Genomic DNA, 72089 nt, shown 5'->3' with positions numbered 1-72089 from the left:
AAAGAAGCCATAAGTATAGGAAGTGCCTGCTGCTCAGTTATTAAGGTGAATTTCAGAAAGATTCCCTTTCTCTCCTATTGAATCATTACTTATTTCAGCAGAAGCTGAAGATACAATAGGAAGGCCATTAATATGCAGTACACTTTTTGCTTCCCTTTCCAATTTTAGTGTTTCTGGAGTCATCCTTTAATGTTGTGATAATATTCAATTGAGAAACTTAAGTTTTCTGTTTTTTGACAAATAATTTGAGCCCTCAACAATCAAAAGTTTTTTTTTTTTTTTTTTTTTTTTTTTTATTAAATCAAGTGGTCTGCGGATTATCCAGTTCATTTGGGTAATACCCGCCATAGGTATGGATCTCTTTCTAATTAATGTTGTCTGGAGAGAAAGATGAAAACAGCTTTTTACAATTTAAATGTCATCGGTCTCCTGTCAGAATACGTTTTTATTGTGTTTTATCATACAAGATGGTACATTTCCCTACTACTTCCTCAGCATCTGTCAGGTATATTAGGAAATGGGTTTTTCCCTCAGGTAATTGCTCAAATCTATAAGATGGTTTTAGGTCTACTCTCTCTGACCTGTTTTGACCTTTAAACCTCTTCGAGTCCTAGATGCACGTTGCATTTCTTTCTAAGATCCTGGGAGGTGTGGCCATTTGAAAAGCCTTCCCTTTTTATCGCCATTGATATTTACTGTTATACCTCTCTGCGAGGGCTGCTTGATGGGGGTGTCACATGAACATTCCCCCTGCTTGTTTTCTGTGCTTTATGGGAGTAATGTGAGCTTTCTGTTTTAGATAATTTACTATGTTCTCCACTGTGGACAAAGCAGGGAGTGAGCATATTGCTGTAAGGCAAAACAGCATGATTGATAAGGTGGGTGTAAAACAAGCCAAGAGTCGTGGTCCTCATGTGTGTAATAGGTTCCATCAAGTGAGGGACAAGTGGAAGTGATGCAAAGAGAGAGAATGGAAATGAAACTAAGAAATAATCTGTCCATTTTTATTTTCTTTAATGTCACCAGCCTGGATGAAAAGACTTCAAAGCACATAGAACCAATGAGTCAAAAATTATATTGTAATTATACATCCATTATTTTCATGTGAGTTCTTAGATCATGTTTTACCAGGTATTTTTCTGAAACATTTTTCTGAATAAATGGAAAGGTGTTCCTGATAGGCAGGAAAGGCAGATATCAACATTTTACAATTGACTTCAGAGATGTAGAGAGCTGGAAAGAGTGTTGTTGGAAATTAATGACTTTTTTCAAACCCTTCCTAAAACTGAGGTTGCAGGACAAGCAACCAACAGGAACTCTAGAGAGTGACAGGCACCTGCAGGGAGAAACAGCAACTTGACATTCATTTACTTAAAACAGACACAGACTGAATGAATTATAAGCCCAGAGATTAAACTAGACAATTTTAACAAATTGAGCAACAAAACAAACAACCAAATACCGGATTATAAACCAAAGAATAAAATAAATGTCCATGAGTCCATACTTATATAAATAAATCATTGACCAGAAAAATAAATTACAGAAAAATTACAAATAATATATAAAGATATTTAGATATTCCTGCCTCCAAGAAGTGGAGTTTTATTTTGACCATGTATTGGGTTTAGTGTTGGGTTTCTAGCTAACAGAGATTTGAGAGAGAAAAAGAATAACTTTACAGTGAATAAACCTGGCAGGTACCACCTAAGTCTAGTGGTCCTGATAACATCCTCAATTATAAGTCATCTTGAAATCATGTACCCTCTGATATGATGCATAAGAAAAGCATTCACCTCTGTACTATGCTTCCCCCAAACCCATAACCCAAGTCTAATCATGAGAAAATATCAGAAAAAAGCAAAATGAGAGATATTCAAACTTGAAAAAGTCATGAAAATCAAGAAAAGACTGAGAAGCTCTCACAGATTGAGGATGACTAGGCAGATAGATAACTAAATGCAACATGTTCTTATTTGGATCCGGAACAGACAAAGGACATTAATGGAAAGACTTGGTGAAAGTAGAATGAAGTCTGCAGTTTACTTAATAGTGTAGTACCAATGTTAATTTCTTAGTATTAACAACTGTACTATGGTTATATAAGATGTTAACATTAAGAGAAGCAGTTTCCAGAAGTCATCACTCCTATCCTTACGATAAGGAAAATCTGGAAAAACTGGAAATCAGCAAGTTTTCATAGACTCATCAAAGAACTAAAGTTGCAAGGCTAATTGTCACCCCAAAATTTGGAGAGACAGGCACATCCAGAGAGATATAGGAGCCAAGATCTGCTTACCTGCAGCAGGAGCCATAGACTAGCAGGATGACTTAAAAGGTAATTTTGACAAACTGCTGGAAGCCAAGGATGACTAGTTGAGAGGGAGAAAATCCTGGGAGCCAGACTCTTGGAGGGCATTACCTTCAGGAACCCCTGCAGGCTCTCATGGTGAGGATGGAGAGAGGTACCCTGGTGGCTCTGGAGGGGGTGGGGACGAAGGGGTGGCAATGGAGCTTTCTATGTAGCAGAATCTTACTCTCCAGAGAAAGGACTTGGCCAGAGTGCAATTCTGAAATCTTATCCCAGCTAGAGGAAATAAATTCTCCCCCAATTCAGCCTTCTACATCCTTCCTTTCTCATGTGATGCGGTGTGTTGGGGGAACATGTCAGCAGGGGATAGGGCTTCAAGGAAATGCTGCAGCCAAGGGAAGGCGTAGGGGCAGGGGAAAGAGCCATATCCTTGCGGAGAGTCAGAAACAGTTGTGAAGGCCACACCCTCAAACAGAGTCCCACTAGAGACTGGGATTTACTGCAAGATTATAGAATGTTTTCCCTCCCGCACAGTTCACCATCACACCCGCAGGCCTCCAGGATAGTTAAGAGTAGATCACAGCCAAGAGAACTGCAAGACACAGACTCAAGCTGAGCAACAGTACTTAGGGAAACCCCAAATCAAGATGAGAGACAAGGGACTTCCCTGGTGGTCCAGTGGTTAAGACTCTGTGCTCCCAATTCAGGCGGCCCAGGTTTGATCCCTGGTCAGGGAACCAGATCCTGAATGCCGCAACTAAAACCCGGCTCAGCCAAATAAATAAGTATTAAAAAAAAAAAAAAAAAAAAAGGGGAGACAAAAACAAGGACATTAGAGGAATTTGAAGCCTTTGGCACCTATGTTACCACAAACATTAAAAACAGAGCAACTGACAAAGATCAGAAAATTATATCTACATAAAGGAGGAACTTCCAAGGAGAAATGAATGCTGGTAAAATGAAATCCTTGAGTTTTCTGCTTCTTAATCAATCTAAAAAATAACTTTTATCAGCCCTGGTGGCCTAATGGATAACATATAACTGTTTTAAGGGACAATAGTAACAATGTGTTAAGGAATTATGGCACATGGATAAGTGAAATTAATGACAGCCACGTCACAAGGATGGGAGAAAAGAATTGGGAATACTATGTTATAAAGTTCCTGCACCCATCAAGTGGTGTAGTGTTATTTCAAGGTGGGATTAGATTATTTTAAAAATGCATATTGTAAACTCTAAGGAAACCATAAAAAATTTAAGGAGTATAACTTACACTCTTAAGTGAGGAGATAAAATGGAAACATTAGGGGAAACTGGGTACAAGGAACAGTCTGTACTATTTTTGCAACTTTGCTGTTATTCTAAAATTATTCCCAAAGTAGTAGTTTAATATGTTCCTTAAGTGTACTTGCTTAATTATGAAACTGTCTCAAATAAATTAATGGTGCATCTCTTGCCCTCAGTTCCTAATTTTTGAAAAGTAAAAAATCCTGGAAAAATTAGCACATTTAAGTCAGTTTCTCCACTCAGTAAGTGTTCCTTATAGCTACTAACATAATTAGGATTTTTACACAAGATCCCTTGCTTTTAAACAGCTGATTTCTCAGGCAACCAAAATTCCTCAGCCAAACTGTGTAACATGATGTGCTCCGGATTTGTACATGAGCCTATTTTCTCTGAGTCCATTCTTTCTTTAAATACCAAACTCATCCAGTATAAATTCCTATTAAAGCAAAGGCCAGCTTGTAAAAATAACGGTTCAATCAACCCACAGATCCCTCTCTGCCTCTGAGCACAGGACTATCTGAACAACTAACCCGAGATTTATAGCCTTCCAAATATTATTCCTCCCCCTCCACCCCTCCACCTCACTTCCAGTATTAATGTCACTCAAAAATCTCAGAGGATCATTTCACATGTTTAACGGCCTCATTTAATTTTTTTTCTTCTTACCAAACATGAACCTGGGTTCCTACAATACCAATTTAGCCAAGTCTCCAGACAAACTTGTTCCCTTTGACAGCTGGCGATACAAATTCTCATTCCAGCTGCTTCCACCAGCGTGCTCAGGTCTTTAAGCCCACCAGGTGGAGGTGGGAAGGTGGAAGGGGTGGACCCAGGCCCCCCACCCAGTCTTAGATTCTGCTTCCTCTGACCTCACTGGAAAGGTTCCTCTGCACCCCTTACAGTGTCTGTTGTGCACTACCGGGTGGAATTGAGGGAGAGAACGACCGACTGTCAGCTCCCACATTTACTGAACGTGCCTTTTTCTGCAACATGTTTGACGAGCTGGTTGGGACCGCTCTGAGCAGCCAAGCCCCCCCCCCCCCCGCTGCCCCGCATCTGCCCCACTGAGGCCACCTACCCCGAATGTCTGCAAGTAACCAAAGGCCCTCCCCAGCGCCCAGAAATCCACAACCCCTAAGAAGACACTCTGTGTTAAATGAAAGTTTGAAGAGATATTTCTTTCCCCTTTGGAGTAACTCATAAAATGTTAGAAAAGAATCTAATCCTTAGTGAATTACATATGAGATTTTATTAGGACCCAAATATTGATATCGAGCATACTGTCTGATTCGAAAATTCTGGGACTACGATGTACATTTTTATTCTGTAACTTTAGGCCTTTGTATGTATTTGAGAATAAGCACTGTGCTTTACCCTCCCGCATGAGAATGCAGAGAGGGGAGAAGGGGCAGAGTCCAGTGGAGGAAGCTGACATCTTCACTCAGCAGGCATGTCCTGAACACCCACTATGCTTCAGATGCCCTTCCAGGAGCCTGGGGGATACATCAACAAAGGGAAGGAGGATCTCTGCCCTCGGGCTGGGAAGCAGACAAAAAACGAACACATCATCAATAGATCAAGTAGATGGTATGTTCAAAGGGAACATACCAAAGACAAAGTGTACAAAATGGGAAGTGGAACCCAGTAAGGGCACCAAGGAGAGATGTGAAGTGAACATAATTCAATTACTGTGGCCGCAATCAGGTATAAGCCAAGGGATGTGCCTCATTGGTCTGTAACAAAATAGAAGTTACGCACAACTAGAGAAAGCCTGCGCGCAGCTATGAAGACCCAATGCAGCCAAAAAAAAAAAGTAAAAAAATAAAATAAAATAACACCAACAGGAAACAATCTGAAAAAATCCTTAAAGTGAGCCACTTTTCATGACAACTGGCCTGGTCTCTCCAACAAGCCAATATCATGCAGATATAAGGGGTTGGGAGGGCTAGTTTAGATAAAAACAGAATGCAATGCTTGGATCGTGGTTCTAAAAACCAACTAGAGCAGAGGTCCCCAACCCCTGGGCCGCAGACGGGTAGTGGTCCACAGCAGGAACCAGTTAGGAACCAGGCTGCACAGCAGGAGGTGAGCGGTTGGCAAGCGAGAGAAGCTTCATCTGCTTCTCCCCATCACTCGCGTTACCGCCTGAACCCCACCCACTGTCCATGGAAAAATTGTCTTCCACGGAACCCATCCCTGGGGCCTAAAAGGTTGGGGACGGCTGAACTATAGGACATGTTTGGGGTGGACAACTGGGGAAATTTGAATATGGACTGAGCATTAGATTATATCTGGAAATGATTCCTTATGAAGTATTCAGGGGTAAAGTGTCATGAAAGCTACAACCTATTTTATAATTGTTCAGAAAAAATACATACATAGCCTTATACTGGGGAGTCATAGCAGAAAAAACAAAATATTATAAGACTTGGGAACATGACAGTACTCTCAAATAGGCTTTGCTATAAATTCCAAAAAGCCTCTTCCTTGATGCTTTGTCTTAGTCAAACTATGTCTTTCCCCTCAAACTAGCACAGTGCTCTGCTCGGAGCAATTGCTCCACTATTTTTTGTTGAATTGAAAATGTTCAAAGACATTAGGCCACCTTTGGGCTAAATATGGCTTCAAAAAAAGAAGGGCTTCTTTTTCTTATAGAACAGGAAGTCTGGAGATAACAGTTGCCGATGTAGGTTCAGCTGCTCTGTGATGTACCCCGAGATCCCGGATCTTTCTGTCTCCCTGCTCCTCCATCCTTGGTGTGATGGATTTCAGATTCACATTTGCTGCCCCCTGTTTGGAGGTGGCTGCGGTGACCTTCAGTGCAAGAAGAAGGGGACACCTCCCATGGGACCTTCACTGACATATCTTTGGCCATAACTGCTCCCATGGCACACTGAGCTGCAAGGGAGTCTGGGAAACAAGTATTAAGCCATTCTTTTTAAATTTTTTATTGAAGTATAGTTGAATTACAGTGTTGTGTTAACTACTGCTGTACAGCAAAGTGACTCCGTTTTATAGATATATACATTCTTTTTCATATTCTTTTCTGTTATGGTTTATCACAGGATATTGCATATAGTTCCCTATGTTATATAGTAGGACCTTGTTGTTTATCCAAGTATTAAGCCATTCTAAACTCTCTTAGGGGCAAGCAAAGGAGTTGACTTTATGAATTGGGTTCTGGAGGAGCTAACAAACAAGTTTGCCCTCCAACTCTTTCCTACCCTATCGAAATGTATCTTCTAAGTAGATTTCTTTAGTAGGTATCCATACAGAAATTAAAGGAAAACCAAAATGGAAAAAAACCTAACTTGGAAAAATTACTGCATTTAGTATGGATGGAGCATTAATCCATTCCATAAACATTTCACAAGGCCCTGACTACGTACCAAGCACTGGGCTGAAATCCCTGGAGACAAGGATGACTGAAGGATGTCCCATATCCTTCGGAAGTTTACAGTACAACTGTGGAAACAGGCCTATAAATAGATAGTTACAATATAATGTGGGAAAGGTCCTGTAAAAGAAACACTAAACAGACAGTGACAAACTAGCACGGGGACTCAGAAACGTTTCAGAGAAAATACGGCACAAATGAAGGCCTGGTGGTGAGGATAGCTTGGCACCCCGAGGAGCTGTGAGCGGCTTTATGGACCAGTCTTGTGAGGGCTTGTGTGTGTTCTTCTAAGAACTTTCATTTCTTAGCTTTGCAGAAGATGTGCAAGACGTGGAGTCAAGAGTCTCCTTCTGGTTCTGCTGCTGACTAGCTGTGGGAGATCAAGTTTGAAATTTAACTCAGGGAGTCCCTTTATTTAGCACTGCAATCTTAGAACGGTTCCCATCCTGTAAGAACACTCGTGCTTTGTGTGCTGGTTCTTAACTGCGGAGCTGCCAATGGTGGTTGCAATTGTAGCCATCTGCTAGCACTTGGTAAATTTTTTTTGCAGAACAAGCCAGACATAACTCACTATGGCAAATTTGTACCTGGAAATCACGGAGATGTGATGGCAGACAAGCGCTGTGGTCTTGGAGGAGTCTCGCCAAACTGTGAAGTGAAACCTGCAGAATTTCCTGTGACAGCACTGACTTCCCAATGCCTAGCAGCACCAAAACCAACAACACCAGGAGGAAAACACTTTAAATCAGGAGATACTGAAATGACTTTGTATCTGCCAAATTAGGAGAGAGAGATTGCACGCTGCCATGGGTGCTCTAATTTCATTTCATTTTTTTTTTTTAATAGAAAGCCTTCACCTCTCCTTTTTTGGTCACTTAAGCTTTTCTTGCTGGTGGTTTAAAAATGTCTTTTATTCCATGACATTATAGGAAAGGCTCTTTTGGAGCCATAGTTTAGTTATAAATGACTCTTGCACAACTGTTTTTTATTTCCATTTTGTTTCACTGATTGAGAATGTAAATTGAACTTTAGTGCTATTGTGCTTTGTTCTGCCTCTCTTTGTGGAAATGTGTTCTGAATTAAAGCCCACGAATAAACCAGAGCCGTCCCAAATATTGCCCTTCAGCTTTTGACTAGCCTGAGAGCCAAGAAAAGATAGAGAATGTGGTTTTATGAGCCCCAGATGGCGTAGTGGGTGTCATGATGTCTTTATGCGGAGAGGTCATGGGTTCAGTCTCCATCTGGAGCCATCTCAGAGCCACTTTGTATCCAGAGGAGTCAAGATGGGATCTTGGGAAGGGGACGCAGTGCCCCCTCTACCTCCCCATGCGACCTTGATCAGGGTCCATCATCTGTGCCTTTGATGTAGAACAAAACGCTATCCTGAATGACTTCCCCACAATCACTGTCTCCACTGACTTTATCTTTGCTAGGACCCCATGTTAGCTTCTTCCCTGTTCATCACTGGGAAACTCACGGCATCCTCTCACTCACTCACTCCTGAAGCAAGTACAAAGGCTTAGAGAACTATTTTTCTGGTCATCCCTATGCTGTGGTCCTTGGAGAAAGAATAATTAAAAGAAAGTTTCTGAGACCATTTTCTGCTTCTCTCCAGAGCAGGCATAAATCCAGACATAGTGATGGCATTTCATTTTGCTTTTGAATAGTACTGGTACAGTAAAGTCATAATTGATTTGTGGCCATGTTATTAATTCATGTACCTTTTTTTTTCATTTTCAATTTAAAATTTTAAAAATTGTGGTAAAGTACACATAACCTAAAATTTACTATCTTAACCATTTTTTAAGTATATGGTTCTGTGGCATTAAGTACATTCACGTTGTTATGCCACTACCATCCCTCCACAGAACTCTTTTTATCTTGTAAAACTGCAACTCTGTCCCCATCAAACACTAACTCTGCATTCATCCCTCTCCCCAAGCCCCTGGCAACCTTAATTCATGTAGTTTTGCTAGACTTTTAGATATAAGCCGTAGGGAAATCATCCTCCCTTTTTCTCCCCCCAGCGTTCTGAGCTTAGCCCAGGAGCAAGGAATCTCTTCTCCTTCACTCCAGTCAGCACAAGGGAAGAGGGGAATTTCTCTGATGGGTGTTTGGGGGAAGCCGAGGGTTTCTGGATCATCCACGACTTTTGGAGGTAACAGGCTCTCCAGATCTGGTCATTGGGCTCTTCTGCCTTCTCAGGGGCTGTGGTGGCTCAGATCTGCCTGTGACTGGATGGGGCTGGGGGAGGATATTAAGAAAAAAAGCCCTTAGAAAGTAAAGGAAAAACTCTTTTCTCCAATCCACTTTAACACTTGTAAAACTGGTATCCTGGTCACTGACTGTCTTATTTGTCAATTAGTTCAGAATTCAGGAGAAGCAAAGAGGGGTATTATTTGCTGCCCCCCAGCAATCTCAACACAAGCTTGAGAACATCATGCATGCCTTCCATTTTAAATTATGAACACATTTTAGTCAATTTGTTGGCATATCTTTGAAGATTCCTTAATTCGACTTTCTGTTCAAGTCATACGCCAGTCTTGGTGATCAAGAGCCAGTTCTCTTATTACTAATAACTGGCACCTTTCCATTTTTCATGAGACTAAATAAATCTTGCCCTTGATTCTCCTGGGGCTGTTCCAGTTGCCCATGAGAGATTCAGCCAGATCACTGATCACAGATCCACGCCAGCGACGGAGAGCGGCCACCCGTGGGACTCGTGATTTGGTGCTCAAGTGGGAGGAAACCATTCTCTCTGTTGCCATTGCTTCTTTTCTTTATATTTTTTTTTTATTTTGACCTTATTTTAGTCTTGCAGAAAAGTTGTATAATAGGGCTGAGAGTTCCTGCATACCATCACCCAGGTTCCTGTAACATCTTCCAAACCATGGTGATCAAATCCAGGAAATTAGCGTTGAAAGGTTGCTACTACACAAATTACAGACCTTATTCAAGTCTCACCAGTTTTCCCACTACGTCCCTTCTTTGTTCCAGGATCCCACCTTGCATCTAGTTATCATGGCTCCTTAGTCTCCACGGTTCTGGGACAGTTCCTCAGTCATCTTTGTCCTTCATGGCCTTAACATAGTCTTGAAGAGCACTGGTCAGTTATTTCTATAGAATGCCTCTTGATTTGGGTCTGATGCTTTTTCATGATTAGGTTGAGGTTACACATTTTCAGCAGGAAAACCACCCAAGCGGTGTTGCACCTTTCTTAGTGCAAGGTGCCCTCTCCGGGTTCCTCATGTGGGTCTGTCCGATCCTTGGTGAGGTCACCCTCAGTCCCCTGGGGAAGGTTGTCTGTTGGGGTCCCCACTATGCAGTGTCATTATTGGAGGGGGGGGGGGATATTTTGAGACAATGCAACTATCCTATTTCTTCTCAAACGTTTCCTCACTAATTTTCACACCCATCGGCGGATCTTGCCTACAACGATTATTATGTCTGTATCCACCTAATGTTGATTTTCTATTTCCCTCGTTCCTTATACCATTGTTAACTGGAATTCACCTGTAAGAAAGAGCTGTTGCTACTTCCCCATTTATCTACTTATTCAAGTTTTTATTTGCACCAGTATGGACTTGCAGATACTTATTTATTCAAAGGGTTAGACTCCATTCTGTACGTGGCTGCTGCATTCGTCATCCCTTGGGTCCAAAATCCGGTGCCTCCCTCCTGGTGTGTGTAACTGATGCAAAACAGTTCTAAAGTCAGAGGTAGCCTTTGTTTTATGCTAGTTACCATTTCAACGGGTGCTCCATGCCAAAGGCACTGGATTTTTTCTAATATCTTAATACAATATCCTGCTAATTAATCTTGACCTAACGATTAAATTTTTAGTCATAAAAAGTTTGTTATTCGTGAGAGGTTTTGCCTGGTTTTTGAGGCAAAATCAAAATAAGTGCTTGACAAAAAAATCAAAAAATCAAAAAATCAAATAAGTGCTTGATAAAGTGTAGGGCTCATTAAATGCTAATCATTAATTATGGTTATTGCTCCAATCACTCAGGAACAGTGTCATTATAAATAGGACAATTCATAAAGATGCCAGCAGAAATTCATTCAGAAAAACATTTCTCATTTATACAATGGGGTGAATACCTACTCCACGGAATTAAAATATATTATATATATATATATATATATATATATATATATATATATAACTATTATTATTATTATTTTGATTTTAAGTGTTATGTGGACCATCTTCAAGCATTTCTTCTTTAAATGTTACTCCCCTACCCCCTAAACTAACTCTATCACTAATCAAGTTACTCGTTGCAAGTATTAATAATAATTGGTTTGTTACCTTTGTGGGGAAGGATCAAGGGTGATTTTTGTCCTTGATGCTTTCCTGAACAATTTAAAGTTTTTATACAATGAACATATATTTATTTCTATCATAATAAAATGTTCTTTAAAAGATTTTGTAGTGTAACCCTTAAACCATGCTCAAAATGAACTAGAAATCTCCCTTTGTTGAAGAGACAGGATGTCTTTTCCGTTTTGCTCCTCATATTGAAATGCACAGTTGTTTCCCCCTTGGGCACCCACACTTGTTTGTTTATACATCAGAACGGTGTTAGGGAGATTATTATGTTAGCTTGTAAAATACACACAATTGGATTCATCGTTCTCCTTTTGAAAATAGTACCACCAGGAAAATGTGATCTGTTCAAATTTCCCCAATACAGTAAAGAATTTTAATTTACTTATGTTTCGGCTTTGAGAAATAGGATTGCTTAAACAAACTCCCTCCAGACCTTGGAGTGCTGTGGGCCAAGTATTGGATTAAATTCAACAAGCCCACGAGTTTCCTTACCTAAGTGTAACCGTATAGGCGAATTAGCATTTGTTCACCAAGCTCTGCTAAAACCTTGAATGGATTTTAACCTAGATGGGTTTAATTCAGAAAACTCTTTCTATAGCAATAAACCTCGAAAGCATTGAAGAAAGCACTTGGAATATAGCTGCCCAGCCTGAATTCCAGTTGAGATGGAATGAACTAAGTGGCTGTAAACAGTGCCCCTGATGGTTCAGGGAAAGGGGGGGGTGGGCAGCGGAGGCCTTGACACTGGGAAGGTCCCCCCAGGGGCCCAAATCCCAGGGCCTCACAACGTCTGGTCATTGAGCAGAGCTCATCCAAGTCCCCAGAGCATTTGTTTGCATAGAGTATCCATTCTGGTTAAAAATCTCCAGGCTGTTTACCTGCTTAATGAAAGTGAATGACCCTGTCCTGGGAGAAGGCTGGTGGGATGGGGCAGGTGGGGAGGGGAGTGATGGAGATACCCCTCACTGAAAAATCAGAATACGCCACTGCAAAAATGCCACTTTGGCATATTGATTATTTTGAGCTTCAAACACTTGAGAAACAGCAGGTGCAGAAAGGGCTCTGGCCTCCTCCTTCTCACCTAAAAGCAGGCCATCAATTTCCAGTGATAAAGTGCTCTCTCCATACTAAGCAGAGAACATTCTTATCACAGAGTCAATACCGAGATGGATCCCCACCAACAAACCTTACTAAAACAACCCTTATCTTCCATTAGTTTCCCCCATATATTTATCTTCCCTCAATTTACTGCCCCTAGAAACATAAACCCCCTTTCCTTTGTCCTGTTTCCACAATCTTTCACTCATTTTTTCATTTCATTTCTGTGAGGCTCCCTCATTTGTATATGACATAAACTTTTTCTCACCTTAATCTGTTTTGTTTTTTTTTTTGTCAGTTTAATTTGCAGGATCCCAGGAACTGAACATAAGAGTGTGAAAAAATGGATTTTTTTTCCCCCTCTCATTACACCACCACTTGACTGTCTTTTATCCACATGAGTAAATCTTGCTCAAGGAGCCCCTGCAGCTCAGGGAAACTGGAGCTCTTTTCATTGTAAAAGTAAAAAGAAGAAAGTTCTGTCTCTTAGGTTTTTGCGGGGAGCTTAAGTTTTAGACTGGTAGCTTGTTTAGTAAATTAACCTTGTTTGGGATGATAAGCCCCTTTGAGAATCTGATGGAAGCTACAGACTCTCTTCCCAGAAGAGCACAGTTGTGTATAATGAGGGTGGGTGGTCCCTCCTTACAGCATCCAAAGGCATTTCTTGCAAACTTATGGGAAATGATCAGGGAACACTGCCTGGGGCGCTGTGGGCTTGGGAGGAGGACTGTAGCTGACACTTCAGGTCTGGGTTCATGGCTCCTTGCACCCTGGTGTAGGTCCCAACCTATAGTTCTTTAGAAACTTGAGATGTCTTTGCAATAGCTAAGGAGTGGTTATCAGTCCTTTTCAAATGATCTCCTGTTTAAACAACATTCTTTTTTTTTTTCTTAACTGAATTGTTGCGAGCACTCCTCCCAGTTGATAAAAGAGCAGAAATTGTATCAATAGCTTTATCTTGCTTACCCACTCCAAGATGTCTTGGGCAAGTGTCCTAGTCTCTTTGTTTCTCAGTTTTCTCATACTAAAATTGGGGTAATAATAGTATCTATTGAATAGCATGGTTGTGAGGATTAGACAGGCTAAATGTGTAAAACTCTCAAAACTGCCCCTGGTAGCTGGTAAGTGTTGTCTAAATAGCATTGATTTGATGATCAATGGACTCAATGATTTCTAAGGTTCTTTCTTGCTCTAAAAATCACAAAAGCTACTTCCATATATTAATCTACTACCCTGTTGACATACTTTATTTCACTTAATGCCCCAAACAGTCCTGTGAGTTGGGTTATATCACCTGGTTAGAAAAGAGGAGGCTGAAGTTGAGTAATTTGCCTAAGATCACAAAGGAGTTGGTTCAGTCTCAAAGATGACACAACCAATCTATAAGGGAAAAGAATCTGAAAGGGAATATATATATATATATACATATATATATGTGTGTATGTATATATGACATATATATATAACTGAATCATTGTGCTATATACCTGAAACTAACACAATATTGTAAATCAACTATACTTCAATTTAAAAAAGGAAGAAATAACTCAGTCTAGAAATGCCTACATACTGGATGATTCTGACTATACCACATTCTGTAAAAGGCAAAACAATGGAGACATTAAAAACATTAGTGGTTGTCATTGAAGGGGGAGAGAGCAAGGGATGAAGAGGCAGAGCTTAGAAGATTTTTAGGGCAGTGAAACTATTCTGTATAATACTATCATGATGAAGATATATCATAATACATTTATCCAAACCCATAAAATGTACAATTATCAAGAGTGTACTCTCTATCTATCTATCTATCTATATAAAGTGGAATACTACTCAGCCATAAAAAAGGACGAAAAATGCCATTTGCAGCAACATGGATGCAACTAGAGATTATCATATTAAGTGAAGTAAGTCAGAAACAGAAAGACAAATATTATATGATATTACTTATATGTGGAATCTAAAATGTGGCACAAATGAACCTATCTATGAAACAGAAACAGACTCACAGACATAGAGAACAGACTTGTGGTTGCTAAGAGGGAGGGGGCGTGGGGGAGGGATGGATTGGGAGTTTGGGGTTAGTAGATGCAAACTATTATATATAGAATGGATAAACAACAAGGTCCTACTGTATAGCACAGGGAACTATATTTAATAGCCTGGGAAGAGAATATAAAAAAGAATGTATATATGGGTATAACTGAGTCACTTTCCTGTACAGCAGAAATTAACACAATGTTGTAAATCAACTATACTTCGATAAAAAAGATAAATGAAATAAATGAAAAAAAGAATGTACCTTAAGGTAAACTATGGATTTGGGGGTGATTATAATGTGTCAATGTCGGTTCATCCTCAGTAACAAATGTACCATTATGGTGAGTGATGTTGATAAGGGGAAAGGCTATGCATGTGAGGAGGTAGAGGATATATGGGAAATCTCTGTACCTTCTCAATTATGTTATGAACCTAAAACTGCTTTAAAAAACAAAGTCTTTAAAAAAAAAAAGATGACACAGCCAGAATGCAAGCCCTAATCTCCCCAAATTACAGACTGAGAAGTTATTTTCAACATAGAGAATAAGGGATTAGTACCAGAAGACAAAAGGAAATTTACACATCAGTAAGGAAAGAGCAAGGAATTCAAAGTGTATAAAATGAGTGGACAGTTCCTAGAAGAAGAAATCTACATGGCCAATAAATCTGGGATAAATGCTCAGTCTCACTGGCTATCAGCAAATATAAATTAAAATGACAATGAGAAACCATGGGGTACCCACTGGAAGTGCTGGTGAGGACAGAGGGAAATGCGCACTCTCTACTAATCTCTTACTCTTTTAACTTCTCATATTGCTGCTGAAAAGTTCCATGCTACTATTGTTTCTGATTTCTTTGTATGTGTATTAATTAAGCTGCCTTGGGTAGCAAGGAGCTGTAGGGGAGGCAAAACTTTTCCTCTACCCTCTTAGTTTCTGTAGCTGCATTTGCAAATGAAACTGGCAAAAGACAGATTAACAGGAGAAAACGCACACAAATTTTATTTGATGTTCATTTTAATTTTTATGTGTACATGGAGACCTCTACAGAAAAAAAGTAAAGGCCCCAAGGAGTGGTTAGACCTGGGGACTTCTATGTCATTTTAACAAAGTGATAAATTGTGGAGATGCAATTAGATAAAGGAGAGGGGTTTAGGCTTCTAGAGGCAGTAAATTCTGGGGAGGTAAATATACGGGAGAAAGTAGTGAAAGATAAGGATTATTTAGTAAGGTTTTTTAATGCAGACTTAGCACCTCCATCTCCAGCGATAAAGGTGGTTCTTCCCTTCCTGGTAGGGGAGAGGGGTACAGCTTCACGAAGGGAAACTTATGCCCTGTTTTTAGGCAGATAGGGGGAGGCTAGAGAGCCTTTCCTATATCTGCTGCTTCTCAACTGCTTTCAGCTCAAAATAATCCTTATGCCAAAGTGGCATATTTTGGGGTGCATGGTTCTGATTCTCCCCAGAACATAACATCTGTCTAAAAGTAGCATGAGTACACTGATTGCTCCCTTAAAGAGAGGTCTAGAAGGAAGCAATCCCAAGGTTGGATTGGCACCTTCCCATGCTCTTCAAGGCTCCAGGTTCATTCCAGCTCTGTTCCTCCCTCCTCAGTGTGTCAGCAATGGTGCTCCTCATTGGGATAAGACGGCTGCACCAGCTCCACACATCACAGCCCGAGCAACAAGGAGAGTAGCAGTAAGAGTAAACAGTCCCAGTAGATGTCTCCCTGCATTTCCTTGGTTAGGGCTGTGCCACAACACACCCTGTCCAGTAACTGGCCAAGGGGCCCTGGCTGACCATGATTATCCCCCCAGGAGGGTCCATACTGCAGGCTTCTGATCTGGGGACATCCACAGTGTCTGTCACAATAGAAGATCTGTATTTTTTTTCTCTATGGAAGTTTAAGATTATCGATTCTCCCTGGTGTTTTGGGCGGAAGTAGATAACTCTAAGCCCCATATTCTTTAATTCAGCTTCGGCTAGAATATTTGACTGAAGCGGAAGCATTTAATTAAAAAAACCCAAGTGAATGTGAATCCGCTAACATTTAACATTTTATTTTCCTGTTCGTTCTTTCTATACCTTTGGTAATTCGATATTGTTCCTCCTAGAATGATTCTCTAATTTTCTTATATTTTCTATTTTTTCCATCCTTCTTACCCTGATATTCCCTTAACTTTATCTTCCATGCCACCTACTGAACTTAAAAAAAAATTAATTTCGGCTGTTTTTTTGGGGTCTCTGATAATTCTTCTCAATTCACAAATGCAGAATTTTCTCTTCTATTTCTGATGATATCCAACCACGGGAATGTGTGTGTAAATAATTCTTCACCTGATTATGTTTGATTTGTCCATTTGTTTTGGTCCCGCCCACGACGGTGACCCTCATCCATCTGCTTGTATTGAAGAGTCAGGTGCTGAGAAGCCGGCTGAGGGAGTTTGGGGCTAGTGGCCTCCTAGGAGTGAGCCAGTTCTTTCACTCCACATGTCAGTGCTTGGAGGTTTTTTCTCCAAAGAAGGACCCTCAGAGGGGGTGGCCCTGGGCAGCTGAGAGCCTGCCTGCCAGAATTCTAGAACGTACTGGACAGACACGCCATCAAGTTACTCCTTGAAGGAAGGGCTTGTTGCCCCTAGCTGTCAGCTCCTTCAGGGTCTGTCTCAGTTGTAGCGAGCTCCTTTCCTTGGGAGCGCAACTCGCCCAATGACTGATTGGGGTGAAGGCCTGCTGTCGGTGCCTGGAGTCGAACTTGAGCATCAGGCCAGGCCTGCTCACCGTGCAGAGAACAGGGAGAGGCGGCACACCAGGCAGGGCGCTTCCAGGTCCTCCGAAGTCCTAGGTTTAACCCTCTGCTGAAAGTGACCACTGTCCCCTTGGAGACTCGCTAAATGCTGAGTCCTCTTTTGCAAAACCTGTAACAGCAGTCGTAGCAGACGCTGTGGATGCCACATTCTCTCAGAGCTCATGTCTGCCCATCTGTGACACCTACAGCCAGCGCCTGTGGCTACGGGAGCTTGTGCAGAGTGGGCAAGAATGTGCTGAGCAGCCCTCAGCCAGAGGGGCAGGAGTAGGGCCACTAACCAGCCCTCTGACTCTCCAAGCAGTCAACTGAGAGGTTCCCAGCAGGACTGAGCCCCTGATGTCCACAGCGTGACCCTCTCACTGATATCCGTCCCTGGAGAGATGTCAGTGCCTCCCGCTCCCCTGCAGGTGCTTCCCGGGATCACCTCCCAGATACACTGCTGTCACTTTCATCTTCATTTCAGGGTCTGCTTCTGAGGGAGCCCAAGCTCAGCCACAGTCAGTCAGTAAGACATTCAATCAGCACCAGGCTGGATGCCCTGCGTGACCCGCTTAGTCAGAGCTGAGTTTGAGGCTGGCTGTGGGCGCCCATTCTGATTGGCCGTCAGTTTTGTGCTTCCATTCTGATTGGCCATCGCTGGAATCAGGGCTCTGCCCTAAGTGGGTCGGGTATCTGATTACCTCTGCCTTGTGGAATTGCCCCACACCTCTGGGAAGCAGCTTGTCCCACCTCATTTCATAGAAGGGGAAACTGAGGCTCAAAACGTTGCCTGAGGGCTTCCCTGGTGGCGCAGTGGTTGAGAATCTGCCTGCTAATGTAGGAAACACGGGTTCGAGCCCTGGTCTGGGAAGATCCCACATGCCGCGGAGCAACTAGGCCCGTGAGCCACAACTACTGAGCCTGCGCGTCTGGAGCCTGTGCTCCGCAACAAGAGAGGCCACAATAGTGAGAGGCCCGCGCACCGCGATGAAGAGTGGCCCCCACTTGCCACAACTGGAGAAAGCCATAGCACAAAAACGAAGACCCAACATAGCAATCAATCAGTCAATAAAGAAATCTTAAAAAAAAAAAAAAAAAAAAAAAAAAAAAACGTTGCCTGAGGTCATAGAGCTAAGAAACTGGGAGACCCTTATTGAAATTCTATCTTCCTGAAAAACTCCAGAGTCCTCTGTTCTTAACGTGGAAGAGTCTGCCCTGCCTGTCCAGAAACAGATGAAAAGGGATTCGGAAACAATAGCCCAGGAATATCAATAATGTTCCCAAGACTCTAAACAGCTATTCTCTAACAAATAAATGCGTTTCTCTCACTTTGTGATTTATAAGTTATTTTTTGATACACACACACACAAAAAAAACCCACAAAAAAACCCCAAACACCATCATTTGAAGGGAAAAAAAATCCCAAATTTAAAAGTAAGTGAGTGGGACACAAAGACTGTTACAGTTCAGTGGAACAAAGGAAAGTCACGTTGGTTAGAAATTAAGGGAGATTCGAGGGCCCTTTGGGAAATTATTGTTTTCCCAGCATTTTATCTTCCAGGGCTATTTTTAGCCCATTTTGGATTGCTGTGTGATAGAGAAAAGTAAAGCAAATGGAGTGAATAGGAGTCAAGAACAGGTCTTGGTGACATCCTGGCTGTAGGACGAGAGGCAAGTTAGTTTCCCTGTCTCTTTTCTCATCTGTAAGTGGGTTTTGGGTGGGTTTAAATGAGTTCAGTTTCTTGGAGAGCTTTGAGATATAATATGACAGATGCTAATAGTCTACACCCTTGGGTGCTTTTAAGCTAAGTCTTGGGGAGAAGAATAAGTGGGATCCAATTGTGTCACCCTGACGTGTGGGTACAAATGAAGATCCGCATTCCATATCTTCTTGGTGCACAATCTCTTCCCAAAATATTTGTTATAAAGCCCTTTCAAATTTGAAAGCTCATCAAAATAACCCATTCATCTTTGAAACATAAACACACTTGGAATTTGGTTTCTATGAAATTATTTAAGAAATGTCTGTGTGACTATTTCTGAAACAACATAAAAGAGGAAGTACAGTTGGTAAACTCTTTAGATGTTAAAGTGTATTTTTTTTATTTTTATTTATTTATTTATTTATTTTAAATTTATTTATTTAATTTATTTATTTATTTATTTTTGGCTGTGCTGGGTCTTCGGTTCGTGCGAGGGCTTTCTCTAGTTGCGGCAAGTGGGGGCCACTCTTCATCGCGGTGCGGGGACCGCTCTTCATCGCGGTGCGCGGGCCTCTCACTATCGCAGCCTCTCTTGTTGCGGGGCACAGGCTCCAGACGCGCAGGCTCAGCAGCTGTGGCTCACGGGCCCAGCCGCTCCGCGGCATGTGGGATCTTCCCAGACCAGGGCTCGAACCCGTGTCTCCTGCATTAGCAGGCAGATTCTCAACCACTGCGCCACCAGGGAAGCCCTAAAGTGTATTTTTTTTCTTTCTTTTTTAACCAGACTCTGATTCTGAAAAATCAACTTTCAAATATAAACATTCCTGAAATCAGAAAACTGTACATATTAGCTGCCAAAAACTGGGTTTAAACCCAATTTTACACCCTCTTGTTTGACTGCAGTCAGGGTGGAGTGAAGGAGACAGTTGGGTTTTGAATTCCTGAACACTGGAGATGGAAAGGGAGTGAAGCCCGTGGGACAAAGTGTGCAGGTAGCCACAAAGCTGCCCACGGACCTCCTGGAGCACAACTGCGTGTTCTTAATGGTAGATTACCTTGGGGTAATTTTCCATTCGTTTAATAAATATTTGCTGAAGAACCTATTTAGTGTCACTTATCCTTCTGAAGGAAGAAGTTAAATATTAATAAAATGCTCCAGGTTTAATTTATCTTTGGCATGAAAGCCATCATTACTAATGAAAGATAATAGGTGACATTCTAAAAGCTTATAAAAACGAGGTACTGAAACAACAAAGTTGAGAATTAATATAAAAGTTTATTTCTAAGTATTCAGAACTCATCTAATCTGTCATATCATCTCGGGGAACAAGGGCTGTCTGCAGTAGCAGTTTTGCAGAGGGGTGGATGCCAGCACCCCACAACCTAATTTAAAATAATCGAGTCCAGATGCCGTTGCCAAAAAAGAGGTTTGCACCATTCACCACTGTGACCTAGATCATATTTCAAAAGTGTCAAATCAAAGTTGTCCCACCAAAGCCTGATTTCTTAATGAATTCCTTATGTATTTCATCTCTTGAATACAAAAAGTGGGGTATCCACTGGGGAGTAAAATTCAGATTGACAAAAATAAAACCTGCGAGTGTGATCCTTTGTGAAACACACCCCACACAGCTGATCCCCTCACTGTAGAATTATTTACTGCTTCATTAAGATGTTTTTATTTAAAAAGCCACATCTGAGAGGCAGCATAATATTCACAGAGAAAAGGAAATATGAGCTGAAGGCAATCTCATTGAAATCTCAACATTAACATCTTTAAAAAACGCTGACATTCTGTCATGTTCATCTGGTGTTACTAAGAGTAAAATTTCAAAAATTTTATCATTTCTGTATCTTAAATACTGGCCTTTTTCTTGAAGAAAGTTTCTAGCTAAGGGGGTGTTTTCGAGTCCTGACTTATTATGCTAAGTATGTCTGAATACTTAAGAGCAAGTTTTCTTCTTTTTGGAAAAGAGAAAAGAATAATGATCCTCGAGGTGATTATATATATACAGAGAGATGGATGGATGGATGGATGGACAGACGGATGGATGGATAGACAGAAATAAGGACATAGTAGTGTCATCCGCTTTTGAACAATAGCAATCTCCTACCTTCAGGCCACCAGTTCATTGTGGTCTTTTCTCAGAAAGATGAAGCCTAAAAGCCCTGAGAAGTACTTGTCCAAGAATTCAGGAAAACAGGGCTCTGTCTTACACATGCCTCCAGGACACTGAAATTAAAGTATGAAAACTCCATTTTTTTCATTCATTCAACCAATAATGATTACAGAGTGCCCACTCTGTACCAAAGCCCAGAAATGGCTCTTGCAGCCATGCAATTTAAATGGTTCATTCCTCTTTCCATATGCAAAATCTTTAATAGCATTTCCAGTTCCAGAACAAGAAAGTGTAGGCTCATTTATCCCTCCTCCACCACCACCCCCCAAAAAAGCAACTAAATAGCCTGGAAATAATCCAACAGACAAGAATAAAGGATTCTGAAAGCTGGAAAGAAGAGGTGGACTAGTTAGAGACCTCAGGACTTCAGGACTGATGATGTGGTGAGTTCTTTTATCTCCTATATGCCTCATATGGGTGCCAGAGAGGCCTGAAACCTGGAATCACCAATGTGCATAGACAAGCAAACAAACAAACAAACAGACAGACAAGAAAGGCATTGGCCAAAGAACCCAGAAAGGAGAAACCCAACAGAGCCAAAATGGTGGGGGGTGGGGTGGAATGCTAACTCCCACTTCACAAGGGGGCACAGCAGAGGGTGCCACTTGCCTTCAAAGTCACACTGGGCTGACCCAACCCCTTCTCCACCCCTTCTGGGCACTGGTGGGTAGACTGATCCACCGCGGGGCAGCATCAGCACAGCCTGGCATGGCTCCACTCTCCACCCAATGGCATGAGAAGATCCAGGCCCTGTGGTTTCAGTCCCTCCACCTCCCTTGGCTGAACATGGCCTTGCACTCTAGGTGACCCAGGAAAGCAACTTCCACCCCTTCAGGCAACACCTGCAGGGACTGAGCAAGAGCCCCAGAAATGCCAAAGAATGAAGCAGACCAGAATAGAATGTCAAGAGCTCTGAGAACTAAACTGTCACTGGAACTACAGCTCACAAAAATAGGCCAGAACCTAGACATTAAACTTAAAAAGGGTGAGTGTCTAATAAAATAGATTTAAATAGCATTTAAAAGTCTCTTAATAACCAAAATGTGTAGGATACAATAAAAGTTCACTCATCTCCTAATATAATAACCAAAATGTGTAGGATACAATAAAATTTCACTCATTATACCAATAACCAGGAAAACCACACTTTTAATGAGGAAAAAAAAAATCCAATACTAAAATTTAAAAAATGCCAGTACTGAAATGACTATGATGCTGAATTTATTTGATAAGGATTTAAAAATCCTTGTATTTAATAAGAATGCTTCAACAAGCAATTATAAATTCTCTTGAAAAAAATGAAAAAATAGAAAATCTCAGCAAAAAATAGAAATTATCAATACAAAAGACAGCCATATGGAAATTATAGAACTGAAAAATATAATGAATATTAAAAAAAAAAACCTCACGTGGTAGACTCAATAGTAGAGTAAAGATGACAGTGGATAGAATCCATGAACCTGAAGACAGATCAACTGAGTCTATACAGTATGAAAAAAACAAAAATATAGACTGAAAAAAAATGAACGGAGCCTCAGGGATCTATGAAACAGATATGTAACTAAATATTTAAAATATATAACATTCTATCATCAGGGTCCCAGAAGGGAATGAGAAAGAGAGTGTGGCTGAAAAAATACTCAAATAGTTCTTTCATTATATCAAAGAAATAATGCTTAATTACTTCATAAATTTGGCAAGAGACATAAAACTCCAGAGTCAAGAAGCTAAGTGAAACCCAAATAGGATAAACCCAAACAAGTCCAAACTAAGACACATCATCATTAAACTCCTGAAAAACTAAAGACAAAAAACAAACATCTTAAAAACAATCAGAGAGGAATGATGCATTAACTATACAGGAAGACCAAATTAATGACACCGTATTTCTCATCTGAAACCATCAAGCCAGAACTTAGCAGCACAACACCTTTCAAGTGATAAAAGAACTGTCAACCTTGAATTCTATATCTCGCAAAATTATCCTTCAGAAATGAATGGAAAATAAGACTTCTCAGATGAAAGAAAATTAGGAGAATCTGTTGCTATCTGATCTACATCTAAAGATTGGTTAAAGGAAGCTCTCCAAACATAAAAAAAAAATGTTATGGATTGAATTGTGTCCCCCAAAATTCATGTGTTGAAACCCCAATCCTCAATGAGACTGTATTTGGAGATAAGATATTTAAAGATATAATTAAGGTTAAGTGAGGTCATAAGGGTGGGGCGCTAATTCGATAGGGCTAATGTCTTTACCGGAAGAAGAGACACAGGGGCACATGAACATAGAAAAGTCTATGTGAGGACACAGCATAAAGATAGCCATCTATGAGTCAAGGAGAGAGGCTTCAGGAGAAACTAAACCTGACAACACCTTGATCTTGAACTTCCAGGCTCCAGAACTGTGAGAAATAAATTTCTGTTGTTTAAGCCGCCCCACTCTGTGGTATTTGTTACGGCAGCCTGAGCAGACTAAGACAGAAAATGACAGCAGACAAATGATGGGACCTTCAGAGAGGGAAAGAACCCTGGAATGAAGAAATATAGAGGTGAACCCAACAGACTATTCTACACCTCTGAGTTTCTTTCATTATACTTTAAGTTTGAAGCTAAAATCATAGTACCATTTGATATGGTGCTCAATGTATATAGTGGAAAACACTTAAGACAATTATATTTAACAAGTGGGTAGGGTAAAGGGATCTAAATGGAAATAGGGTTTTTATACTTCACTCAAAAGGGTAAAAACCCTGACACCATAGGTGGTGATAAATTACATAGGTAATTTACCTAAAGCAACCACCAATAAAGTTATACAAAGTGGTATATGAAAAAATATTACAAATAAAGAAGAATCTAATGTTAAAAAACGTTCAAGTAACTCACAAGAAAGCAAGAAAAAAATAGAGGAGTGAGAAACAAAGGGACAAATAGAAAACAAATACCAAATGGCAGAACTTAAGCTCTAACACATCAATGATTAATTTAAATAAACCAGTTAAAAGAGATCAATTATTCTTCAGAAGTTGGAAAAAAATTAAAAATAGATAGAGTGAATAATACACATTTATCAATTATATACAGACTAAGAAAATGACTTCACAGATAGCATAGATAAGTAGGAAGTAAAAGGATAGAAAAAGATGTATCATGTAAATAGGAATTAGAAAATAGTAAGAGTGACCATAATAATATCAAATAAAGTAAATTTCAGAGCAAGGAAAATTATTTGGAACAAAAGTGGGCATTGCATAATGATAAAGGATTAATCAACCCACCAGGATGTAGCAATCCTGAGTATGTATGCAGCACCTAGCAGCATTTCAAAATACATGAAGCAAAAACTGATAGAGATGAAAAGAGAAATAGACAAATTCACAATTGTAGTTGGGTATTTCAGTACCCAACTTGCAGTATTTGGTAGCACTACCAGAGATAAAATCATGAAGAATACAGATGAGTGAACAATACCATCAGCCTAGTAGATCTAACTGACATTTATAGAACACTCCACCCAACAATAGCAGAATACTCATTCTATTTAAGTGTTCATGGAACATTCACCATGATGACTATGTCCTAGGTCATATAACAAACCTTAATGAATTTAAAAGAATTGAAATCATAGAGAGTATGTTTTCTGTCCATAACAAAATCAAATCAAGAAGTCAGTAGCTGAACAGGGGAGATCAGCTCAATGCTTTGTGACGACCTAGAGGGGTGGGATAGGGAGGGTGGGAGGGAGGCTCAAGAGGGAGGGGATATGGGGATATATGTATACATATAGCCAATTCACTTTGTTGTACAGCAGAAACTAACAAAACACTGTAAAGCAATTATACTCCACTAAAGATATTTAAAAAAAAAAAAGGCAGTAGATGAAAGACAACAGAAAACTTTCCAAATTCTTGGAAATTAAACAATACACTTCTAAATAATCCATGGGTCAAAGAGGAAGTCTCAAAAGAAATTTAAAAATAAAAATAAAAAAATTGCATAAATGAAATAAAAAATACAACATATCAAAGTTGGTGGGATTCATCTAAAGCTGGGCTGAGAGGGGAGATTTATAGCACTAAATCCTTACATTAGAAAAGAGAAAATATATCAGTAGTCTAAATTCCTAACTCAAAAGACTGGAAATAGAAAAGAAAGGAGAAAACAACAACAAAAAGCAAACAGAAGGAACAAAACAAACAGCAACAACAAAAAAGCAGAAGTCAATGAAAATAAAAACAAGAGAGAAAATTAATGAAACCAAAAACTCATTTGTCAAAAAAAAATCAATAAAATCGGCAAACCTCTTGACAAAAAGAGAGATGACACAAATCACCAATGTCACAAAGGATCCTGCAGCCATTAAAATAATAAGAAACAAATACTACAAGAAACTCAATGCTCATAAATTTGATAACGTAGAAGAAATGGACCAATTCCTTAAAAACCACAAACTACCAAAATTCAGCAATATAAAATAGATACATGAATAGTTCTATAATCATTAAAGAAATAGAATTTGTAATAAAAGCTCCTGAAAAAGAAACCCCCAGGTTTCAGATGTTTTTTTTTTTTTTTTTTTTTTTTTTTAAGGATTTTCTTATTTATTTATTTATTTATTTATTTTTGGCTGTGTTGGGTCTTCGGTTCGTGCGAGGGCTTTCTCCAGTTGCGGCAAGCGGGGGCCACTCTTCATCGCGGTGCGGGGACCGCTCTTCATCGCGGTGCGCGGGCCCCTCTCTATCGCGGCCCCTCCCGTCGCGGGGCACAGGCTCCAGACGCGCAGGCTCAGCAATTGTGGCTCACGGGCCCAGCCGCTCCGCGGCATGTGGGATCTTCCCAGACCAGGGCTCGAACCCGTGTCCCCTGCATTAGCAGGCAGACTCTCAACCACTGCGCCACCAGGGAAGCCCCAGATGTTTTCAAATAGACAATTTCTCCAAACATTTAAAGAATTAATACCAATTTTTACAAATTGCTCCTCTTCCAGTAAAGAGAAGAGGAGAGAACACTTCCCAACTTATTTTATGGTTAATTACAAGATAAACGTGCCCACTACCACTGCCACCATTTAATCTTGTTCTGGAGATCCTGGACAATGCTACAACGAAAGAAAAAGAAATAAGAGGTATAATGAACATCTAACTAGAAAAAAACAAGAGTCAGCAAATGATTCAGTAAGTTTTCAAAATCAACTTATAAAAATCAGTGCTGGAGTCATGCCGGTCATCGTGTGGTTCAGAGTGTGCTTGGAACTTTGAATTATAATGCCAAGACAGTTTCTGAATGTTTCTGCTCTCAACTGCTCATAACTTCTTAATTATTTACTGAACGCATAAAGGAATAAGCCAGAGATAAATTAAAGGGAAGCCCAGAGCCTCAAGCTTCTCCAACATCCATCAAGGAAGCTCAAGAATGTCAACTGAAAAAAAAATTTCATCTTTCTTCTCTTCAAATGTCCAGCTGCAGTCTTAACCAGTGGTATCTAATACAAATATGATGTGTATATCATATATATAATGAATTGTTTTCAGTACCTACAAGAAATGAAAATGGAAAAAAGTGTCCTTTCTAAGGACCGTTTCTGCCTTCCTGAGGAAAACACAGAGGCAGAAAGGATGATGACTGAGTGTCTGAGAAATTGTTCTTGGGACTCAGTGACCTTCGCTGATGTGGCTGTGGACTTCACCCAGGAAGAGTGGACTTTACTGGACTCTTTTCAGAGATGTAATGCTAGAGAACTATAAGAACCTGACCACAGCAGGGTATCAATCATTGAAACCCACTCTGATCTCTTGGTTAGAACAAGAAGAAGATTTGAGGACAGTGGAGAGAAGAGGAGTCCCCCAAGACCCAGCAATTCAGCAGGATAATCCTGGGGGAAAAACATCTGTTGGAATTGAAGCAGTAACATCGAATTGAAAAATGCAGCGAGGAACTTGGAAAGACGAGCTCATCTCTCCCATTGAGACAACAAGCAGGCTTGGTTCCTACTTCAAAGAAACTGAAATAAATCCCACAGCCTCAGCATTCCTCTCCTGTGAGACAACCAAGTGTATGTGCAGACTTCACGTGGGCCCTCTGTGTCACCCCGGAGAGACTCAGAGACAAAGGGAACCAAGACAAACAGGCTAACTTTCCTTGGAAGAAGGGAATAATCAAGTCACAAGTCCAACAGTTTTGGTGATGGAGACGTGGCTTCCTGGAAGAGGCAGAACTGTAGTGGCCAGTCTGGGTGGAAAGACAGAAAAGCATCTGGAATCCAGTTATGAAAACTCTTCCCCTAGACATCTGCCCGTGTTTGGGGCAAGAAGAGGGAACAAGGATCCCTGCTGTCCTACTTCTTAATGACGCTCATCAGTAAGTATATCAGTAGTTATATCAGTTTGCTTTTCCTTAATTGCTCAATCTTATACTACCTTACTTTTTTTTTTTTAATTATTAGCACCTTTAATTATTATTTATTTATTTATTTATTTTTGGTTGTGTTGGGTCTTCGTTTCTGTGCGAGGGCTTCCTCCATCTGCGGCAAGCGGGGGCCACTCCTCATCGCGGTGCGCGGGCCTCTCACCGTCGTGGCCTCCCTTACTGCGGAGCACAGGCTCCAGACGCGCAGGCTCAGCAGTTGTGGCTCACGGGCCCAGTTGCCCCGCGGCATGTGGGATCCCCCCAGACCAGGGCTCGAACCCGCGTCCCCTGCATTAGCAGGCAGATTCTCAACCACTGCGCCACCAGGGAAGCCCTACCATACTTTTTTAATGTCACTTTACACACAGTGGACATTATGTGGAGTTTTAATATACCTAAGTTTTTGCTATCCAATCTTAAAATTCTTTTCTTTTACTTGGAGCATTTACTCTATAATAAATTCCTAATAAATTTGAAAAAAAAGTCAATGCTTTCCTACACCAGCAAAACTGGCCAGTACATACTATAAAAGTAAAATACAAATTACAATAACTAAAAGTATAAAATATCTAGAAATTATCCAAGAATCCAAAAATCCCTCTATGGGAAAACTTAACTCTAATAAAGGAGATTGAAGATCTGAATAAATATTTACAAAGATACCCCATTCTCTTAGATTGGACAATTTAATATTATAAGATGTTGATTCTTCCTAAATTAATCTATGAATGAAATGCAATATCAGAAAATTCCACTTGGATATTTTTTGAGGAACTCAACTAAAATTTATTTTAAAACATATATGAAGGAAGAAAAATCTATGAATAGTGAAGTCAATTTTAGAGAAAACAAAGGGTGAGTGTGCCCTGCCAAATATTAAGAAATGTTGAAAGATGATAATTTAATAAAGACAGTGAAATTGGCACAAGAACAGATGAACAGACCAAGGGAACATAATAACTTAAAGACTGATCCTTGTTTGTATGAGACTTAATATAAGATAAACTATAAGAATAAATTAATGGAGAAACAACAGTTTGCTTAGTGAATGATTTGGGAAAACAATCTCACCATGTGAAGAAGAATAAAAATGAAATTTGACCCTTACCTAATCCTGATACAGGGATAGACTTTAGCTGGATTAAAGACCTAAATGTGAAAATAAAGATCTGAAATCAGTGGAGAGCTAAGAGTGTTGAAAAGTCCTTAAACTAAACTTCAAAAGCAAAAACTGTAAGGAAAAAATGTTGATAGCTTTCGTTACATCAAAATGCACGCTTCTGCTCAATGAGACAGCTAAGATATAGAGGACAGATAGAAATGCAATTGCATGAAACTATAAGGGGTTATTACCTGGCATAAACCAGGAACTCCTAGAAGAATGAACAGATGAAAGGTAGTAATTCAAATAGAGAAATGGGGAAAAGATATGTACAAAATATTTTCGAAATAGGAGATCCTAATTAAGGCTGATAAATTAGGAAATAGAGACATAACATTATTTAGATAAATGTTTGGTTCTCCAGAAGAAATAAAGAGAAAAAGGTTTAAGTGGTTGCCTCGTGAGAGTGTGGCTGAAGGTGGGAACATTTGGAGTAGAAATCCTTCAATATAATTTGATTTTTAAATTTAAAAGAAAAAGAACTAATGTCAAATAGCCTCATCCATATCTTTCAAAAAATTAAAGGAAATATCTCACTTAGAGTCATCTAGTCAGTAGTAATTACACTGAAAATGTTGCATAAGAATAAAAATTTTAAGATATAATTTCAAAAATGATGGCAACATACTATTTACAAAATAGAAGGATTCAAATAGGTACACACAAGTGACAAATAAAAAACAGATCTAATAAATCTTATACAGGAATTAAATATATCATATTTTATAAGACTTTTTAGCAGATTACAAGAACACAAAAATACATTGAACAGAAAAAATTATATTGAAAATGAAATAGATATGAAATACAAATGCGAGAGTGCATAAAAATATAAACCAAGAAATCATTTTTGGGGGGGGGGGGGATAGGTAATAAAACAACAGTAATTTATTCTCTCACAGTTCTGAAGGCCAGAGTCCAAAATCAAGATGTTGGCAGGTCTGCACTCCCTCCAGAGGCTCTGGGGTAAGATGACCAGCTTGTGACGGCTGTTGGTAATCCTTGGCTTTCCTTGGCTTGTAGCTACATCTCTCTGATCTCTACCTCTGTCTTCACGTCTTCTCATCTCCCCTGTGTCTCTCTTCTGAAGATACTTATCATTGGACTTAGGTACCCCCCCCCCCGCGCCAATTCTCAATACTCCAGAATGATCTCTTCATTTCAAGAACCTTAAATTAGTTACATCTGCAAAGACCCTTTTTCTAAATAAGGTAGCATTCACAGATTCCCGGAATTAGGATGCAGAAGTCTTTTTTTTTTTTAACTAATGAATTTTTAAAATTGAAATTTAGTTGATTTACAATACTGTATTTGTTTCAGGTATACAGCACAGTGATTCGTAAACCAAATAAATCTTCTATGTTTAAAGTACGCTATAGTTTCCAAAGCATTTTCATTTTGAATATGAATTAACATTAACATTAGCTGAACATCACTCCAAACACCTTACTTTGGAGGTAAGTATCAATATATACCTCTTAGATGGATATCTAAGATTCTTAGGATCCTCAGATACATGTAACCAACAGAGAGAGAAGGCACATTGAAAATGTGATTTTGCATAAGAAGCAGTGTGATTTGGTGGATGGGCACATAGTCGCTGGAGCCCAACTACCTGGGTTCTATGTAGATCCTACCTCTTATTGGTTGTGTGATGATGGGCAAGTCACTCCACCTCTCTGTGCCTCAATTTCCTCAACCATAAAATGTGGATGTCAATAATCCCCACCTCACAGGGTTTCCTTGAGGATGAAAAAGTGCTTAGAACACCATCTGGTACATTGTAAGCTTTCAGTTAAGGACCATCGTTTTCCTTGGTCTGATTTCCAACAGACAGAAGGCCAAGGAGGAGCAGAGACAGGTAAGGATAAGGAGAGAAGGAGTCATTGCTGGGTCTGGGCTCTGTACGCTCTTCTGCAATTCTGTCAGATGTTTTAAGCAGAAGTTCATCCATCATTTTTGGAGGTGCTTTACTCCCCCAGGTCCCAGGCAGCTCCCTAAGACTTCCAGGGATCCTGAGAACAGGATGTCTTTTGTCTCTTCTAGAGCCTTCTGTGGGTGGTTGGGGGATGGGTAGCAAACAGTCTAAGGAGAACATTTGCTTTCTTGTCGAGCTTTTACCTGTCTTTCCACCTCGTCCCCTTTTCATTTCATTAGACAGGGAGTTTCACCTTAGCTCATTCTCTTCGTGCTCTGACACCGCACGGCACACATTTGGTTTGAGAATCACCGAGAGGTAGGCAGGACTTGTAAGACTGTGACCATATTACTGATGAGAAAGCCAACTGTCATAAAGTAAAGCTATTTACTCAGGGTTGTACAAGGCTGTAAGGAAGAGCCAACGCCGTGAGTCTGTAACAAGAGCTCATTGCTCTTGTCCTAGAATCTATTCACTCAATGTTTACCGGGTCAATGAGGGTCAGGTTGCACTGATGCAGGGGGCAGAGGGGACAAAGATTAATAAATATAGATCTTCTTTTTAAAAAAAATTTTGTTCTTTGGCTGCACTGTGGAGCATGTGGGATCTTAGTTCCCCGACCAGGGATTGAACCTGTGCCCCCTGCATTGGGAGCGTGGAGTCTTAACCACTGGACCGCCAGGGAAGTCCCTCCCTGTGGATCTTCTAGCATGTTCAGAAGAGGTTTCCATCAGCACAGCTGGTTGGAGCATTTGATCTCATCGGGTAGTTTGTGCCTGAGAGAATTAAGGTCTCCATCAACATGTTTGAAGGCTGTATGGTGCAGATACAACTGTGCCGATTTTAAAATATGATAAGTTGATTCTAACATTCTTCCAGAAGAGAAAAAGTGTGAGAATGTCAAAGAATATTTCGAACAAGAGAAAGATAGGAGACTTGTCCTACCAGATACAAAAACATATTAGAAATCAACAATAGTTGGAAAGTTCTGACATTAGCCAAGGCAAGACAAACGGCTCACCAAGCGGCTATGGATCCATACGAAGAAGTATTTGAGGGAGAAAGGATGGCCTTTTTATAATTGTGGAGTGGGGACACCTTTTTAGCAAGGCAAAATTTCCAGGCCATAATGGAAGAGACTGGCGGACTTGATAGCATAAAAATTTGAAATAGTTGTAGAGAGAAAGATAACAAAGTCAAGAAAAGAAATTTAAAAAAACTTGTCATATAGATACCTGATAAAACTATTTGTTGGTACCTATCCAAAGAAAGACTTTGCAAACTCTTGGACTCAAGATTCCAATTCTAAAACCCACATCGTAGAAGTCCCCACAGAGGCACATATAGTTACATGTTCCAGGATGTTCATTTCAGCATTGTTTGTCGTAGGAAAAAAATAAGAAACTTAAATGTCTACGAAAAGAAAATTAGTCAAATAAATTGTAACACATCCAAACTACAGAATACTCTTCATAAAGTAAAAGGAATGAAGGCCTGGTATAGAAAAATTCCTAGGTTAAGTCAGAACAAGGAACAAGAACAAGGCTGTTGTTCTGCATTTAAAAAAATCTATTTGAATATAGGTATATATGTAAATAGAAACTGGTCCTGGAGGATCTCCAATGAACTGTGAATAAGAGTTACCCCTGGGAAGGGGAGTGGAATGGGTGGAAATAGGATTTTCAAGTTTTATTCTTCATGCCTCCTTATTGTTCGGATGTTTAATTTGAACATGTAATCACTGTGTAATTTTAAAAATGTAAACAACGAGGAAGCAAGGCTCCTCATCCCCAGGGACGAAGAATAAGGACTTTGCACATCCATCTAAGCTGGGGAGTCAGACGAGCCGGGAGGCCACCCAGCCACTAAGGGACAGAAAACAGATGTGGAGGAACCGTGAGCCACGTGCACTCACCAATCCCCTGGTGCTCAGCTCCAAGCAGAGACTGTGGGTCGACTGCACAGGGCAAATGAGGGTTTTCTCTTCACTTGAGCAAAAGAAATCAAGAATGTGGAAGAGGCAGATGTGACAGCCATAAAATGATGTATCACCCACAGATCTGAAGCCGTGGAAATGGCAACTCAGCCCTGTTCTAACTCAACTCAGCTCAGCAGCAGCAGTGTTAGGATGCGTAGGTAGAGAGACATCTCTGCTATCCCGGTAGGGCACTCAGGCCTGCCTGCATGGAGGCAGCCTGTTGGGAGGTCTGGCCTCCAGACCTCTACTAGTTCTGAGCTTGTGAGCTGAGAAAGGGCCAAGCTGCAAATACAAGTCTTTCTTACCTGCAAGGAGCTGGGAAACCCGACAACACACACTTTCCCTGCCTCTTTCACTTTCACTGGCATCAGAGCCTAAACACGCTGGGAATTTGAACAGAGGTCTCTCTCTTCAGCTCCAGCCCCCAGGGTGGGTGGGACACTCCGTTTCTCAGCTATCAGCCCCCGTGTGGGAGATGGAGGGGTGGGCTTGGAATTAACCGCCAGGAGATCTGGATTGTCAACAGAACATGCAGGAAGCTGGTTCTAAGCCGTGCATGTGAATTAAGGGGACAGAAATACTCCTTCAGTCTTCAGTATTTGGGGTGGCTTCCATAAAGCAGTTGCAGGAAAAATCACGGACCTGGATGCCATGTAAGTCCTAAGCCCTCCTGGAGTGATTTCCTACTGGATCATGTAAGAGGTAAGAGATCTGCACTCCTGTATCGAGTTCTTTTTGCCAATTTGTCTCAATCACATTATTATCATTAATAATAATAATAACACATATTTTGTACTTACTACACATCAGGTGCAATTTAAAGTATTTCCATGTATCGTCTCACCTACCTAATTCTCACAACGGCTCTGTGGGCTGGGGCACGATTACTCTCATTTCACAGATGGAGAAACTGAGGCACAGTCAGTTTAAGCCACTCTCCAGGTTCACACGGATGGCAGGTGGTGATGCTGGTTCTCCTCTAGATGACCTGACTCCAGGGCTTCCTCTGCACTGTGCATGGAACCCTCGGCAGCCTCCTCAGATGTCACGGGGTCTGTGGACTAAATGAGGGTGAGAGGACAAAGGGGCCCATGGTGACGAGCAGCATGGAGGGTGCCTCCAAGGAAGTTCTTGGAAGCCATTAAGCAGGGGAGGGATGGCGTGGGGCTCAGGGCACAGTCACTCTGAGGATAAGTACCAACAATCGGGGGAATGGAACCCAAGATTTGAAGTTTTCTGGCTTGTGCATTGTCATCAAAATAGGACATTGGTTGGTGTGAGGCCGAACAAAGGGGCCTCCACATCCCCTGCGGGAAAGGTGTGTATGGGTAGTTCTTTCTCAGTGACAGGTCTGTCTGGAGACAAGGAGAATTTTCCAACTTGGCCTGGGAAACACTAAGACAGCAGGAGGATTTAAGATAATTCAAATATAGTCCTTCAGCCCAACTCTCTATTTCACAGAAAGAACTTGTTCAGTGAGGAGTAGGGTCTTGTCCAAGGACTCATGGCTATTGAGTAAATGAGCTACGACCAGACCCTGTTCTGTTTTCGAATTTGCCTTGGGCTGCCTCCTGTTCTGTTCTGGCATACTGTCCTCTGTGCTGACGCCTGCCACCCCCTCCAAGTCATAGACTTCCAAATGTTCATCATGGACAACACAGATAAGAAAGTATTTGATGTAATGACTGGAAGAAAGTCAGTTCATTAGTAGCTATGTTCATTATCAGAGATTCGTACTTGATTCAACGGTTTCTAGTATATTCAGAGAGTTGTGCACTCATCACCACAATCCGGTTTTAGAACACCTCCTGGAAAGGTCCCTGGTGCTGACAGTCTTCATCAGTCAATCTCATTCTCACCCCCAGCCGCAGGCAACCACTAACTTATCTTCTTTTTAGATTGGCTTTCTCTGGACATTGAATATACATGGAATCACATAATTTCGTGGTTGTTTTCATCTGGTTTCTTCACTTACCAAAATTCCATTGTATGAATATACCACTTTTTGTTTACTCATTCATCAGTTGGCAGACATTTGACTATCATGAATAATCCTGCTATGACTAGGGCTTCCCTGGTTGCACAGTGGTTAAGAATCTGCCTGCCAATGCAGGGGACACGGGTTCGAGCCCTGGTCGGGGAAGATCACACATGCCGCGGAGCAACTAAGACCATGCGCCACAACTGCTGAACCTGTGCTCTAGAGCCCGCGAGCCACAACTACTGAGCCCACGTGTTACAACTACTGAAGCCCGTGCGCCTAGAGCCCGTGCTCCACAAGAGAAGCCACTGCAATGAGAAGCCTGTGCACTGCAATGAAGAGTAGCCCCCGCTCGCCGCAACTGGAGAAAGCCCGCGCGCAGCAACAAAGACCCAATGCAGCCAAAAATAAATAAATAAAATAAATTTAAAAAAAAATCCTGCTATGAATACTTGTGTACAATTTTTTGCACAAACGTTTGTTATTATTTCTCTTGGAAGTGGATTTGCTGGCCCACATGACAAATTTGTATTAACTTAAGAAACTGCCAAACTTTTCCAAAGTAGTTGTACCATTTTACCTTTCCACCAACAATGTAGTTTCCAATTTTTTCCATATCTTGCCAATATTTGGTGTTATCTTTTTGATTATAGTCATTCTAGTGTGTAATAGTATCTCTTTGTAGTTTTAACTTGCATTTCTCTGATGACTAATGAGGTCGAATACGTTTTCATGAGTTTAGATATTTGAATGTCTCTCTTGATGCAATGTCAAGTCTTTCACCATTTTAAAATTATGCTTTTGGATTTCTTATTTTGGGGTTGTGTTCTTTATACTTATGGATACACATCTTTTATTATATATGATTGGCAAATATTTTCTCACAGTCTGTGACTTGTCTTCATTTCTTTCAAGCTGTCTTTTGAAGAACAAATTAAACAATGAGTTAATGAAGCTTAATTTACCAATTTTTCCTTTTATGGCTTACGCTTTTGGTATTGTATCTATGTTTGCCTAACCAGAGATTTAAAATATCTCCTCCTGTGCTTTCTCTTAGACGTTTTGTAGTTTTAAGCTTTATATTTAGGCCTGTGGTCCACGTGTCCTAACCTGACTCAAAGCCCCACTTTTCCTGAGCTAGAGCCTCCTGTGGACAACAGAAAGGGAGCCATTGTGGGTGGCTTCTTTCTCCCCTGGGGGCAACTGTTGAGTGGAAACCAGCTCAAAAGGTTTCCATGCTGCTCACCCAGCCACTGCCTTTCTAAACAGAGGTCCGTTGATAGAGCACTTCAGAACCCTCTCTCTCTGTTTCTAAAACAGCAATTTGTAACCTGCTTGAGGTTTGAGATGACTGTTGTTTCTCAACATCTTGCTTGCTTCATACAAATTTACTGCTTCCAGTAGATATTTTCTGTGGTGTATATTACCAGATTGTGGTCACTGTATAGCTTTAATATAAAGACTCTATTTTTGGTTCGTGTTGATGTGTTTCAAGGATTGAAGTTAAATAATGTGTGAGCATTAAATAATGTTAATAAAGTTAAATAATGTCCACCATCTTTTCCAGGAACGTCCAATCATTTTTTAAATGTAGCAATAAACAACTAGATTATTGCAATTTTGACTTACAGAGTATTATAAAAGTAGCTGAAAAGTTACAATCCTAATCTGTTTATAAAAATAATAGGTCTGGTATTTTTGTAGTCATAAGCGGCCAAGGGTTAAATCAGTAGGAACCAAGGAAATTTCAGATACTGTACATTGAAGAAAGGCACTAAGAAATTAAATTAATATTTTCCAAAAACCCCCAAGACACAAACACACACACACACACACACACAGAGAATACTACCCTAGGTCTGCAGAATTTAAAATCAAAAGACTATTCTGTTGAATAGATTACATATGCAAAAGACTGATTATCAGGAATGTAGGTTTATTTCATTAAAAAACAAAACAAAACAAAACAGATTCATCCCCCAAAGAGTACTGTATCCTTTAAAGCAGCAGCAATCACAAGGCACATATGTACAAAATACCTCAAGCAAAATAGAAACTAAACATTAAAAAAATATGTTATTTAAAAAGATGTTGAAGACCATTTGTTAATATGAACATATATTATAAAATGACATTTTTAATATAATTTTATTCCTTTCCCTTTAATAAGAGATGGAGTAATAGTGTAATATTTATGTACTACCTTGTGGCACATATCACAAACATTTACACCACCCAACTTGGTTTGCTAAAGAAAAAACAGATAGCTAAAGCACAGCTTAAAAATTTTAATTTTAGTGCTTTCACATCTTTTTTAGATATTTGGAATTCATAAGCTGAAAAGAAATAAAGGTCTCATTTTCTTTAGCTTAGAAAAAAAGCTTGTAGTTATACGTCCCTATACAAAAAAGAATACATTCTAGATATTCTAAAGTATCAAGGACATGATTTCTATTTTGGGATCATCACAATAATCCTCTTCTGAAAAGATTAGAAGTCAACGCATAACGAATGTAAAGGTCAATTATACTAAAATAAAATAGTATTTGATTTAAAATATTGCTCACTTAGGAAGTATAATGACTATTCTCTGGTTAGGGATGCTAAGATTCACTGTTAGAAATGGTGCAACATCAGTATTTAGCGTATATAAAAATTCTAGGATTCAAATATATTATAATGAAAAATTTGTAATAATCACACATAAAGTATTCCTTTATATATTAGCCAATATATACATTGAGCTTCACATGACGAAGACTGAAAAAGATGTGTTTGAATTAGATCTTCAATACATTTTGTATCATATATGCTGAAGTGCCTCTAAGCCTTAACGTTGCAGACAATTTTCTATGAGATATTAAGGAGTGCTCACAATCTTTATCATTAGAAGGGAAAGAAGATACACTGAAGCTCCATTTTTAAACAATGACAACAAAAAAAAGAATATAAAATACTAGTATTAATAAAACGTTTAAATAGTACTAAATAGCACAATTTAAATATCAGTTATATGCTGTCATTAGTTTTTCTCTTAAGAAAATCAGTTCTTGGGCTTTTGGATTTGTTTTCTTTTAAGTACCCAGCATCCTTCTCGTGGTCATACACTGAGTCGATACCCACACCATCTAGTGACGCCCCATCTGGTACCCGCAGGCCCCCTGTGGCTCACTGTGCAGTGACTCAGGCCTGTCTGCGTGTTGCGTGGTGAGAGGACACCAGGCCCCAGACTAAAGCAGCACGGTCTGGGCCACCTTGCTGATTGTGGTCGCAGCTTTCTCCAGTTCCTCTTCTGTTTGTTCCACTGTGACCACAATCCTAATGCTGAGAAATAATAAGGGACACAAAAGATAGTCAAATGAGAGTCTATACCAAGGGTCAGCCTGCCACCTGTTTTCGTGAATGAAGCTCTTCTACTGGAACATGGCCTACTGTCCCTAGCCACTTTCTCACTGCCCCGGTAGGGCTGCGTAGTTGTGGCAGGGACCTGTGTCCTGCAAGCTGGAAGCACTTTACTACCTGCTATTGACAGGAGTTTGCCGTTCCCTGCCTGCACTAGTAGCGATCTAGTCCAGGTAACCTTGCAGTAGGGCTCTGCCCAGGCCGGCAGGGAACTCTGTCCTTTAAATCTACCACTGCAAGCAGTATCAGGCCCAAAGCAGGAAGTCAACGTTTCCCATATTAATGAGCGTGTGGTTGTTCACAAGCGTAATTCAGTAAGTCATACAGAAGTCCTACAATACTTTGATGCGGGGCAGAAATTTTCAAGTTTTCAGGAAACTGAAGACAAGAAATATCAGCCTGACAGGGCACTTCTACCCGGGTCCCTCTCACTCCCCTCTGCAAACATCTGCATCAGCCACTGGACACATACACACTGAGTTGGGCTGTGCCCAGAGTCCTGAGGGCACGAGGGTGGCCCCCGTCCTCATGAAACACAGGATCACAACTTTGGATGGTGTAATTGGAACGGAGAGAGCAGGATCTTTAGGGTGCTTTCGAGCTGCTGCCAGAACAGCCTTCCCGAACCCAGCCCAGGGCCCCACGCCTGCACAGCGCTGACTCTGAGTGCTCTCTGGGTCTCTCCCAGACTCCTCCAGGCTCCCTCTCCATCAAACCCGTGCTCTGGGCTCCCCAGGTGCACCTGTAGGTCTCCACACCACTGCAGACCCTGCTGGAAGGCCCGATGCCCACCCCAGCTTGTTTGATACGCTTGATTCTGCAGGCTCGGCTTAAGCGTCTCCTGCTCTAGGAAGCCTCAGTCCCTCCCAGGCCAGAACTAACCATGCCCTCCTCCTCTGTGACCTCCCTGACCTGTGTCATGACCCTGAAACCCTCAAGCTCTGGGTGTCTACCTTCTTGGACTACACTGTTTAAGTGCTTAGGGGACAGAATCAGGTGTTGAATGAACGCCAATTTTAAATCATGAGTCGAGGTGCCTCCCCACTGAGGGCCGCTTGAACCTCTGTAGAGGTTTTCCCCACTGTCACTTTGCTTTTCCTTGGGTGCTTAATACGTGTTTGTCAGATGAAGTACCACACAGCACTTGGGCCAGAGGTGGGATGAGCAGCGCCCCCCAGACTGTGCCACCCCCCCCCCCGTAAGGACTATCCTGGTGGTGGAAACAGCTGGCCCAGCACACGCTACCGCAGCACAGTGGCAGGTCGTCGCCAATGCGAACCTGGGCTGTCCCAGGTCGTTCTTGGGATCGCAGATGTTTCATTAAGTTAATTACAGAGTCCTGAGGGGATTTTCAATTAAAATGGGAAAACATCTCGTTTAAGAACAGAAACAGGTGATGTTCTATCTTTTAACAATACACATTCTTCCTTATCCTGTGACAGTCTTTCAAAAAATTTCAAAACATAATACATTTCATACAAAGTTTAAAGTAGAAAACAATGACTCAGGTCATAATTTTAAGTCTACCAACCTCGGAGGAGGGAGATACTTCTCTTCTTTCTCCAGGTAGCGTGCCAGAGTTAACGCGATGCCTCTGTCCATGCACTGTATGAGGAAAAGGAATACATTTGCAGCCTGGACTGCAGACACTGGTCATTAAAACAGGAAGGTGCACTGAAATGCTCCTCTCAAGAGTAGTTTTAATTCACCTTTCCAACTATAACTGCTAAAAGACAAAACAAAACACCACAGAATCATCTTATCATCTTGAGAGCACTGCTCTACAGGACTTCCTGCAATGATGGAGGTGTCCATCCTGTGCTGTCCACGACGGCAGCCAGGGGCCCACGTGGCTCTCGGGCACTTGGAGATATGGCTAGTGCAACTGTAACACTGAACTTTGAATCTGACTTAATTTAAACAGCCATAGGTAACTAGTGATTACCACTTTAGGCAAAGCAGAGTTAGGACAAGGGGAAACAGGACCAACAAAGCCCCGGAGGCTAACCAAGAGCTGGACTTAATAACGCCAGCAGAATCATTTCAGAGAGGAATTGCTCACACGTCAAATATCAACAACACCTCTGATTCCCATGTGCTACACTTGGACACAGTGCTACCAAGCACAGAAGAGTCTGGTGTCACATTCTGCACAGCTTTCCAATACATCAGCTACCTGCCAACATTTTTTTTTAAATTAAATAATCACTATCAAAATAAAGCATAAAGTCAGACGAGGGTAATGGTTTATAAGGGTTTCTTCCTTGGGGTGATGAAATGTTTTGAAATCAGATAGTGATGGCTGCACAACCCTGTGAGGATACTAAAAACCACTCAACAGTATACTTTAAAGAGTGAATTTTATGGAACGTGAATCGTATTTTTAAACAAACAAACAAACGAACAACCAGCTAGAGCAAGGGGTGCTGTAAAGGAAAGAACAATCACTGCCAGCGTGTGGCAGTGCAGGTATTTGCCTGAAGAGGGGCCATTCTGTAAGCTGTGAGGCAAGGTTTTCCTCTGCTAGGAAAAGATGGAAAACAACGGCAGGCAATGTCTTTTGCTGATTCTACATTCTGGAAGTGTACTTGGAAAAGTTAACTCCTTCTGCAAACATCTGGACTGGCTCCGTTTCTAGTCCTGTCTAATTAAGAAACAGTATAAACCATAGCTCAGTTTGTAAAAACTGTTTTATCAAGCAAGTCAACAAAAATTTGGCAGAACTGCTCAGTTCTGCAAACCTTAAACAAGAACTACGGTGTCACGATCCTTTTTTCTCTTTCAAATATTGAAAAGAAAAAGCAAAGAGGAACAGGACAAAAGACTTATTAAGATGGAAGCTGCAATGATGCAAAGAAACTCTAAGAGTTTTCCTCCTCCTTCCTACAAATGCAGTTTCCAGATAGTATTCTGTTCCCTTCCCCAGAGCCTGTTCTCTCCTCATTCAACTCTCAAGGTGATTTCCTGAAGACAGCCAATATCCAGTGGGAGCCCACAGATGTAATTTTGGGATCTGTGAATTGTCCAGACTCACTTTTTCTTTTTGTTATGAGGATAACCTATGTAAGAGAAGTATCGAGTCACTTGATTCACATGCCCTTTCTGAGTCTCCCTCTGGAACAGAGCAGCAGTAAGACCTTAGCTGTTGCTACCCAGTGAGAAAAGAACTGAGGTGGATCTGACTGGAACTGACACCCTGGCACCTAGAGAAGGCCCACGTCCCGTGACACAAAGTGTGTAGAGAAGCACCCTGAGGGGGTTCGAGGGGAGGCTCTGGGATAATAACGGCGTCACCACAGACTCCAACACAGGACATGCAGCTTCACAAGGCTGCTCTGGCGGCGGTCAGCATCAGTCACACCACCCGGCAACTCAGTTAGAAAACAAACTCAGCTGTCACATGAAGGTAATGTCATAATTTGACTCTTAACTAGGCTTGTCTGTTCTGCTTATGTTTAATTTCTAAATTTGTTTTGGTATTACATTTGTACAGGAGCTCTAATTAAAAGGATGCTGTACTTCCTTTTATAGCTTATACATTTAAGTAATATGACAATAAAAACACCGAGGCAGTAAAAAAGGTCTGTGGGATGCTTTTCCCCTTTAAAGAGTTTTTTTTCAAGTCTGCAGAGCTGCACCTGAGGAGACATCTGTGACCTTTCCTCACTCAGCAAGGCAAGAGCCACTCCAGCCTGTTCATTCACAATCTGACACGTTTCCTTAATTAGGAATCTCATATTCTGGGTTTGGTTTTATTTTGTTTTTTTAGGACAACTGATTCTGGAAGGCCACAAGTTGCAAGAAGCTCTCCACGAATCAATGATCCACAAGTTGCAAGAAGCTCTCCATGAATCAATGACTGCAGGTACTGTGGTTCACACATCGTCGGGTACAGGTCAGCTGAAGCCAGCGGTGAAGCCAGAGGCTGGCTTAGCACCACAGTCTCCACACTGAGCAGCCACGTGACTGCCTGCTGTGCCACAGCCGGGCAGGGGCACACGGCAGACTTGACCAGCACCACTACCCTGACGCCTGGCAGCACGGACTCGGGGAAGGAGCCTCTGAAAGGAACCGTCAGGACAAGCAGGACAGGGAAGCAGGGTGAAGCCTGTCTTCATTCTCAAATACGTACGCCATGTATTTCAGATTCAAGTACAAGGCAGCACCACCCTCGGTGCTCAGTGCTGCAGGGCCACTTGACCGTTCTTCAGAAGGAGGAAAGTGAGGAGAGAGGACTTGGGTGAACGCAGCTCTACTGAACAGTAAAGGCCAAGGGATCTTCCCTAGTGATGCGTTTCTTAGTTAATAACTAAGGTACACTTAGTAGTAAGACTTTCAGAAGTCAGACATTTAAATCAAGCTCCCAAGTTAGGCATGGTAAAGAAGTGGCTCGTCTTCCTTCCTTTTTGCTTACAAGATTATTTCGACCTGTTTCTGAGCTATGCTGGGTGTTCAGCCCCAGACAGTCAGCTGTCCGGTGTTGTGCGCCATCACCATACAGAATGCCATCCCCACCTACATGTGCGAAAGCCTGGCTTTGTAAATAGGAAGCAACTGGGTTTTCTGGAAGACTAATTATTCAGAGTGGAAGCAAAGCGTATTTTAATACAATGTGGCAAAGAACACAACTTCAATGTGAGCTGAAAATTGACCCAATGGAATAACCTGCAGCCTGTCAGTAGAGACGTGCTACAGACTCCACTGGGCAGGGACAGACGTCAGGAAGGCTGGGCATCAGAACAAGTCCATGTCACCAGAGGGATAACCACAACTTCTGTTGTACCCAATCTCTTAGGGCAAAGAGAGCATTCTTAAAAATGACCTTAAAAATTCCTTGGGTTCAGGGTAGAAGGGTATGAAGAGATTCGCCCGAATAACTGGATACTCACTTGAGTTACTATTTCCTGAAGTAGTTTAACGTCTCTTTCTCGACACCCAGTGCTCTCTTCCAGCTGGAGGTGAAATGCTGGAGAAATGGACTCACCCACCACTTTTAATCCAGAAATGCTGAGGAAGGGAAACACACACACAAGCATAAATCCTCTTCCGAGCTCAGATTTCTCACATATAAATAATTTTACAAAGTCTGCATTAATGAATGTGACAGAAACTTGGGACTTCCATGGGAAACATCATGTGGTGGGATTCCAGATCTGACAAAGGGAGGTAAAAACGCACGCTCTGGGCAGTGCTTCCTAGTCTAGGACACCCTGCAGCACGGCTGGGAAGAGGATTCCCGGTCCCGCAGGACCCTCCGGCTCACATTTCACAGAGAACACGTGCGTCATCCCCAGCCTCCCACCAGACGGTCTACATGCCTCACCCACCTTGGCTGGGGCCACCCCCTCCTCAAGAGGCCCCTTGCAGGCCCACTCAGCCCTGGGCCTCTGCCCTGTCGCTTCCTCTCCTCACCTGCTCTCTCCTGTTCTTGCACGGCTAGCGCCAGACACGCCCGGTCCCAGGTCCAGGGTCACTCCTCTGAGGGCCTCCCTCATCACCCACTTTAGGGAAGTGTCTGCACCATCATTTTCTATTACTTCTGTTTCCTCCATGGATAACATATTATAATTGTTAATGCTGCTTCCTTATTTGCTAAATCTTTAGTTTGTATCTTGTCTTTTATAAACTACAGGGATGATTTCTGACACTAAAATTTTATATTTTAGTCACCAACAATATATTTAGGTTGTAAAGCTGTCTTCTTGTGTACATGTTTAATTTTAAATTTTTCTTGAATTACGATGATTTTCTTCTCTCTTAGGATTAACAGCACAGAAATCTGCTGTTTCTCAGGAAGGAAGAGAGATTTCTTTAGGGGTGAAAGCCTGTATTTTCAAATGATTATTGCAGTGTTATGAGAACTGTAGGCCATATAATTTAGCCAGGTATGGTTTGATTTCTGACCTATCTCCTAGGACAAAAATAGTGATACATGTCTATTTGAAATTGGGCTAAACATTTTAAATGGCTTTCATTTAGTCTGCTTTACCTGGAAAGATCTGCTTTTCCCTTAGAATGAAATGAGCACAAAAAGCACTTGTTAGCATATTCAATTCTTCAAATATGTTTAGGACTCAGCAAGCTTTTACTGAATGACTACCTGTGCCGAGTATCACATGAAGTGAGGAAGCTAAGCTCACCTGCCTTTCACACCACCCTTGAACATCATTAATTTGTGTCTACTTTCTTTAAATATAATGCATCACACTAGGATCTCTCAATAAATCAGATTTGAATCATGGAATCTCAGACTCTAGGGCTTCTGGAATATGGGGAAACCTTATAGATCAGTTGTTTTACTACTGTAGAAACTAAGAAATATGCTTTCAAAACCCATTTCCTAGGTGAATTCTGAATGTGTTAAACTTGTACACAAAGAAGTATTAATTGTTTTAGGTCATGTACTCTCAGGGAGAACTTAAAAAATTACTTTTCAAATTGCATTTCACATGAATTAAATGGCCTGGATTTTCCCTGATACAAACAAGGCACCTACAAGCCCAACTGAGCTTACTATTCGATCAAATGGGCTCATCTCACATGTTAGGTGGAGCAAGTTGGTGAGAGAAGGAATGAAACAAAATGCTCTCTTTCTGGCTGCCTGGATGCTGAATGTCGCATTAAAGTTTAACTAAAACCAAACGGACAGAGAATTATAACTTGAGTTCAGAAAGTTAGAAGCTGTATTTCAGAGCCTGTTATACTTAAAAAAACTTTTCTGGAGAGCACATTATTTACCATATTACTTTACCCATTTTACCAAATGGAAATACTAAACACTAGTCTAGGTCCTAGGGATAGAACAATCAACAATTCAGACATGGTCTCCATCATGTGCTTAGTGTGGGGAAAGCGCTGGACATGAATAATTATCTGTTAGAATTTAGGGGCTTTTCAAGATTCCAGCAAGGACCCAAAGTAGCATAGGCCGCTGACTTCCTCTCCCAAATGCAACCTCAGAGATGAGAGAAGCAAATCACTGATTAGAGGAGACCAAAAAAAATTACTTAGAACTGAACACTGAAAATACTTACTGCTTTGAAATGTTTATCTTTAAGCTATTTATTGGAAAATAATAACACCAATAACCTAAATGTAAAAAGCTAAAAAAGAGTAAAAAAACACAATTCAATGAAACAAGGAAGCAGAAAAATAAGGGAAAAAAATCAATCAAAGAAAACAAAATATGAGTAAAAAACAAAACCAAACTTAAAAAAACGTGCTGGGCAAAATCCTGGAAAGATTATCGTAAGAATGAAAACGACAGAAACAGAAAATAAAAAGGGGAAATAATACAGACACAAGAGAGAGAATCACAGACTACACCCAGCCCAAAGGCCCCAAGTCTAGAGAGTCTTACAGAGGAGTCCTGCTCAACTTTGAAGAAACAAATAATCAAGCCTGGTCTTATACAATGGCTTCATAATGCAGGGAAGTGGAAAAACTGCTCAATACTTTATTGAGGCTACCACAACATTGATTTCTAGGTTATGTTAGGTTGTTGTAACAAAAGATTATAGGCTCATTTAAATTATAAATATGGATATAAAAATTCAAAATCCTAACTAACAGTGCAGAAAAATATACTGTAATCAAGGAGGGGTTTACTCAGGAATGCAAGGATGTTTTAACATCAGAAAATACAGTCATCCCTCGGTAGTCACAGGAACACTCTGAGTAAAGTGCAGGAGCAGAGGTGGGTTTCAGTAGTTTCAAGTGTACATGAGAGGTGAGGATGTGGAGAGGGCATAAACAACTCTGGAAAAAGACTGGCTACAAAGAGAAGCAGAGCAATGGGCTAGTTGCTAGAGGGGAGTATGGGGTCACGGGAAAGAAGAATTTAAGACAAGATAGGGCAGAGTGTACTTGAATGCTAATCAAATGACTCAGGAAAGGGGAGAGACTGAAGAGAAAGGAGAGGACACAACCAAAGGCACTCGGTCCTTAAGAAAGGAGAGCTGTGATGGATGGAGGAACGTTTCTTTGGCTATAACACGAGGGAAGACTGGTTCGGATACCCGCAGGTGTACAGGTTTGTGAGGGAAAATGAGGGAGTTCCCAAGTGACAGCATGAGGCAAGGCTGTCAGCTAAAAGCGGGTGGAGTGAGACAGAGGGTTAGGGATTTTGGAGAGAAGAAAAAGTGAGAGAGAGCTGGGAAAAGTAGAGGACTGGACTTAAAAAATAAACACATTAACACTCATAGAATAAAGGGCACCTGAGGTAGGTGTTCATGAATTGACAGTGACTCCAATGTGCTAGGCTGAGCTGGTTTATTAAGATTTCATAAGCTAATGTAACTGGAAACAATAATATCTCTCTACCACAAATCATGCAAGAACTTTTGTTAGGATCATAAGTCAGACCCAGACTTCAATTATTTCTCCCCCTACTTTATCTGGAACATCTGTGACCCGCTTATTTATTAACTGTCCTTTTTAGAAAAGTTTCTAGTTTCCATATCTGGCAATAGGGATAGGACTTCCACGACTGAGAAGGCAGGTTTCAACTTGGAAAGGCAAAAAGAAACCACAGGCAAGGTGAGATCATTTTCTGTAAGATAAGAAATCTGCCTGAAGATGTCACTAGCCTCAATGTTTTTCTCAATTCTAGAGGAATCTTAAAGAACTACTCTTGTGTAGTTAAGACAAAAGTAGACAGAACACTCGTAAGGTTCACTTTGATTTCACTTGTTTCTTTTTCTTGAAGTAACTTAAAAAAATGAGTAATTTTCTAAAAAGCAGCATGGACAGTATGAACCCACTGTCATCTAATTACATCCTTTTACCCGTACAGATGTGTGGGAATTCTCCAGTGTTTATGCTGGTTATTTCTGGTGGCAGCATGTTGTTATTTCTTTTCATCTTTGTTATCTTCTGTACTACTGTAATATTTTGCCAATGAGCTTGTATCATTTTTAGAAAAACAAAGTTATGATTTTTTTTTTTTTTTTTAATGTCTGAAACATTTATATTAACATATTTCCATACATATTTCCATACAAATACAAATATAAGATTTTTAGAAATTTCATGTAATGTCTGAAACATTTATATTAACATATTTCCATACATATTTCCATACAAATACAAATATAAGATTTTTAGAAATTTCATGTAATGTCTGAAACATTTATATTAACATATCTCCATACATATTTCCATACAAATACAAATATAAGATTTTTAGAAATTTCATGTAATGTCTGAAACATTTATATTAACATATAATTACATGAAATTTCTAAAAATCTTATATTTGTGTTTGTATGGAAATATGTATGGAAATATGTTAATATAAAGTTATGATTTTTTAAAACAATGACAAAATGGATGCTCTGGTTTCACACACAGAGACAAATTTGAATGAATTGTGTTTTTGGTTTCTTAGTTGCGATTTAGACAAACTGACTCAAGCCTATTAAATGCACTGAAAACCAAAGAGGTGACACTCAAAATTTTTCACAAGTTGTTTAAATGTTGTGCAGATAAACTTTTGAGTTGGTTGAAAATATATAAAACTCACCCTTGTAAAGCTTTATGAATTCGTTTGCACTTTTCCTTCAACACTGCAAAAATACCTGAAGGAAACAAATACATTTGATAGTACACTTGGAAGACTGGATATACTAATCTAAAAATGTTTTTCAAGATCCAGTTCATCAATTTAAAATGCAGCAAATCCTTCTGCCCACTAATAACACACAAATAGACAGCCAGTAACTCCTCTGAAGGTCCCCAACTTTCATCTGTGGCATATACTAGCTGGCACCTGCTCACCCAACTTTCAGCAAAATCTGGGATGAAGTTTTCCACAACAAAACAATGGCTCTGTTCTTATTAAGATACTATAAATTATCTGGCCAAGAACAAAAGGGTACAAATATATTAAATATTTCTGGACCCTAAACAATTTGGGAAAAAAATAGACACTGCAGTCATGTTTATGATCTCTTCTTGATATTTTCACTTTCTTTTAAGGAAAATCCACAAACTGAAAGATCTGAGGAGACAGGAGTGGCAGGGTATCTGACAAGTATATGAATGTGCACACAGAAACACTCACTTTTACTGATTCTCTGAATTAAAACCAATGCTGAATCTTTAGAAATTTATAAAATTTAAAATTACAAATACCAGGCCTGCTTTTCCATTTTCCTTTTAGTCTTTGGTGAGGAGGCGCTATCACAGCCCAGAACCACATTTTAAATTGAGTCGACTGCCCATTAAGCAAGCTTTAATAGTTGGTAAACCTGTATGGCCTCAGCACCAACTCATGAATCAAAGGCTGATGGGGAAAACTAGACAACAGTTATAAAATTATAAGTACCAAAAATTAGCATACTTCAGCTAATTTCTCAAAGAAACCCGATAAACTAAATGATGACTGGCCCAGAGCTAGTCCCTCCTTTTTCTGGCATCTCTGCCCACCAAGGGAGCGAGCTTTGCTTTGGCTCTGGCTTCATCTCCAGAAACATGAGAGAAGCTCTAACCCGGAAACCCTGAGGCAGGGACAACTTCTTCACCATCATTTTTCCCATAAATTGCCAGATAATGTAATTCAGAGCCAGAGCTTTGTCTGGGAAATCATTTCCTCCAGCTAATTTCTCCAAAAAGGCAAACCAGCAGCATGGCTAACATGACTTGAAATATCTTTGATTTCCTGGGTTTAAAGGTTATACCTGGATTTTCTTCCATGATGTTGAGGGCCTCAACTGCAGCAGCAGCTAAGAGGGGAGGTAATGAAGCTGAAAAGCAGTATCCCTGGCCGGAAAGTCGCTGAGAAGAAACAAACAAGTTATAAAACATAAACACTATTTTTGGCTCTGTTTTTCTTTGGCTAAAAAATCTAAAGGCACCAAATCTCTGCACTCCCTACCAAATAGCACGTATAAATGGTGAGGTGCTAAGACCCAGGCATGTACAGAAGTTATGTAACAAAACCAAAACTTTTTTAGAAAGGGAGATAATTTCTAAATGTAAATATTTTGAATGATTCTTTAACAAATCTACTTCTAAATAAAAATTGTGTGAAAAACTAAGTTAGAATGAAATTTTGTAATAGCGGTTACATTTTTAGTTGACCAGTGGAGCAACGGGTTTCAGTTTTTGCTTTTGTTTTTAAAAAGAACCCACCTGATGGTCAATTACGAAAGACCTGCCACAGCAGAAACCCCCAATAGAAGCAAGTGAATTCTCCATGTTGGCACTGATAAGATCAATATCATCAATCTGTCAGAAAAGAGGGACAGTGGGAGTTATTTCTCAATTTAAAGAAAAGGAGGGGGAAAAAAAAAGGCCAATGTCAATCCTAGAGACAAAATTTCAGCACTAATGTCAACATCTGGATTCAAACTACCTCCTTGAAAATAAAGGGTAAGTCATACAAAATCAATTGTTAAAAGGACCGATGTTTCATAGCCCACCTCTGAAGATGTCTCACTTTATACGTTTTTGCCATTCCATCATTCATCGACAATTTATTCACAGTGGAAGAGCTAGATAAAAGATGAAATCTAAAGTTGTTTGATACTAAACATATTCAGAGGTACAAGATAAGATCATTTCCTTGCTAAAACAGTGGTCTCAGCTGTCCTTCTCCATAGAAGGTACTTGAGAGAAATAAAAAGAAATCTATCAGGGTTTTGAGCACTTTGGAACAAGTACTACATTCCATTTACCTTTTCCACCTTTTCAAAAATGAAATCAATTTATCCAAACATGATGGCAATGGGCCATCATGGGCTCTGACCAAAGTGGACCAACTGGGCAGTGGATGAACCTAATGTGCCCACTGGGCTCCTGAGTACCCACGACCTTCTCAACGGCTCAGCACTCCTTTGGTCCTCACCGTCTGCTCCAGCCCCCAGCACCAAGTTCCATCCTGCATACAGTACCCATTCTGTAATTACTCACTGATGGCCATAATAATGACTGGTCAGATCACATCTGGTGTTTTTCCAAGTGTTCCACAGATCCAACAAGGAAACCTGCGCACTCTTCTTCTTTTTTTTTAACCTTTCATTATGAAAAATTTCAAACATATACAAAAGTATAAAGAATCCCCATCACCAGATTCAATAATTATCAACTTACGGACAATCCTGTTCCACGTATAAGCCCCCTACTGCCCTCTTCATCTCTTTGGAGCAAATCTCAGACCTTACATGTTTTCATCTATAAATATTTCAGTGTGCATTTCTAAAAGATATGCCCTCTTTCAAAAACATTACCACACTTAAAAAATGAAAAATTTCTTAATATCAAATACTGAGTGTTCAAGTATCTCTGTCTCACAAAGCCTGTTTTTCACAGTATTTGTTTGAATTAGGGTCCAAATAAGGTCCATACATTCTGCACTCTTACTCAAGCCATTATAAATACTACCTCTGAGACAACTGCTGGAAGCAGTGAGAAAACGAGAACAGTGAAATTAGATAGTGCTTTTTCCTTCTTTAAAAGTTTCATGCCTTAAAAATTGCTCTGGTGTAAATTTTACTTGAATTAATTTCCATTTATCTTAAATTCTTCAGTGCATTTCATTGCCAAATGTCAGTTTGTCTTTGAAGAGTATGCTTCAGTCAACTTGGTGTGATAGTCATTCTGCTCTACATTTTTCTCTAGGTCTGTATGGGTAGAGGGATGCAAATAATCTAAGGTGAGTTTATATTTTATAGTTCAACATTTTAACACAAGCTGCAAAACTTTTATGCACAAGATTTGGAGAAAAGCTTCCTTCACATCAACCACACAGCGGTGGGTAAGGGCAGGTTACACAGTGGTCGGTGAGGACAGGTTCTGCAGATGGGCCCACACTGTTCCTCTCCGAGGCTCTAGGAGCAAAACCCACTAAGAGTAGGGCTAGTTGAGGCTCATTTCCTTTCAGCAAGAGAAAACATAAAAAACTCACTCCAGTTGTCTGGGACCTTGAGCGGCTTTGTGAATCCATGCTGGTGGTATTTCTAATATATATATATATAAATCACCCCCATACACACAAATAACAATACAGAATTTTAAATATTAGAAAGAACATCTTTTCACTGCTATGATACTTTCTAAAGGACAACTTAGAGAATTCTTACTGATTTTAAAGAAAAAATGGAAGGCAAATTTAACTGTTTCTAGAGAAGAAACACTGAAAGCTGGGATCAAATGTTACCGTGTAAACAGAACACAAATTCTATGATTAGCCACTGAGTTCCAAGGGAAGATGGGGACCCTGGTCTGGCTGACCCAATCCTCTGTGGGCTCAGTGAAGTGACAGACACCAAAGCTGCACCCTGCACATCGATGAGGAACACTGTCTTGTGCCCATGAAACCTGCCCAGCAGGATGGAACTGCATGGTTACTATATGAAGGAATGTTCCAAAAAAGCAGAGCTTACATCGATTCCAAAATGTTCAGTGACTCCTCGGCCGTGCTCCCCCAGGACTCCAAACGAAAGGCTTTCCTCCAGAAAGATCCTTGCTTTATATCTGTATTTTAACTTAACCTAAGTGGTAAATAAACACAACTTTAAAATACTGAAAATTCATAAAATTCGTATTTGTGAATCTGCCTACTTGCTAAAATTTATTTGTAACCTCCAAATCAATACTTAGGGCATATGTGCAGGGTGGTGAAAAACTTTGAGTCACCTGAAATGCACCTTCCCAGCTGAGGTAACAGGCTACTGCTTCAGCTTATACTGCAAACAAGTGTCCTTCTCACATTCTGTTTACTGCCACATTTTTCGCATTTTGTGCTTTTCCTTGTGATTCTGTTGTTCACAACGGCCCCCAAGCACAGCGCTGAAGTTCGGCCCAGAGGGCCTCAGCGCAAGAAGGCTGTGATGTGCCTTACGGAAAACATGCGTGTGTTACATAAACTGAACTCAGGCCGGAGTTAGAGCACTGCCGGCTGGGAGTTCAATATGGCTACGTCAACGGTGTACACTAAATAAGGTGTCTTTACCCAGAAACACATATAAAACAAGGTTATGTATTGAGTAACTGATGAAAACGTGGTGACTAGAGGGTTGCAGAAAACTAACTCTGTATTTGCCCTAGGAGCAAAAGTTCAGTATTTGGTAATTCAGTATTTGCAGCAGGTTTATAGAACATAAATATATATATATATATATATATATATATATATATACACACACACACACACACACACTCACACATACACACATATACACACACACTTTATAGAACATAACTACCATGAATAATGAAAATTAACTGTACTTTAGATGCTCTAAAATGATTCAATTTAACTCAGTAATATACACAGCACAATGCCAATTTTTAAAGAAGGAACTGTTAAGACACTATGAGTATAGACATGTAATCTATCTGTTAAATACTGGTCTGATTATACATAAAAACTCCTAGGGAAATATTGTAAATATTCTTCCCTCAGAGGCACTATTCCAATTTAGATTCATTTTTTTAATCCAGAAAAAGTTTTCATTAATATGTTTTTTAATCTTTTTTTTTCCCCTTTGTTTTCCAGCTTATAAGAAAGTCCTTTCCCATCTAAGGTTTAGATGCATATTTATCTATATGTTCTTCTAATTATTTCATAAATTTTTTGGTTTATACATTGGGAGGCTGAACATATGTACAGATTTTTTCCCCCTAGTGTTTAATTGATTTACCCCTTTATGATATGTATGTAATAAGTTTCACAGCTGAATTAAAATACAGTGATTATCAACCACTAAATTTTTTTTAATTAATTAATTTATTTATTTATTTATTCATTTATCACTTTTGGCTGCGTTGGGTGTTCGTTGCTGCACACGGGCTCTCCCTAGCTGCGGCGAGTGGGGGCCATTCCTCATTGCGGTGTGCAGGCCCCTCACTGCAGTAGCCTCTCTTGCTGCAGAGAACGTGCTCTAGGCGCCCAGGCTTCTGTAGTTGTGGCGCCCTGGCCTAGCTGCTCTGCAGCATGTGGGATCTTCCCGGACCAGGGCTCGAACCCATGTCCCCTGCATTGGCAGGCGGATTCCCAACCACTGTGCCACCAGGGATGTCCCTCAACCACTAAATTTTTATATATATAACATGAGAAGTTGGGCTCTTAAATCTTTCCATGACTCATGTAATCTTCTCTTGTGCCAGAATCATAATTTTAATTATTAAATGTTTAATTACTATGATTTTTTCCACTGAAACTATAGAAATAATGCACAGAAATATATAAGATGGGTTGATGTCTCATATCATGCGTCTGATAATTTATTTTTTAACCATCAAGATTTTACAGGCTAGGGCTTCCCTGGTGGCGCAGTGGTTGACAATCTGCCTGCCAATGCAGGGGACACGGGTTTGAGCCCTGAGTTGGGAAGATCCCAAATACCGCGGAGCAACTGGGCCCGTGAGCCACAACTACTGAGCCTGCGCGTCTGGAGCCTGTGCTCCGCAACAAGAGAGGCCGCGACACTGAGAGGCCCGCACACCGCGATGAAGAGTGGTCCCCGCTTGCCACAACTAGAGAAAGCCCTCGCACAGAAACGAAGAACCAACACAGCCAAAAATAAATAAATAAAGAAGCTTTCATTAAAAAAAAAAAAAAAAAAAAGATTTTACAGGCTAATCTTGTGAATCAACATCAAATTGGGAGAGGGGTCCTCACTGGGCTTTTACCTGAATTTTCATTAACAATGAACAAACTAATTTGGGGAGAATTACATCTTTTCAATACTAATTCTTTCCCATCCATTAATAAGAGGTATTATATGAGTGAGATAGTCTCTAAAAACCATGTTTTAGAAAATATTTAATAATATTATCACAGTACTGGAACACAAACAGACAGGTAAAACAAAACAGGAATCCTTTTGTCAAACCCTAATTTGTATACTGTAATTTTACATACTCAGTACTTTAGGTACTTGATCTGTTCCTACACTTTACATTTTGTTTCACTGGCTGTATATTTGCCCATCAGTACTGATTTATTATTGTACCCCTGTAACATACAGTTCTAACATCTTGTGGCCGACTATCTCTCCCCTACATTATTCTATCAGTCTTTGACACTCACAAGAGGAAGGAGAGGAAAACAAATCTCTTTTATTGACATTTAGGATGTATCTAGATTTCCTCAAGAAATAGTGAAAAACTTAAAAAATAAGATATGAAACCTTTATTTTGAATCCCTATTCAATTGATGGACTCAGAGATTCAGATTTTAATGGTCAAATGCAATGGTGGTTTATTACAGGAAAATCAGTGTAATACACCATACTAATAGAATGAAGGATAACCACATGATTAACTCAACTGATGCAGAAAAAGCATCTGACAAACCCCAAACCTCTCATGAGAGAAGCATTCAACAAATAAGAAATAGGAGGGAACTTCCTCAACTTGATAAAGGGCATTTATGGAAAACCCACAGCTAAAATCACACTCAATGGTGATGGCCTGAAAGCTTTCCCTTTAAAGAGCAGGAAGGACACTCACTCTTGTCACTTCTAGTCAACACTGTACTGGAAGTTCTAGCCAGAGCAATCAGGCAAGAAAAAAAAAAGAAAAGCATCCATCCTTGGAAAGGAAGAAGCAAAACTAGCTCTATTCACAGATGACATGATCTTATATACAGAATAAGATCCACAAAAATACTGTTTCAGCTAATAAACAAGTTCAGCAAAAGTTGAATGATGCAAGATCAATACACAAAAGTCATCTGTATTTCTATAATTAGTAGTGAACAATCCAAAAAGGAAATTAAGAAAACAATTCCATCTATAATAGCATCAAAAAGAATAAAATACTTAGCATCAAAAAGAATACAATACTTAGGAATAAATTTAACCAAAGAGGTACCAGACTTTACAGTAAAAGCCACAAACAATACTGAAAGAAATTGAAGAAAACTGAAATAAATGGAAATACATTCCATGTTCATCAATGAGAAGACTCAGTATCATTAAGATGGCAATACTTCCCAGAGCAATCTAAATATTCACTACAATCCCTATAAAAAATCTCAATGCCATTTTTTACAGAAATGGAAAAGCTGATCCTAACATTCAAATGGAATTTCAAGGGACGCCAAATAACCAAAACAATCTTGAAAAAGAACAAAAATGGAGAACTCACGTCTTGATTTCAAAGTTTACCACAAAGCTACATGAATTAAGTAATTAAGCATGGTACTGGCATAAGGCTAGACATATAGACAAATGGAATAGAACTGAGAGTCCAGAAATAAACCCATATACCTACAGTCAACTGATTTCAACAAGGGTGCCAAGACCATTCAATGGGAAAACAATAGTTTCTTCAACAAATGGTAAAGGGACAAATGGATAACCACATGCAAAAGAATGAAGTTGAATCCCTCTCTCACAGAATATACAAAAATTAAGTCAAAATGGATCAAGGACCTAAAATAAGAGCTAAAACTATAAAAACCTCAGAAGAAAACATAGGGGTGTATCTTCATACCCTGGATTTGGCAATGTATTTCTTAGATATGACACTAAAAGCACAAGCAACAACAAAAAACTAGATAAATTGGACTTTGCCAAAATTAAAAACTTTTGTGCATCAAAGGACACTATCAAAGAAATGAAAAGACAACCTATAGAATGAGAGAAAATATTTGCAAATCACATACCTGATTAAGGGTCTAGTACCCAGAATACATAAAGAACTTTACAAAAAGACACCCCAGTTTAAAAATGGGCAAAGGACTTCTAGAGGCATTTCTCCAAAGATATACAAATGGCCAACACAAGAAAAGTGGCTCAACATCATTAGTCATTCAAGAAATGCAAATCAGAAATGCAAATATACTTCACACCTACTAGAATGGCAAAAATTAAAAAAAAAAAAAAGTATACATTGGTAAGGATGTGGAGAAACTGAAACCCTCCTCCATTGCTGGTGGGAATGTAAAATGGTACAAGCCACTGTGGAAAACAGTATGGCAGTTCCTCAATAAGTTAAAAATAGAATTACCACATGATCCAGCAATTACATTGCTAGGCACATACATGAAAGAGTTGAAAACAGGGATTCAAACAAATACTTGTACATGAATGTTCACAGCAGCACTATTCACAAATGCCAAAAGGTGAAGCAATCCAAATATCTGTTAACAAAAAAACCAAAATGTGATATACCCACACAATGGAATATTACTTAGCTTTAAAAAGGAATGAAGCGAAGAGTAGCCCCTGCTTGCCAAAACTAGAGAAAGCCCGCGCACAGCAACGAAGACCCAACGCAGCCAAAAATAAATAAATTTTTTAAAAAAGAAGAAAAAAGGAATGAAGTACTGATAAATGATGCCACAAATTGGATAAACAATGAAAACATTCTAAGTGAGTGAAGCCATAGTCATATATGTATATATGATTCCATTTATCAGAAATATCCAGAATAGGTAAATCCATATAGACAGAAAGCAGACTGGTGGGGGCTAGGGGCAAGGAAAAATGCGGAGTGATTGCTTAATGGGTACTGGGTCTTCTTTGGGAGTGACAAAAAGGTTTTACAACTAGCTAGTTGATGAGTGCACAACACTGTGCACGTACTAAATGCCACTGAACTCTACACTCTAAAATGGCTAGTTTTATGTTATGTGAATTTCACCTAAAAAAAAAAAAATCTCAATAGTCATGGTTTCTAAAGACAGTGTATTGTATCCCCTTTTAAAAAGCTGAGTTTTACAAAATACATATTATATGATTTCATTTATATGAAATTCTACAAAAAGCAAAACTACAGGAACAGAAAGCAGATCAACGGTGGCTTGCGGCCAGGAATGGGGTACTGATTACAAAGGGGCATGAGGGACTTCTGGAGTGACAGAAATGTTCTATATCTTGACTGTGGTGATGGTGATAGGGGAGTATACATCTGTCAAAACTTATCAAACTGTACTCTTAAAGTGAGTATATTTTATTACGTGTCAACTATACCTCCATAAAGTTGGTTTTATAAAACTCAGTCTTGATTACTCTTTAAAGGTCAGGGTTGGCATTTAATGTTAATCTACTTCTCTAGTATGATCAGAATGTGCTTATGATACATATTAAGCAAAGCAATGAAGACATTATACATTAAAAATGGTCATAAACAAAAGGCCTAACTGCCAAATAGTCTGAATACTAAAATAATAAATAAACATAGTTGCTCACCAATTCTGGAAGAGGGCAAATAGTTCCAGTATTCATATATAACCCCTCGACTACAATGAAACGTCGAGTTACACGAGCCTTGCGAGGATTCTTTAAAAGAAAAAAAAATAGATGTTTTAAATTTCAGTAACTCCAAATACAAAATCTGTTATGTGCTCTCTAGCACTTTCACCCTACAAGATTTATTCACCAAGATAAATCAACAAATAGATAGACTATATTAATTTCAAGCTCAAGGTTTGCGATCCTGTTATTTTGAGATGAAAAACAGTGCTTTCTTCTCTCAGACATGTTTTCAGGTCACACAGTCAACTAGGAGGCCTCACACACAAACACAAACTGTTTAGACACTGAGAATACTAAAACACAAACAAAACCCTCCAAGCCCAGAATGACTAGGAAGGGACCCAAGGGAACTTTCTGGGGGAGATGGGGGCATTTTATGTCATGATGGGGGCCATGATACCTGGGCTACACGGGTATAACCACTGGTCAAAACTGTATAACTAGGACTAATGTATTTCAATGTAAATTTTACCTAAAATAAAAAGAACTCTAATGATGATGATGATAATCATCATCATCACAGAGACTGAGTGGGGAGTTAGGTGAAGGTTCAGATGATACAAGAGTGGCAGAATATTGAAAACAAAGCCGGGAGAAGGGTACAGGGGGCTTCACTATACTACTGTTTCCTTTGAATGTGCCAGAAATGTTCCTAATAAAAAGTTTAAAAACAGACAAACCCTGACCTCCCTTACTTACCAAAAAACAGATGAAACCCTTCTCCTTCCTTCCTCCTCACTACTGGTTCAAGTAAAACTGGACTATGACCTCACCCAGTCATGTTCGGAGGTGGTGCAGTGGAGGGACTCTTTCAAGTAACACACACCTTCCCACACCCCACTGACGTCAAATCACTAATAAACCACTCCCACTGCTGAATCTGTAGATGTTTCAGGTACACTGCACTGAAAAAATTCCACAGAGTTTGCCGCCACCTTTCTACTCAAAGGTTTCTTGCCTCTAAGCTTCTAATGAACAACTAGAAACTCAAATATCAGAGCTATTCTTTAAGGGGTATTTTAGAACCCGCAGCTGTATGTAATACTGAAAAAAGTGTCGGCTGAAGCATGCGAAAGTTTACACCATTCTTGGTCATCTTCACTCCGTCCCTAAGTCAAACCTGAGGCTGCGGGTCTGCTGGGAGGTCACAGCTGAGGACCTGGGGGCATCCCGCCTCTCCCTGCCTTTAAAACACAAAGTATCTTTCTTATGATCTTAAAATACTCAATGAAGGAATATTTTATTTTTGGAATATTCTTGGGAAATGGAAAAGTACAAAAAAGAATTTAACAAATGAGCTCGTTACACCACACACTGGTAACTTTTTCTTGTAAATACATATCTTTGTAAATTACCTTGTTCAAATCAGGATTTTACTGCAATCGTTCTAGGACCTGAGTTTTTAAAATATTATGTTGTGAACATTCTCACATTATTTAATATTATTTAAACCATGATTTTAATGGAGATTTAATATTCCACCTTGTAGATACACCGTAAATTATTTAACTGTTCCCACAGTGCTGGATTTAGGTTGTTTCCTTCATTTTGTTTTTTTACATCACGTGAATACCCTTCGATCTCTGACACCATTTCTGATTCTCTTCTAAAGATAGCACTCCAGAGGGTATAGATATTTAAGAATCCCAGAATATACCTGCCCATTTACCCTCTAGAAAGGCTGTGCCAACTGAAGCTCTCCTCAGAGTTTTTGGAAGGCCCCCTGTACATCAGTGTGGCACTGATTATTACCATAAAAAGTTTTCCCTAATTGGACAGGCAAAAACTCTTACCCTAATTTCTGTAACTGTTAGTGAGGTCAGACTATTTTCTATTTGCTCAGTTATCTGCATTTCCTCTATGAACTGCTGTTTTTACTTATTATCTTTTTTTTTTTAAGAAGGATTAATATGGGATAAGAGAACTCTATAAGAAAAGGAATGAAAAAACATATGAACTCCATTAGTTGGGAAACTGACAAAAAGAGTTTGATCCAAACTCAGATTATTTAACTTACTTTCAAAGGAAATATAAGCATCTAAGTACAAAATATTTAAAAATTTAACATTTATTATTTTTGTGAAAACAAAATTAAAAAAGAATTATTTCTAAAAACCAAAATGTAAAGTAATTTAGAAAGCCTACTCTTGGCAGGAATATGTGGTATAAATTAATTAGTAAAAAGGTAAAAACTATAAAATGGAAATAAATTTTAAGATAACTTTATTTCTTGTTATTCATTAAAAAAAAAGTTCCACAGATTATAAATCTTATACAACACACACACAGAACTTGAATATGTTGTCTTCCAAATTTGTACAATGCTAACTTGGCGAAATAACTCTACAGCAGACTGGTTCATTGGTCACACTTTCTAAGGCAGTGTTTTTCAATACGGTAGCATTCTATTACTGAATCAGAAAAGGGACATCTTTTTACAATCTGTAGAAAGAATTCATTGGTGGAACGGTCTCAATTTTAAGATTTTCCCTATACATTCTTCTAAATTGTATACTTATAAAACACTGTCTGTAGCACACCTAGCATAAAATAGCAGAAGTCTATGCGTATTCACCACACGAATGTGTATAATCATGAAGTGCTGCTCTTAGGCTATCACCTAAACAAAGATGACAGAATCCAAAAGGAATAATTCAAATATCTGGGAAAATGGAAATTAACACAAAATTAAGGATGTGATGAGCATTTTTATCAGTTACTCTAGTAACGGATGAGTTACACTGGGAAAGTCCACTTGAAAGTGGTGTTTGAGACAAAGGATGTGGTGACCAGGTTCCCAGTACACTTCACACACAGTGGTTCCTGCTGCAGAACCACAGACCACAGAACTACCTTCTCTGTTCATGTTGTCAGGGGCAAATAAATGCTAATTCTAACAGTGATGCTTTGAACACGTTTCCTCTGTTCCACTCTCTATCAGAACAACAAGGAGCAAGTTCCACCTGCCTAATTCCCTCCCTGTCCCAAGGGACTACACAGGTGCTCGAGAAGAAGTGTAAATAGGTTGCAACGTAGAAGGAAACCATGCGTGAGGCAGCTGCTTCCCACAGGGAGCAGCTGCTCAGAGATCTGGGATGAGGTTGGGGTAGGGAGAAAGAGTCTTCACTTTGTTCATAAATTCATTAATTAAGATCTGCCGCCATGGTTTCTTCTGGTGAATCGATACATGATTTATTCTGATATGAATAAGCCTATTTTGAATTCACTAGATACATCTTGTTAATGCCCTAATGAGTTCTGTTGTTACTTCTGTAGAGTTGAGTGTACATCCCTCCACCCCCAAAATGCATGCTGTTTTTCTCTCTCTCTTTTAGAAAGCTGCCTAGATAACCTTCCCCCACATTTGCCATATATAATTATGGCAATGATGAGGCAATTACTATCAGGCTTGACTCTCTAATCTGAGGTACATTTAATAAGCAGAAACACCCTTATTTAATGTCCACATGTGATCCACAGGCAAGTTTTCATGACAAATTACCATTTCATTTATAATTTAGCTGGTTAGAAAGTACAAAAGAACTGTGTAATTTTCTTCAAAAGAATCATACCTTTTGATCTTCAATCTCTTGTTCTTTCAATAGTCTCTGCAGGTCATCCATATCATTATGGTTAAATAGCTTAATGTCACTACGTGATGCCTGTAATCCCTTCTGAATAGCAAAGCAGGCAGCTTTATCTCTGCAAGGAAGAAAGACCCACCAAATTGGGGTTTAAAGGGTCTTGTCAACATTCTCAGAAAAGGAATGCTTGCTTTTGTAAGTTGACCAACATCCACTTGTTAAACTGAACATGGCAAATAAATAAAACATGTTTGAACATTAATATATTATTGTTTGCACTTCACTCTGCAAACCTTTCCACATAACTACCATACTGATTCTGTTCTACGAAGCAAACTCTTGCCATATTTTGACCTCTGAGAAATCAGCATGCATCTTACTATATAGATGGCATATTAGTTTATTCAAAGTACTTTTCTCTTTCTGAAAAATGAATGAAATATTGGTGCATCTCACCATCAGTGGCATCTCTGATTTGACAGGCCACCACTCTGCCATTACTTTGCCATCAAAAGGAATACTGGGTTACTGACTCTACATAACCCAGGGGAGAACTCTGAGTCATGCAGATTAATCTTCAGTAAGATCTCCTAAATTGAGTTAATGGGGGGCAGGATATATTTCTTAAATTAAGTGTATTATTTAAAAGTACATGCAACACTTCTACTTCTGAGAAAATAGACATATTTTCCCTATTTTTCTCACTGGGTATAACCAAAAATCCTGGACATCATGTATAAGACAAACATAAGATGATGCTGAAAAATGGAGAGAAAAGGCAGACCAGCGAGGGATCTGAGAAATGACATGAAACAAGTTCCTGGAATTTCCTAACTTGGAACTGATGCAGCTGGCAAACTGGAAATGCCAACAGGCGAGACAGAAAAGCTCTGACAAAAGTCTGCTCTCTGTAGCCAAAGGGACAGGAAAGGGGGCAGCCCAGCAAAGGTCTCTACTGCAGCCAAACCACAGAAAAACCTGGGCCTGTCCCCTCCACACTAGCAAAGGCTGAGAGGGGGACCCAGACTCTAGCCTTCACGAGGCCATAACAAGGCTCCCCAATACCCCTGTGGGAGCTGTCAGAGAAGGGAGCCAGAACTTGTATCTCTGTTGGGTAGTAACAAGTGGCTCCCACTGTGGTGTTAGTGAAGACCATGTGGAGAGACCTAACTTCCAATCTCCTGCAGGGAGAGACACTCTCCCCTGCCTATGCTTAGGCTGTGTTAGGGGAGGCTCAGACAAGAGTAGGACTCTCACCAACAACCAGAAGAAATGAAAATAACCCCACCTCAGTGTCAGTGGAGTCCCCGTGGGGACCCTGGACTTGTACTTCCACCTGACAGTAATGAGGCAGCAGTGCCCCCCTGCCCTTGTTGGAAGACTGTCAGAGAAAGCCAATTCAAACAGAAAGTTTAAATAAAGCATAAACTATAACAGCATAATATGAAACTGTTCATGTTTCACTTGTCATACCAATAACCAGAAAATATCAAACAATGAAAAAAAAAGAAAAAAAACAATTAACAAATGCCAGTACTAAGATGACAGAGTTGTCAGGATGATCTGATAATGACTTTAAAACCATCATGATAAAAATGTTTCATGAGTAATTATGAACATGCTTGAAACAAATGAAAAAACAGGAAGCTGCAGCAGAGAAAAGGAAGATACAAAGAAGAATCCTGTGGGGATATTAGAACTAAAAAGCAAAATAGTCAAAAGAAAAAGCATAGTGGATGAATTCAGCAGCAGAATGGAGAGAGGAAAGAATCAGTGAGCTGAAAGATGTAACAGTAGAAATCAAGTCAATGTAAATCGCAGAGAGAAAGTAGACTAGAAAGGAAAGAACAGTCTCAGGGACCTGTGAGACTACAGTAAAATATGCAACATTCAAGTCTGTAGAGTTCTAAAGAACAGAATGAGGGTGGGACTAAAAAGGTACTTAAAGAAATAATGGCTGAAAACCTATAGATTAAAGAAGAGGCGTAAAACTATAGATTAAAGAAGCTGAGCAAAATTCTTGCAGGTAAACCCAAACAAATAAATGCCAATTCAATTATAGTCAAACTTCTGAAAACTAATGACAAAGAAAAAAATCTTGAAATCAGCACAAGAAAAATGACACCTTACATGTAAGAGAAAAGCAATTTGAGTGACAGTAGATTTCTCATCAGAAACCATGAACACCAGAAAAAAGTGTCCCAATGTATTTCAAATGCTGAAAAAAAAAGACCTGGCAACCAAGAATCCAAAACTAGCAAAAATATCCTTTAGGAATGAGGGGGAGAAGACATTCTCAGTTGAAAAAAAAACTAAGAGACTCTGTCCCAAGCTGACTTCCCCTAGAGGAATGGCTAGAGAAAGCTCTCCACATAGAAAAAATAAATAAATAAAAGAATCTTAGATTATCAGGAAGGAAGAAAGAATACTGTAAAAAGTATGAACAAACACACTAGGCTTTTCTTCCCCTCTTGAGTTTTCTAAGTCATTGTGGATGGTTAAAGTAAAAATTATAACACTATCTGATGTGGTTCTCAAAGTGTTTACAGGAAATACTTAAAACGACTGTATTATAAATAAGGAGAGTAAGGGGATGTAAAAGAAGATAAAGGATTCTATAACTGAACTGGTAAAATAACACCAGTAGAATGTGATAACTTATGCGTACATACAACATCATACTTACAGCAATGACTAAAAAACTATACAAAGGGAAACACTTGAAAACAAATAAATAAAATAAATAAGATAAATAAAAATGGAACTCCAAAACTCATTCAATTAACCCTGAGAAAGGCAGGAAAAAGAAAAAAGAAAACAAAAAACAGAGAGAACAAATAAGAAACAAAAAATAAAAATTGGGAGGTTAAGATCCCATATATCAATAATTACATTAAATGTAAATGGCTAAAATATACAATTTAAAGACAGAGTGGCAGAGTGGATTAAACATGCTGCCTATAAGAAATTCACTTCAAATGTAATGAGATGGGTAGTAAGGGAAAGTGTGTGTGTAGGGCGCACTGAGGGCGCACATGTAGTTATATATATATATATATATATATATATATATATATATATATATATATATATAGTTATATGCTATATATATGTATGTATGTTATATACAATAATATAGGTAGTAAGGGTATACATATATATTACATACAATAAACACATGCAAACATTCAAAAGGGAAAGCAGAGTGCCTATGTTAATATCTGATAAAGTAGACTTTGGAACAAAGAAAATTACCAGAGACAGAGAAGGATGTTATATAATGATAAAAAGACTCAATTAACCAGGAAAACTTATCCTAAATATGCACCAAATAACAGAGCTACAAAAGATAAGACACAAAAACTGATAAAAGTGAAAGAAGAAACTGACAAATTACAACAACTGACAGAACTACCAAACAGAAAATCAGCAAGGATATAGAACTCAATAACACCATCAACTAGGAAGATCTAATTGTCGTTTATAGAACACTCCATTCAGCAGAATATTTTTTTTCTATTTAATGATAATGACAAAAAAAAAAATTTCTCTCAAAAGGTAAATAAAGTTTCATATGTAAATTGCTTTTTGTCTCACTAAAACTTTTATATAAGTATACCTTAGGAAGTTGACATGCAAAACTAGCACTCTCTCTTACTGGATTAAAGGATAGAAGTGGCAAATGAACAATTTGTATGTTTTTTCTGGTTTTTAATTTGCATATCAGTGACTTTTAAAAAATAATGATCAGTGTAACATTTGATCATTGAATACTATTATATGAAAAACAGAAATGTATAAAGAAGGAAATTAATCACATGTGTCCTATCATGGAGTGATACCTTCTCACTGGTGTCCTCACGTGGCCTTTTCTCTGTATTTGCCAGAATATTCTTTCTTAAGTGACTATGGAACATATTCCAAGATAGACCACATCATGAGCCATAAAACAAACTGTAACAAATTAAAAATTTCCAAATGCTTGGAAACTAAACAACACACTTCTACATAACTCATGGGTCAAAGAGAAATAAAACACAAAAATGAACTAAACGAAAATGAAAATAAACGCATCAAAATTTGTGGAACACAACTATAGCAGTGATGACAGGGAAATTCATAGCACTAATACATTAGAAATGAGGAAAAGTCTCAAATCAGTAATTGAAGTTCTCACCTCAAGAACCTAGAAAGAGCAAACTAAACTGCAAATGAGCAGAAGGCAGGAAATAATACCAGAAATCAGTAGAAATGAAAACAAAAATACAACGTAGAAAAATCTATGAAACAAGGAGCTGATTCTTTGAAAAGATCAATAAAATTGACAAATCTCTAGCAAAAATGACAAAAAAGAGAGCAGACAGAAATTACCAGTTAGGAAGGAAACAGGGATCTGCAGACATTAGAAGGATAGTACGGGAATATCACAAACAATGCTACACATACAAATTTGACGATTTAGAAGAAATGGACCAACTCCTTGAAAAACACAAACTACTTCAACTCACTCAATATTTGAATAGCCTTACAAGTACTAAGGAAATTAAATTCATAGTAAAAATACTTCCAAAAAAAAAAAAATCTCGAGGTCCAGCTGTTTTTACTGGAGAACTCTACCAAACATTTAAAGAATTAACAACAGTTTTATACAGTTTCTCCAGAAAATAAAAGAGGGAACACTTTCAAATTGACTTTATGAAGTATTACCCTGATGCCAAGACCAAAGCCTAAAAACAGTAAGTATGGTAGCATCAGGGAAATATAGACTAAAACTACAATGAGATATCTGTACACACCTATGAGTATGGCTAAAAAAAAAAAAAAAAGCGACAACACCAAATGCTCCTGAGGATGTTGGAGAAACTAGATCACTTATACACTGTTCATGGAAATGTAAAATAATACAGCCACTCTGGAAAAGTTTGGCAATTTCTTAAAAAACTTAACGCACAATACTTTATGACCAGCAACTGCATTCCTTGGCATATACCTCAAAGAAATGAAAACTTATGTTCACAGAAAAAGCTATACATGAATATTTACAGCACCTTTATTTGTAATAGCCCCAAACTAGAAACAACTCTGATATCCTTAATAGGTGAATGGTTCAACAAACTGTGGTGTATCCATACCATGGAATATGACTCAGCAATCAAAAGGCACAAACTCGTGATTCACATAACAACCCTGGAGAATCTCCAAATAATTAATGCTGAATGAGAAAAGCCAATCCTCAAATGTTTTACCTACTGTATGACTCACATTTGTACATTTTTTTTTTAATCTATTTATTTATTTTTGGCTGTGTTGGGTCTTTGTTGCTGTGCACGGGCTTTCTCTAGTTGGCGGCGAGCGGGGGCTACTCTTCATTGCGGTGCGCAGGCTTCTCATTGCGGTGGCTTCTCTTGTTGCAGAGCACAGGCTCTAGGCATGCGGGCTTCAGTAGTTGTGGCTCGCGGGCTATAGAGCGCAGGCTCAGTAGTTGTGGCGCACGGGCTTAGTTGCTCCGTGGCATGTGGGATCTTCCCGGACCAGGGCTCGAACCCGTGTCCCCTGCATTGGCAGGCGGATTCACAACCACTGCGCCAACAGGGAAGTCCCTGTACAACAATCTTGAAATCATGAAATTACAGAAATGGAGAACAGATTAGTGGTTGCCAGGGGCTAAAGAGTGGGTAGGGTAGAAGGGATATGGGTGTGGCAACAAGAGGGATTATCTTGACTTTATCAATGTCAGCATCCCACTTTTCAAACTGTATTACAGTTTTGCAAGAGGTGACCATTGGGGAAGACTGGGTAAAGGGCACATAAAATCTCTGTATTATTTCTTCCAAGTGTATGTGAATCCACAATTATCTCAATATAAAACATTTCATTAGAAAAGGGTACACAAAGTAATATACAGACAGAGTGACAAGGAAAGACTTAGGTATATAAACAACCATTGTTCTGAGACCTACTGGCAAAGCATTATCACTGTTTACTACAAAAGAAAGAAAATAAAACATCGAACATATTGTCTATGCCTAATGAATTTATCAAAAACAATTTGTCAAATAATTTACTAAACACCATTTTTACCTCTAGTGTTCCTACTTTCAAATGAATTTCAGGTGGAATATTTAAAATTATGTATAAGGGAATAATTAAGTTGTCTAATGACTCATTAGAAACTGAAGTTCTAAGACACCAGGCATAAGATTTGAAAGTGAGTTTAGACTAGGTTTCCTAGCAGTGAAAACCAAAAGGACAATATAGTATTTATTATCTGACAAAGGAAGCATACAAGTTCAACTGTAACTGTAAACTTCTTCTGGACTTTAAACTCAAAAAGGAATTTATGGTGGGGGCTTGTATAAAGCGATATTGGCTGACACTGTATTGTAGTTGTCTGCAACTATGCTTTATTAAAAACCTAGAATCACTGTTTAAATCACTGGCTCTCAAATTTGTGATGAGTCTTTATTATTACTGATTTTTTAAACTATGTGCAAGAAATTAATAGAAACATTCATTTTCATGGTCACATTGGGAAACAATTCTACTCAGGCCCAGGCCATGTGCTGGAGTGCTCCCAGGTAACTGTCACAGGGCTGTGGGGAAGAATGGGACACAAGCGTGCTGAAAACCCCCAGGAAGAGCCAGCCCTGCAGCGTGTGCTTGAGCTTGTTGCACTACAGGTGCTCCGACAGTGAGTGAGAAGCAGCAGGATGGTACAGGGACTGAGGTGAGCCGGGCTCTGAAGTCCAGTCACTTGGACCCCTCTTTTGCGCTCCAGCCTCCATTCATTCTCTTACTGAAGGTATTTACTGAGCACCACTAAATGGCACATGCTATCCTAGGCAACGGGCTGGTATGAACCGTTGAAAGTGGTGTAAAAGAGTACAGTGAGCGTGAGGCAAGCTGAGCCAAGAGCAGACGGTGCGGGCGCCCATGAGCACACACGCACACACCTGCATATGTAAGTTAAGGGAGGCTTGAGAAACAGTGATTCTGACAGGCACGTAAATGCCTGCGTGGTCATGGATTCACAAGGATACCAAACTCCTCTGGCTGTAAAATTTTCTCCACATGCAGCAAGGGGTCTTGACCTGGTCTGAGAGCTTGGGGAAGGCTTTCCTGCAGAGGTGGTACATGTGCAGGATGAGCAGGAATTAAGTAGGAGATGAGAGGAGGAACAACGTTCTAGGCGTAGGGACTTAGGGTCTTAGCACGTGCAAAGGCCTTGAGGGGAAACTAGCATATAAGGCTGGTAAGGCTACACAGCATGACCACCTAAGGGGAAATGGTAGAAAATGGGCCTAAAACAGTAGTCTAGAATGTACAAGATCATAATAAGAACTTGGATATTTATTTTAGGAACAATGGAAGCTCTTAAATGGAGTGTCTGGCTATGGTGTCAAAAAGGAAAAGAGGAAACAAAAGTCACTCTGAGACCTAAATGAAGAGAGTCATTTAATTGTCCACTCAAAAGATAACAGAGGCTCGGGCTAGTGGCAGGTGCTCCTGACGGGTATAACCAGCTGCCTGGGCTATGCCAGCCCTCACTCTACTCCTCTCTGCTCTTCCCCTCCACAGTAAAAAGCAACACCATACATTTAGTGCACATGTATGCAAGTGTGTCATTTGTTCCTGGAAAGTTAAGGAAGTCTGCAACTCATGACTTCTATATTCTTAACAAGCCATGAAGCAAGATCAGCAGAGACCAAGAGTTGCAGCGAGGGTACTGAGAAGTGGAGTGACTTTATCAGGTAGTATGAGTGGCTATGTGGGCTACGACCATGGACTCACAAGGACACCACACTGTCACAGAGCTGCACAGGGAAAACAGAGGGCTGGTCCGCTCCTACATAAGTTTGGTCTTCTCAACATCAATAAATAAAATCATAATGGCAGATAACAAAGTACCGACACCTTAAGGCATCCTTCCAGTGGAGGTCTCACTAGTTCTGCAGAACTACTTGGCTGGGTGACTATATATTTCTTTAAAAATGAAAAAAAAAAAAAATCAATATTATTTTAGGCAGATGACCTCTAACAAAGGAATTCTCTAGGAGGGCCAATATTATTTCCAAAGGAATTCTGATAAGAAATGTCAGTAAAGATTACTTACACAAACACAATGTCCCCTCTCTTAGAGTAAGCAGGAATAGCACTGGCTATGGTGGCAAATCCGTATGAGTATATAATGGCTTCTTCTGTCTTCATAAATTTTGCCAGGCGGTCTTCCAAATCCAAGTGCACATCTAGTTCAAGAGTACAAAGTTAAATGGTTAAACTGTCTCATAATTCTTTTTCTTTGACTAAAGAATAAATAAAATAACATAAGCAGTTTAGCTATTAATACTGTCACCTTGTGGTCAAAATGTAATTGTTCTTAAGTTACAAGTCATACAATATCTACTAAGATAATTCTGGGCCAAAACTGTTTCTATACTCTGTGAGCTGAATCAGCTACTCATTTGTCTATAAATATGTGACTGGGACAGCTCTGACTCTAGGTTTTGCTTTTATATCACTCTAGCAATAAGAATTCAAGGTCCAGTGACCTTGCCTGCTTTAACTTCCCTCAACCAACAATGCCAAGACTTTACCAATGTACGACATTAACTTATTAACGCCGTTTTGCATTTTAGGAGAAGTGACCAAACCAGGCATGAAGACAACTGTCAACCAGCTTTTAAAAGGAAAAGAAAGAAAAAAGAAAAGTAGTTAAGTTAAAAAGAACCCCACATACTCTGCATCAAGAGACAGGAACTTTTTCAGTTGTGGTGGTCACTCCTCTAACAGTTTGTGTCAGCACTTAGTGGTGGCACCTGCCATCACTCTGCAGTACTGAGTTTCTGTCTAAATTTCTTTTGAAGTGTACTGGTGAATTCAAACGTATAGTACAAAGAGAAATATGGTCCTTTTATGGAAGCAGCTTAAGAAGAATGTTGATGTAATTATAGGGATAAACTGTAATTATTAAACTGGTATTTTTTTTTCTCTCTTACATCATCGTTCCATATAGCCTTTCACCTTCCCAGGCTAAGCCATGAGGCTTCACACCCTGGGATGGAGGGACCAGCGATGTCTAAAATAAATAGTGTACCAGCTGGCTGTGAACTAGAAAACTTCCAAGTGTCTTAAAATGAGGCAGAGAAAATTTTTTTAAACTTTCTTTAGCTCTTTTAACTACAGCAGGACCCAAGTCTGGAGAACGAGATCAGAGTTTTACCACATGCTCTGCGCAAAGAGAACTCAGAAGTTGATACAGGAAGGATGCAGCCAGGCCCCTCCAGCCTTGGAGCTTCATGGGAGAAACGAGGAACTCTGAGGAGTAAAGGCAGACTTTCAGAGCCACGGCATGTCCACTGAGGGGAACTCAGAAGTGTAGGCAGTGGCAGGGGGACCCAGACGTTCCCCAGGGAGGGGCGGTGGAGAGGGCTGATGGCCCGGCAGAGCCCTCCGGCTCAGATGTCGAGGACCTGTGGCTGGGAGCCTCGCTCCAGGAGACCCCTTCAGCATCAGCCTTCCCTCCAAGTATGCCCCTCCCTACCAGAGACATTCCTGGTGAGAAGGGGGAGAGGGAAAAGACCTGCAGGACTGAGATATACAAAAGAAACAACTTCACCCAGCTGGATACAAGGCTGGACACTGAGTGGACTAAATATTTCCAACAGAGACCTGGTTAGCTGTTAAGTGTGAGATTTCCACCAACTTCCAGGGAGGAACAAGTGAGTAAGGTCAGCTCAGCAACAGGAATAAACAACTTTTTAGAACATTTGAATAAAGTGTCTAAAATCTGTAAACCCACTCACTGATTTATCAGAGGCAAGTTAATCTTACTGTGATGCTTTTTAACTAGTAAAAGACAAAATTAAGAATTATAAAAGATACAACTTCACAAAGGACTAAATTTTAATAAGTAGTTAAATGAGGGCTGTCCAACAATCTCATTCAATTGTTAATCAAACATTTAGTAAGTATCACATAAAAATACTCTGATAAGCACTGGATCAAAGAGAAATATAGGGTTTCTGCCACTTGACAAAGTGAGACAGCTAAGAGAAGCATCTGGCAGCTGTCAATGGAGAACTCGGAGCCCAGAGGGCAGATACAAGGCTAAGCTGTGCCTTCTCTCCCCTGGTCTGAAGCACTTGGGTCCCTTCTACACTCAGAACTACAACACATTCACAGTGACTTCTGACTAAAGGCGCAGAGGTCCCTCGATTGTGAACCAAAGGCTGCTGGGGTGGGCGCCAGCTACTGAGTGAGAGATGAGACGACACAGAGGGTCCGAACGACACCTCAGTTTGATGGCAAGAGAGGTATAGTGAGGAATTAGAAAATTTAGCAGCAATATCCAAATAATAAAATAAACTGAAGACCACTTCACTTGTAGACTTCTTAAAGGATGATATAGAATTGTGAAAATGAACTATTTATCCCATTCCAATTTATCCCATCAAGTAATGATAAAAAACTAGGCATGCTTCTTCGCATTTATAAGTTAAAATGTATACCAACATAGCTTATTGCATAAAAAACACATGAAATACCATTTGATTTCCATTACCAATCAGGTAGCTGGCTTTTTTGGGGGTGGAATGGCAGTGGGGAGAAGACTTCACTATCTCTTTAAATCTTTGAGGTTTATATCATGGATTGAATTATTCAATCAAGAAAATTAATTTAGGATGGATCAAGAGGGTTTTATGAAAAGTGAAATAAGTTGGACAGAGAAAGACAAATAGCATATGATCTCACTAATATGTGGAATCTAAACAACAAAACAAACAAAATAAAACAAAATGAAAACAGACTCATAGAAACACAGAACAAAGGGGTGGTTGCCAGAGGGAAAGGGGATCAGGGGTGGGGAAAATTAGGTGTAGGGGATTAAGAGGTACAAAGCTCCAGTTATAAAATAAATAAGCAATGGTGATGTAACATACAGCATAAGGAATATGGCCAAAAATATTGTAATAACTTTGGGGACAGACAGTTACTAGACTTACCATGGTGATCATTTCATAATGCATGCATGTCAAATCACTATATAGTATACCTGAAACTAACATAATATTGTATGTCAACTATATTTAACTTAAAAAATTTTTAAATCATTAATTTAACGACCCCCCTCCCCAAGTTTAGAGGCACACAGCATCCTATTACACGTATTTCAGGTGACCCAAATGAAAAATTGACTGGGCAATTAAAACAACATATTTCCATAGCTCTGGGAAAACTGGTCTTGAAGATTTGAAACTTTTTTTCCACTAAATTTAGCAATAAATCTCTTATCGGTCTTCTCAGATTTAACTCCCG

At 39.7% G+C, this 72089-nt stretch overlaps 1 protein-coding gene across 1 annotated transcript; it reads right to left on the bottom strand.

Annotated features, from left to right (window-relative positions):
- Nucleotides 1–36495: 36495 nt before the first annotated feature.
- LOC130708356 (serine palmitoyltransferase 1-like) lies at nt 36496–71222 on the bottom strand. Its single transcript, XM_057548121.1, has 11 exons — nt 69994–71222; nt 68887–69019; nt 60762–60891; nt 57124–57213; nt 51364–51471; nt 49112–49207; nt 48658–48754; nt 47502–47556; nt 42868–42985; nt 39510–39583; nt 36496–37900 (listed from the first exon to the last, which is right to left on the bottom strand). Exons 2-11 carry the CDS (start codon nt 68979–68981, stop codon nt 37807–37809), a joined length of 957 nt encoding a protein of 318 aa, XP_057404104.1. The 5' UTR covers nt 68982–69019; nt 69994–71222; the 3' UTR covers nt 36496–37806.
- Between the last annotated feature and the right edge of the window lie 867 nt (nt 71223–72089).

The sequence above is a fragment of the Balaenoptera acutorostrata genome, chromosome 6, assembly GCF_949987535.1.
Source record: "Balaenoptera acutorostrata chromosome 6, mBalAcu1.1, whole genome shotgun sequence".
Lineage (NCBI taxonomy): Eukaryota > Metazoa > Chordata > Mammalia > Artiodactyla > Balaenopteridae > Balaenoptera > Balaenoptera acutorostrata.
The sequence above is the reverse complement of the archived record's forward strand: the minus strand, read 5'-3'. Positions and strand labels throughout refer to the sequence as shown.

Coding starts and splice junctions, on each gene's coding strand:
- LOC130708356 (XM_057548121.1), bottom strand. CDS start 68,981: ATGAAGACAGAAGAAGCCATTATATACTCATACGGATTTGCCACCATA. Junction 51,472..57,123: donor TTTGCCCTCTTCCAGAATTG/GTGAGCAACTAT, acceptor TTTACCACTTAG/GTTAAGTTAAAATACAGATA. Junction 47,557..48,657: donor CATCATGGAAGAAAATCCAG/GTATAACCTTTA, acceptor TGTTTCCTTCAG/GTATTTTTGCAGTGTTGAAG.